Source organism: Silene latifolia, chromosome 11 (assembly GCF_048544455.1).
Source record: "Silene latifolia isolate original U9 population chromosome 11, ASM4854445v1, whole genome shotgun sequence".
Classification (NCBI taxonomy): Eukaryota; Viridiplantae; Streptophyta; class Magnoliopsida; order Caryophyllales; family Caryophyllaceae; genus Silene; species Silene latifolia.
In genome coordinates this window covers 158,290,906-158,362,994 of record NC_133536.1, presented here as the reverse complement: position 1 = coordinate 158,362,994, position 72,089 = coordinate 158,290,906, and the positions used below count along the sequence as shown (strand labels likewise).

Below are 72,089 nucleotides of genomic sequence, written 5' to 3'. Positions count from 1 at the left end.
CATGAGAGCGTTACAAGACTTGATTTCTCAAGCTTGTAGTGCGAACAAACGAGTAAAGAAGTATTTAAAATGATAAACTTAAATAGATAAGTTGTAGTTAGATAAATAGTTACATGCTAAGGGATGCGAATGACTTCCCATTTAATACAACCAAATTGAAATGAAAGTGGAGTTTAAATTGTCAAAAACTAAATAAGCACAAGTGATGACAACTAGTGAAGACCGCTCCCAAGCCCTCGCATCAAACCAAAGTTAACTTGTCAATCACTGCTCCTTATATGGGTGGAAATCACCATATGGTTCACCACATATACTTAAAAACCCAAATGTTAGCTTAATAATACAAATGCTCAATAAATGCAAATGATAAAGACTGCATGCTCATGTGATAAGTGTTAAGACGGCCAACCATAAATCCAACAAGCATATGAAATGCAGGACAACCATTCTTCAAGTTACTCACCTCCACATAACCGGTGGCCGGGACACGCCCATGACACCGCATACCCAACTCTAGGTACTCGAAACACGTCCGTGGTATCGAGCCCGAGAGCGACTCGAGTCCCATGCCAGACACCGTGTCTCAACCACACGAGTCCCTCCAAAACTCAAGTACTAAATGTGCACGTCTCCCTTGGAGTGGGAAGCTCCAAGGGGTGACTTAAGCGGAATATGGTTTCCCAACCGCATTCCGTCTCCATAACCACAATCAAGTATCCTCCACCATCCTCCAACACCAAACAGATAACAACTGACACAATCAATTTCCAACAAAGACAATCATGTAATTACACCAAACACAATAAGTATCGCAATGCTCAATCCTTCATTAATTCATCTCTTCTCATGTAATTGCTTCTTAACATGTTATAATGAATTCTAACCATTATGTGACAATTAACCATACTTGCTCTTTCACCATATGCATAATTATCATGAAACCATATTATGTCATAAACCCTAATTACCAAGAACATGGTATAATGCAACTATTATGAGACGAGTGCAATTAATGACAATAAATGCATAATTAAACACTCATATTATTAGAGCTATGTAGGAAAAACCATACATCAAGCTTATCTTCACAAAGCCTCAATCTAACCACTAGAAATGCTCCTCAATGAAGCTTCCTACACAAAGTAATTACTATATTCATTACCATAATCTCCTACAATAAACCTACTAATTAATCCCCTTAATTACCCATTTTAATTACCCATAACCTAATTACTTATGAGATAATATACTAGGAAAAATTAAGGTTTACTAAGATAAGATTAAGGAGACAAAGTATAAACCGACTTACAATTAAAGTGGATGAACAAAGGAGAAAAGATGGCAAGGATCTTCACTTGTAAAATTAGGTTTTTAGAGGATAAGTTTGGTGAGTGTTTTATAGAGATTTTAGTGTGTTTAGAGAGTGGTGGGATTAGGTTGGGAAATGAATTTAGGCGGGGGAAAATCTGAAAAGATAAGGTTTGAAAGCGACACACGACCAACCAAAGCCCGTGTAAAACTGGACTCGATCGGGCACTCGGTACAGTGGTCGGTCCACTCGATCGAGTGGCACTCCACTCGGTCGAGTGACCAACTTTCAAAAACTCCCAACCTCCAACCATAATCCACTCGGTCCTCCACTCGGTCGAGTGGATGGTTTACTCGGTCAAGTAAGGTCTTTATAAATGCGAGGTATTACAAAGGCAATGCAATCTTCATTATTTATTCTAATCTAAGGGCCATAAGAAGGCCTTACAAAATGACATAAAAAAACGGCTCATAGCCCTACCAATATGAAAATGATAAAGCATAAAGTAATAAAGCATAAAGTAGATGAGCTAATAAGACAATCGTCCTTTTTTGGTTGCTCTTGCTTATTTAATTATAGAGTGGACTTCTTGAGGCTGCAAAGGGGATCACGTGGACTAAAGATAAGATCCAAATTGATGTCCAAAGAATCCATAGAGCTCGCTTGATCAAAAGAGGAAGGTTACAAGCAACATTGTACTCGCTCTTTAAAACCGCGCCAATTGTGATAGCTTGGAAGTGTCCTTAAGCTAAATTTTAATATGATCATTTTTAGGACACAACTTCCTAGATAAAAATGGTCAAGACTCTCCCAAGTTATCATATTGACCGGTGGTTACATGACTTAGGCTGTTTTGGTGACGTTGGACTTCAAATTTCGAGCTGGTCCAAAACCGCATGAAACCGTGTTGGAGGGTGTTGCAATTTTTGTTCCACTGTCTACAGTAGGAATCTCAATCTCTATCCTACTCTGGGTGTTCAAAATAGAAAAGGCTATCACTTCATCGATTTTTACTCCAAGTCAGAATTAGCTATTTTGTACAGTGTATTCTGAACTAGAGCTGTTTATGGGTCATACCGTCCAATAATCCGACCCATTCAGCCTTTATTTTTAGTGAGTTGGATACAAAATTTTCCAAAAAAAATGGGATGTGGTTTGGACAAGCCCAACCCGAATAAGTAAATGGGCCGAACATGGACACGAGCTTTTCCAAACGGGCCAACCTGCCCGACCCACTAAAAATATAAAATAATAAATTTTCAATTTATTTGTGTATATTAATTGTTTTATATTATAAGTAATTATTTTTTTAATGAAAGAAAATAAAATCATATTTTTATTTAATAAAGTCGAACCTAAACTGTTGTTTTCCAAATATCTCCATGCTAATTAAAAATTTGATTGTCTTTCCAATAGGCGCGTATATTCAAAACACCATTAATTACCGTGTATTACAAGTTACAATAATGTATACATCCAATCTTTACCTCTAGCCTTATATGTATTCCTTCACTATCCATATATATTACTCCCTCCATATCACACCAATGACAATATTGACTTTTTCACACTTGTCGAGATACGTTTTGCAACGTGAATATCTTTAATTAAACATTATTAAAGTTATAAAAATGGATATTCTTATAGCATTTTTTACGATAAATCAAAAAAGATCTCACATGACTATATTTTGTCTTATAAATTAAGAATAATATTGAAGAATTTCTACGACCATGAATAGTGCTAAAATTTTCAATGTTATCACTGGTGTGGTATGGAGGGAGTATATACCTAATTTCAAATTTCAAATCAAGTTATGAGATACTTCCTCCCATCCAAATCAAAGGTTACATTTGACTTTTTGGCACTATTCATGATTGTAGAGAATATTTGATATTATTAGTAATGAATAAGAGAAAACATAGTCATGCGAGATCTTGTTTGATTCATCGTCATGAATAGGGATGTCAATGGTTCGGGTCGGGTGAAGCCTCATCCGTCATCCATCCGTCTTTTTAAAATCTCATCCAACCCGTCCATCATTCGTGAAACATATCATCTGTCATCCATCCATCATCCATCATCAATGGATGAAACGGGTGGATCGGGTTAAACGGGTGTTGTGTATTTATATATTTCAAGTTAAAATAAAAATGATGATTTTTTCTCTACAAAAATAAAGTTAGATAATTATTTTAGTTTAACTTTCTAGTGGGTAGGTTCACAAAATATTTATATTGAGAGTAGAAAAATATGAATATTTAAATATTTTATATCTTAATAATGTGTTATATGTAAAAAAAAAAATTAAATAAAAAATAATAAAATCGAGTGATGGATGGATGGCTGGTGGAATTTATTCATCCAACCCATCTGTGATCCATCATCCGTTTCAACCGTCATCCATCCATCATCCATTTAAATCGGGTTTTCATCCTTCTTTTAGGATCGGGTGGATCGGGTTTTGATGGATGCGGGTGAAATTGACATCCCTAGTCATGAATGCTACAAGAATATCAAATTTTTATAATTTTTAATAATGTGTAACTAAATATATTCACGTTGCAAAACACGCTTCGGCAAGCGTAATAAAGTCAAATGTAACCTTTGGTTTGGATAGGAGAGAGTATAAAAAATAGTTTAAATTAAAATCATTCTATACCGAATACGTAACTAACAGTTAAAGTTTAGTGTTACGGCTCATTAGCCTATGGGCCACCCGACTTTTATCTAAAGTGCGGGTAAGGGGAAAGATAATTGGCCCATAATTCTGACTCGGCCCGCCCATTATAGTGTTAAAGGGCAACTTTTTTCTTCAAGGCTCGGCCCATGTCCGGCCCAAGCTCTCATCTAATATCTATAAAATACTATTAAAAAGCATCCTAAAAAATGCCAACTAGACAAAGCCACGTAGGATGTGGAAAAGCAACATAGACATTCACATTGTCACCTTGGTTAAGATTGACAGACGCCTACCCAACATTCTCCACGCAGACATCTATACTATATAGTTAAAAGGCTACTCATACCATTTATTTTATTTCACATGTCATTTTTAGATTGGTTAATATTAATTAATTTTAATTTATATTGCTTACTTGATTAATGACAATTGACAACATAACATTAACTTATAAAATTAACATTTTAATTGAATGTTTTGTAATAAAACATGTTAATGAATTGATTAAAGTTTTTCATAATTTTTTTCTAATTTATTTTCATATGATGGAATATTGGTTAAAATGTTGTATATTTTTTTTTTGGTAAAAAGTTAAACTTAACTTTCCTGAAATTGTACCACTTAAAATTTGCACCTATATCTATTTATTTAAGATCGTTATACAAACCCTTTTAATTAAAAATAAAATAATTGTGAAGTTTAATAATATTTTTAAAAGTAAAGGTATGACATTTTATTTCAACCACTATTTAAGATCAATAATAATAATAATAGTATTTTTCATTAACATTTTTTCCTATTTATTTTACCTCTTGAGCTCCTCACTAATGAATTATCTTATTTAATAATACTCATAACTCAAAAATAAATGAAAAGGCAAATTAAAAGATGTGAATCAATAGTTTATAATGGCTATTAAACCTACAATAGTTTCCATTCACTAATACTCCATTTAATAACTATAACTCATAAACTTCCAAATTACAAATTATATTTCAAGGTTCAATTAAAAAATTCCAAAAAAAAAGATGTAACTTACCAAAATTCACATCAAAATTTCTTAATATACAATTAAAATTCCCATTTTACAATAAAAAATGTTAGTGAATCGATTAACATTTTTCATAGTAATATAGCTCATAAAAGTTATACATTTATTTATTTATTTAAAATTACACAAACTTGAAAAGAAAAACAAATGAGTAGCTTAATAATATTCTTAAACGTAAAATTATGGCATTTTATATTCAACCATTATTTAAGTTCAACCCACGATAATTTTGACATAAGTCCAATAAATTTCTTAAAGGCATCGTCGAATTTTCTCACAAGTCTCTTCTAATTCCCTACCCTAGCATAACCGTTACTCCATTTAACTCTCATACTAATTTTGTAATAATTCCTACCACCATAAATATTATGTAAAGCAACTCATTATATACAACCCTTTAAATGCTTTTGTTTTTTTTTATATTTAATATTTATGTCATTTAAAGTTTGTGAACACTAATTTTAGTTTACATCATTTAACTTCCAAATTAGCATTATTTAGCCTCTCTTAATTAAAATCGTCTCATTTGTTTTCCTCCAGAACAATCATTTGAGGGTAGTAAAAATTTGCAGTATTTTCTTTAACTTGAATTTGGAATGACGAATTACTAATTTGTGTATTGTTTTTTTGTTGTACTTTTGTTTTGTAGGCAGTATGAAAGGAAAACCTTGTGGTGAAGTCGTATGGTTAACGGCTAACTCTTGATGTCATGCACACTCCACAGATAAATTCACTTTTTATAGAACTAACAATTTCAATATTTCAATTTGGTTTTAAAGTTTTCTAACTCGTACATAATGAAATTCTAAAATTTATGACTTTTTATTAGATGATGATCAAAATTAAAGAATAGGAATATGTATCAATGATGAAATAAAGTCCGATTTCATTTGATATTCACAAAAAACCAAGTGTCTAAATTTTTAATTTTTCTAGAGATAACCCGTGATTTCACGGGTACAAAACTAGTTTCGTTTTTTAAATCTTATGCTTTGATAAATGAAATATAAATGATAATATATTAATCTAATAAATTAGTTGATAAGAAAGAGAAAGTAATTTATTAGAAAAATTAGTAATTGAAATTATGAGAGACAAAGCATTAATGCATGTTGGGTGAGTGTTTTTTTTTTGTTTTAATCTCAACCATTTATCTTGTAAGATCAAATGGTAGAGATGTGGACTTATGGACTCAACTAAATTTGTGGATATATATATATATATATATATATATATATATATATATATATATATATATATATATATATATATATATATATATATATATATATATATATATATATATATATATATATATATATAGAAGAAGGATCAAGTGAGTCCACCCAAATTCATTGAGTCCATGAGTCCTCTTAAGAGCCATTGAAAAGATAGGATGGAGGGTTGAGATTGAATGGGAAAAGGGAGGGATTAATGCTAAATGGAAGGGATTGAAGCTAATTAATCACTTTCCCTCACTACCATCACTAATCCACCCCATAATTACACTATATAACCCTTCTTTTTCCACTCACTTCTCTCTCATATCACACAAATATCATTCCTCTCATCTCTCTAAAAACCAAAAAAATCAATAAAACTCAAAAATCAAAAAAATAAAAAAAACTCAAAAATCATTTCCCTCATCTCTTCCTCACTCACCCACCTACCACCATCAACCACTTTACACCCACCACCACGCACCACTACGACGACACCAACGCCACCACACACGCCCCCCCCCCCCCCCCCCTCCCCCCACCACCACCACCACCACCACCACAACAACAACGCCACACACCACGACCTCCAACCACGCACCTACTCCCCCGACCACCACGCACTTGCGGCTGCCGCCCTCAACCACCACAACAACATCCTCCCTATTCCACAACATCCTCCTTCTTCCACTCCCTCCACCCGACAGACAACCCGACACCAATACAAGATCTGGCCCCACGAACTCAACCCGACAACTACCCACCACAACCCGACACAACCCCCACCACCACCTGCCCACCATTCTCACACCGCGACACCACCATGCACCACAACAACACCACCGCGCAACACCAGCAACACCACCCTTCTCTCTCCCTTGTTCCAGATCTGATTTTTAATTGTTTTTTTTTTCTGTTTTCGATCACCATCCACCATGTTTTTCGTGTTTCTGATTTTAGTTTCTGTTTTTAAAATGTTTCGTGTTTCGTGTTTCTGATTTCGGAGATTAATGAGCAAGCAAATACATACAATAGATCGTATTTTTCTGTTCGTTTTTTTTTTTTTTTTAGTTTTTGTCTTTTTTTTTTTAGTTTTGATGAGTTGTGAATGAGTGTGTATTTCAATTTTTGTCTTTGTTGTTTATTTTGTGTTTTTGTTGCTCCTTTCTTCCAGATCTCGTTTCAATTTTTTTTTTTTAATTGTTTGTTGTGGGGTTATATATTTTTTATTAAAGTTAGAGATCTACTTTTTAATTTTGTGTGGGTTGGTGGGAGAGGACGATGGTGGTATTGGTCTCATTTTTTAGATTTACGAGTGCAAATCTTTAAAAAAAAAAAAAAAACTTGTATTTTATTAAAATTACATTCATTTTTCAGATTTACACTCGTATTTTATTAAATTTACATTCGTAGATCTAATAAATATATAGTAGATTTTTGAGAAAAAAAACGTATTATTATAATTTTTATTCTTAGATCTAATAAATATATTTATTATACTCGTATTTTTTTACATTTACACTCGGATTTGTGTACATTTACACTCATATTTCTTTACATTTACACTCGTATTTCTTTACATTTACACTCATATTTCTTTACAATTACACTCGTATTTCTTTACATTTACACTCACATTTCTTTACATTTACACTTGTATTTGTTTACATTTACACTCGTATTTCTTTACATTTACACCCGTATTTCTTTACATTTACACTCGTATTTCTTACATTTACACTCATATTTCTTTACATTTACACTCATTAAATTTATATAGATTTGCACTAATATATTTTTGTGGATATGAGTTGGTGGTGGAGGACGACGGTAGTGGTGTTTGTTGGTAGTCGGACTAAAGTTTACTCGTAAAGGACCAACGTTACACTTATAAAGGACCAAAGTCACACTCAAAGGACCAAATTTACACTCTTAAACCTTCAAATTTACACTTAAAATACTACATTTACACTCGGAAAACATCACATTTACACTTGTAAAATGTTAAAATTATATAAATTCAAAATTTCAGTCACAAAAAATCAAATTTACACTCTTAAAATGTTACATTTACACTCGTAAAACATCACATTTACACTTGTGAAATGTTAAAATTATATAAATTCAAAATTTCCGTCACAAAAAATTAAATTTACACTCTTAAAATATTACATTTACACTCGTAAAACATCACATTTACACTTGTAAAATGTTAAAATTATATAAATTCAAAATTTCCGTCACAAAAAATCAAATTTACACTATTAAAATGTTACATTTACACTTGTAAAACATCAATTTACACTTGTAAAATGTTAAAATTATATAAATTCAAAATTTCCGTCACAAAAAATCAAATTTACACTCTAAAAATGTTACATTTACACTCGTAAAACATCACATTTACACTTGTAAAATGTTAAAATTATATAAATTCAAAATTTTCGTCACAAAAAAACAAATTTACACTCTTAAAATGTTACATTTACACTCGTAAAACATCACATTTACACTTGTAAAATGTTAAAATTATATAAATTCAAAATTTCCGTCACAAAAAATCAAATTTATACTCTAAAAATGTTACATTTACACTCGTAAAACATCACATTTACACTTGTAAAATGTTAAAATTATATAAATTCAAAATTTTCGTCACAAAAAAATAAATTTACACTCTTAAAATGTTACATTTACACTCGTAAAACATCACATTTACACTTGTAAAACTCATACAACATTACATTTACACTTTTGAAATCTGAAACTCAAAACTTATTAATTAGGGGCTAGAGAGAGAAAGAAAAATTAATTAGTGTATAGAAATTTGATTAGTGGTAATTTTTTTTGGTAATTTTCAATCTCAACCACCCATCTCAATCCAACCATCCACATTTTTTTCCTTTTCTTTTTAATGGCCTTTAATCAAATTCATCTCAACCATCCATTAAGGTCATCCAATGGCCCTTAGAGGGACTTATGGACTCAATGGCACGTGTTGGACTCATTAGAACTCTCTCTCTCTCTCTCTCTCTCTCTCTCTCTCTATATATATATATATATATATATATATATATATATATATATATATATATTTATATATATATATATATGTGGGATCTCGTGAGTTAGGTTCTTATGGTGAGTTGTGAGTTGGGGAACTCTCAACCACTAGATCAAAAGAAATCAAGGGCTGAGATTAAATGATAAATTAGGAAAAAAAAAGGAAAAATCGAAAAATACAAAAGCAGGTAAACATGAACAGAAACTGACATTCAAATGAATTTTCTTTCTCTCTCTACATCTCTTTTCAAACCAGAAACTAAGAAACACGAAGAGAAAACGCCGGCAGTCAAATTATGATAAAAAACCTAATACGAATACACAAATCAAGCTGCAAACGAATTACAGATAACGTATTTTCGAAATTAATGACAAATTCGTTGATTTTTATTGTATTGAATCGTTGATTCACATGCATGTTTTCTGATTAAAACATATTGATGTAAAATTCGTGAAATTCGTTGATTTTAATTGAATTGAATACTTGATTTTACTATTTTCATCTATAAAAGATGGACAGCGATATTAATAACAATTCAAGCGAAGAAATCAGCTCCACAGTAAATATGGAAACAGGTAATAACAATTCTTCTCTGTTTCTCAGCTGTAGTTTATAATACTGTTATTGATTCTTATATCTTTATCAGCAGTTGTTTATAATACTGTTATTGAATTTTATCTGTTTCTCAACTATTATTCTGATATTACTGTATTATCTGGCTTGTATTAGAGTAGAAAAAGAGTACTGTTATTCTGATATTAATGTACTATTATTGTAACAGTACAGTAACATGATTATATTATTGTACCGTTATTGTGATATTATTGTAATATTATTCTGATATTATTGTGCAGTAGCATGAAAATATATGGCTTATAAAAGAGTAGCATAAAAAATTCAGTATTATTTGTATTATAATAGAGTAGAATCAGAGTACTGTTATTCTGATATTATTGTACTATTATTGTAAAAGTAGAGAAACATCATGCTATTATTGTACTGTTATTCTGATATTATGGTACTATTATTGTGATATTATTGTGTAGTATCATCAAAATATATGGCTGATAAGAGAGTAGCATAAGAAAAACACATTTAGTATTATTGTGATGTTATTTATTATCGTCTGTTTCCCAGCTGCTGTTATCATACTGTTATTGACACATTACTGCAATGTTGATCTCTCCCCCATGCTACGTTATTGTGATGTTATTGTCATTTTGTTGTCCACTGACTGTACTCATTATAATAATTTACTGTCCCAGATGTTTCTACTGTCTCTATTGTTTAAGACAATGCAATCTTAGCTATTGGGGATTCTTCTAATAACAATATATTCACCAGCCCAACTTGTTCAGACGAAGAAAACGATGAGTTTGTTCCAACTCTTCATTACAGCAGTACACCCGGGGGTACTGGGCAGTGGGTAAGAACTGTTGAGAGTGATTTTACGCCTAAACGTGGCATGTTCTTTCTTACCTTGGAGGATGCAGTACAGTTCTACAACATATATGCATTGGCTTGCGGATTTGATGTGAGAAGGTAAACAAATACGAAATATAAGGGGGGCGTCAACGTCAAATCACTGGTCTGTAATAGACAGAGGTATAGAGATATGAAAAGAAAACTGCGACTTGAAGCAAAAAATCACGAAGCTGGTAATTTGAGAACAGAAGAGAAAAAAGAGCGACGAATTAGACAACCAAAGAAGCATGCTCTGACAAAGTGTGGCTGCAAGGCGCACATGAGGTTGAGAACCTGTGAAAAAACAGACGACAGACCGGCTGGATATATTGTGGACGTCTTTGTAGACGTTCACAATCACTCTCTTTACTCTGTCAAAAATAGAGAGTTCCAAAAGCTGTCAAGGGACGTCCATGATTACATTAAGAGGGCCATTATTGATCATACTAAGCTAAACATAGGTCCAACATTGAGCTTCAGAATTCTCAAGGAATACTCAAATGGTTATCAGAATATCAGTGCCTCTTTGCTAGACTTCAAAAACTTCAAACGAAATATCAAGTGTTACATTGGGGATAAGGATGCTAAAATGTTCATTGGGCATTTCAAAATGCTAGATGAAACAAAGGGGTTCTATTTTACTTATGATCAGGATGAGAACAAATGCTTGACGAAGGTTATTTGGGCTGATAAGGAAGGGATAAACAACTACAAGTTATATGGAGACACGATCTCGTTTGACCCTACTTATGGGACAAACAAATATTTCATGATGTTTACTCCGTTCACCTGAGTAGACCACAATAAGAAGACGGTAACTTTTGCAGCTGGATTACTTGACTTCGAGAGTCAAGATTCATTTGAGTGGATTTTTACAAAATTCCTGGAAGCAATGGGGCAGCAGCAACCTCAGTGTATAATAACAGACCAATGCCCTGGAATTAAAAAGGCATGCCCAAACGTTTTCAAGAATTTTGTGCACAAGTACTGCATGTGGCATATCATGCAGAAAGTGCCTGAGAAGGTGGGAAGAGCAATCTGCAATGACATAGATTTTATGACAGACATAAATGCCGTTGTTTGGGATGTCGACTTAGAACCAGGAGAATTTGAAGAAAACTGGCAAACCGTTATTGAAGCACATGGCATGCAAAACAACCGTTGGTTGAAGTATGTATTCGCAATCAGACAAAAGTGGATACCGGCTTACTTTCGCGATCTGCCTCTAGGTTGTTTGTTGCGGACAACCCAGAGATCTGAAAGTTCAAACAGCTATTTCAAACGGTTTGAAAGCCACTTTGGAACCCTTGTCGAGTTCTGGATGAGGTACAATTCTGCAATAGAACAACAAAGGCATTCACAAAGGAGGATGGACACTGCCAACGAGCATAGTATGCTCGAGAAAGTAGGACCAATGAAGGTAGAGATGCATGCCTCACTTGTCTACACACATCATATCTTTGCAGACTTTCAGAACGAAGTCAAACATACGATATGCAGCATGGGAGTCAGGGGTTTCACAGCAGTAGGGGTTGTGGAGTACCATGACGTTCGTGATGGATTGAAGCACAAAAACTTCCGAGTGGAATTTAACAACAAAACTAACGAGAGCAAATGTGCATGTAAGCTGTTTGAGAGGCATGGCATTGTCTGTCGGCATATACTGTGGGTGTAGAATGGTAGGCAGGTATACAAGATACCTGAGCCTTATGTCCTTGCTCGGTGGACAAAGAAATCCTACAGACCAATTGTCCAAGATGAAACTGGAAAGGTCATAGAAGACATTGACGAAGCTGACATCAAGAAAGCTGAGATGTCAAAGGTTTGGTTTGAGATTTATGCAACTGTCGGGGTGATGGACAATTATGCTACGGTTAAACAGATGAAGCAATTGCAGAAAATCCTGAGACAGTTCAGGGAGAACATCACAGGACCAATTGAACCGAAAACTAAAAACCAGGAAATCGAGGATCTTCTTGGCATCACAGCTTCAAATGATATTAACCTTCGACCGCCAAACAAGGCCAATAATAAAAGAAGTGGCAAAAGATTGAGGTCGTCGAAAGAAAAGGCCAAGAGCAAGCCAGAAAAGAGGAAGCAAAGATGCGGTAACTGCAAGAAGTGGGTGAACCACAACAGTAGAACTTGTAATCTTCCTTTTGCTGAAAGTCCCCCTTCTGATGACGATGATGAAGAAGAATCAGAAACTGAAGAGGTATGAATCTGAACTATTACTCTCTTATTATTCTAATGTTATCCTATTATTCTGTTGTTATTCCCCTATTATTCCGATGTTATTCTGTTATTCTGCTGCTGTTATGTTATTCTACTGTTATTCTGCTATTAATGTGTTGTTATTTTTGCTCTAGTTGTTACGTTACCTCAATGACAAATACTAAGCAAAAATTGCAGGAATATGAATCATATGCATGAACTGAGAAAGACAAAAGAGACGCAAAAGACAACGGCTGCGATGAAGACCTCGCCTAAATGTCAAAGACTTTTACTATTTGTCATTGTTTGAATTACATTTTATCCTAAAATGTTACTAGATCATAAAGTGAGACCTACATTATATGAGAATTAATACTAGTTACTTTAATTTTTTTTGTTAATATTATCTGACTGTTTTCCACAAACCAACCCACAAAATAAAACTGCATTTAACACAGCAATAATAGTTGAATAACAGATTAGTATTATTTATTAAAAGCAGTCCCACTTTTCAGTTTTTATTAAAAACAGTTACCTACCTAATCTAATCTAATTACAGGAAAACTATTTGTATTCCCAAAGCCCCTATAAATACTGCTATTCCGAGTAACAAAAAACACACACACACTGAAAAAGTTCATTCCAAAAAAACTCTTTATCTCCTCTGCAAAAGGTAATTTCTTATTGTGGACATGGCCCACCTGCACGCCCAGCCAATCTGTGGACATACAGCGGTGTTTTTGAAAGCCACGCTCGGCGGCGTAAAAATGCTTTCGACCGGATCGTTTTAGATCGGTCGGTTTCGTCTCGGTAAGGGTCTCAAAACGATTAGAGATGTTCGGAGTCGCCACCAAGCATTTGTGGGATGCTTGGAACCCATTCGAATCCACTTTATACCTCGGTCAAACGAAGCACAAAGCAGTGTTTGACATAGGTACTAAAGATAAGGAATTGTCCCTCTTTAGCATCCTATCTCTAGAATGACTCTCATACGCCCTGGATAAGGTCGTCCACTATCCAAAGTTTCTGAGTAAGAGGTGAAGGTACGTATTGGGAAGCCCTTTAATCAGACACCCAATCCCGCCCGCGATAGCGGCCTCTACTGATCGATCTTGGTTGGTTGAATGCAAAAGTTGATAAAACGGTTTCAATGCATGAATGCGCATCCAATAATTTAAACCTAACATGTGAGAGCTTTCTAAGTCGGTTGATTTAATCCAAGTATCAAGTATAAGATGTCGAGTTGGATTTACGGTCGATTTGCATGCAAGACGGAAATTAAACATCCATTTACCGTATTAGGTTTATGGTGCATAACTGATGGGTGATGTCGTCGGGTCACATCCAATCAAACACATTTATAATACTCAACATACAACTAGTTAGTGGTAAGTCGAGGTCGATCCATGGGACGGTGGTTACTCAAATTATTCAATCTAATTATGGTTGTGCTTGGGGTTGTCACAATTATAATGGGTTGATGATTCTATTCTAATAAAAGCAATAAACAAGCAACAAAAGGAAAGATGTAAACAATTGATTAAAAATGCTAGGATATCATGGGTTCATAAGGGGTTCATGGGAGTTGATGATACAAACATGTTTCCTACTAGATGCAAGCAATTATTGTTATGATGGATCGAGTTGGTTTATATCTTACAATCCTAGGAAGGTTTGGGTCCCGGAGCCGAATCGATTAGATTGTACAACACCTACAAGTCGACTTAGTCCTCCCTATCCAACTATATGCATGGTCTAATGAGACTCGAGTTGGTTTATGTCTTACAAGTCTCATTGAAAAGATAAGTGATGGTTGTAAATGCAAGGATTCATAGGCTTAGCATTTCATCAAATATAACATGTGCATGAGTTGAAATCACAACAAGCAAGCAAATTAATTATGGAAGCATATTAGATTAAGCATGAATCACTCCCCATGTTTATTTCCCCTAATTACCCATTAATCCTAACTAAGTAACTACTCACTCATGATCAAGTTTAACATGTTAATAAGGTTGTCAATCATACTAACAAAGCTAAACATAATGAACAAGTAAGAAAGATTAACAATAATTAAAACAAGGATTAAGAGAATTATACCTATGGAGATTCCAAAATAATAATGCAAAGAATAATAGAAGAACTTGATGATTGATGGAAGATTGTCAATCTCCCAATAAACCCAATAATCTTCTAATTACCCAATAATAAACTTGAATTACTCAGAAATAAACTTGAACAATGATTAAAGGAAAGATTAATGTGTATTTTGTGGAAAGATTAAATGATAATCTATTCTAATCTACTTCTAATCTAATCTAAGGAAGGATTGATTTAACCTAATGAAAACTTGATGGTTTGATTATTACAAATGGGGTATATATAGTAGAGCATCATTAGGTTAAGCAAGGGTAAAATAGTAATTACACTTTTGAGTTTTAAGCAAGGAAACGTTGGTCTCAAAAGAAATACGCGCGGATTTATGGTTCACGTAGCAAGGGAAGGCTTCCTGTCCAGGAATACGCTCATCCCGAGCGAAATTTGGGCGTCCTGGGCTTCAACCCGAGCGGGTTGAATTTGACCCGAGCGGGTTGAGCTGTATCTTGAGCTCGGATTGTAAAACGGACGTCATTTCCTCATCCGGATTCCTATTGGAGTGATTCAAAAGCTTAGATCACTTGATTTTTCGACGCCGTTTCATCTAGCATACTTTTAGAGCCAAAGGAGCAACTCTTGGTTTGGGTTTCGAGCAATTTCTTCTTGCAATGTCTTCCTTCTCGTCATCCTTGCTTTTTAGCCTAAGATGCCTCTATATACTCTTTATTTCTACTTCCTTGGTCATCATTCTTGCCTCCTCTTCATACTTAGTCCATCAAATATCGTCAACAAGCTTCCAAATATGCACGAAAGACGGGAATTTCCGCCTTATTATCTCCTTTCCTATAAAACATATAAAATGCACTAGGAAAGCAAATAGGAAGGATTTGACGGATAAAATGGCCATAAAATGTTATAATAGTATGCAAAATAGGCTCAATTAGGGGACTAAATGTGCTCAAATAATGGTCACATCAAATATCCCCAAACCGAACCTTTACTCGTCCCGAGTAAAGAGGTGACAAAAACTAGACCTTTATTCAAACTATCCTAATAATATAACCGATGTGAGACCATTAGCGGGTCTCACTCCGCCCCTTCAACTCACAACAAGACAACCATGAGGTAGGATGCCTTCTTGCAAGGCAAGGTGGGTCTTGCCAAAATGGCGACACATCCAAACATTAAGCACACAAAATCAAATAATGGATGCATCTACAAAAGAATAGCCACTTTCATCATCTAAGTGGCGGAAATTATCTACAAGGGAAGTAATTCAAGGGTACACACTCCTTCATAGATATGGTTTCTTCAAACTACTAAGGCTAGAAGGATACCAATAAATCACCTCCAAGTTGTGTCAAGCTAGGGTACCTTTGTCCTCAATCGTTAAATGCTTTTGTCAAGAATAAACTCCCTATGGTGTTAGAAACACTGGAGGATCGCGGAATTCCCCCTCTTGCCTAGACAAGAAGAAGGGTTGTCCCCTCTCTACCATGCACAAAAATGGATACGATGGATAAAGGGATCAATAGATATTTGAGTTTCACTTTGGGAGTTTGCTTTTGTTTTCCCCCCAATTTCTTGTGGCATATGACATTTGAGAACACTTTCTTGCCATTTCTTTTTGATTTTTGGCATTTCAACACTTGACAACTTTAACTTTTCTTTGCATTTCTTTTGAAAATTTTCAAAGTCACCCCATATGTAGTGAGGGTGGCTTATATTTGAAGCTTTAGGAGTTCTATTTTTGCTCCTCTTTTCATTAGATGCATTTTTGCAAACTTTCTTTCACTTTTCATTTCATTGAACTCAAATCGATTTCTTTTGATGCCCATTCCCTTTGATGACAAAATGTGGTAAAACATAGATGAATGATGGTTGCATGGTTTCAAGGGTCACCTTGGAATAAACGGTAGCCAAGGAGTTATCACACCACAAGGTACTCTTGACTAGGCCTTAATCCATGGGTCAAAGGATACTAGCAGGACACATCCTAGGGTGTTCTACAAGTATTCTAACAAGCAAAGTCTTAAGAAGAAAAAGCATCTACTAGGGCCTATATACACTTGTCGAGCTTCCCAAGTAGACGGTTTCGCAAAATTTTTCTAACATGCAACTACATGCCATGATGCAACTAACATTTATGCATCTTAATGCATATGATTCTACCAACTAGTATGCCATATAAACTAAATGCAAGTCCTAAGTTCACATTGTTGTACCGCATCAATCAAAATAAAGCCACATGGTCATTAACATAAAGAGGAAAAAGGAGATTGGAATGATCATACCATGCGGCCTTCAATATCCTCATGTCTCGGATGTGGCGTAGTCGATCAATGTGAACAAGGATAAAACAAACAAAATATATACAACAATATATACATGACTACACTACAAAGGAATGAACATGTTTTTGGGTTTTTCAAATTTTCAAATTTTTATGGTTTTTGTTTTTTTTTAAATTAAAAGACATATTTTTGTGATTTTTCGAAATTTTTCAATTTTTATGCATTTTTGGAATATAAATTCTCATCCCCCACTTTATTTTGGACATTGTCCTCAATGTACATGTAGGAGTAGGAAAAAAAAAAAGAAAAACATGTTTTTGGATTTTTGTTTTTTTGGAAATAAAGTACAAATGCAATGATATGATATGAATGAATGCATGCTCTAACTAAATGCAATTCTATATGACATATATAACAAATGAATGCAAACCAATCTACACTAAATGATGCATGTTTTCTAGTAGACTATGGTAACCTATGATCAAACCTCCCCAAACCGATTTTAAACATTATTTCTAATGTAGGAAGAAAGGGGTTTAATCATGAGGCAAATAAATAAATGCAACTATACATGAGATATAGGGAAAGAAAAGGGTTATTAAAATCATTGTAGGAGATGAAGATGGTAGATAGGAAACATATATAGCCATGACATGAGCCAAATGAGAGAAAAAGATGAATTTTAGCCTGAACCCGCTCCAGACAGAAATGACCCGCTCGGGTTGACTGAGAACCCGCTCCAGATGATATCAACCCGCTCGGGTTGGCAGCAAAGATGGGCGTCTTTCTTAAAATCCGCTCGGATTCTTGGGCAGGAACTTTTCTTTCTTTTCTTGTCCTTCAATCCGCTCGGATTTGTCTCGGGATGCGCATCTTTTTTGAAATTTTTGCCCAACACCTTTCTCTTGATAACACACTTACTCATAAGCCCAAATTTTCCATTTTCTTCATTTCTTTACATTTTTCATCTTCTCATTTTTATGAATTTCCTTCAAAAACTCAATTAAAATATGAGATCCCTCCCTTTCATCTCTCATGCAATTTATTAAATGAATGCAAAACTATACTAAATGCATATATACAAATTAATGGTTATTAAGGAACTCCATCAAACCAAAGATTATCAATAAACAATTTCATGGAAAATCATCACTAGCACTCAAAGCACGTAGAAGTCAGTGAAATTCTTGGGAGTGGGACATGAATAGGCATGCATAGCAACACAAGATTATGCAATGAAATAATGCCCAAGTAAAAGACCGAACAAGCATGTCAAGAATATTATGACAAAAATCATAAGGAAAATGATGGATGGAAGGAACATGAAATGGGTAGTTGGTTGGCAATTCACTCAACTCATCCTCCAAATAGTCAAAATCACCACATTCAATGCAAGTACTCTCATTATCATTTAAGGTGATTTCAAGGATGACTATTTGGGGTTCCCAAATGTCCTCATCAAATTCCTCATCCCAACAAGGTCCATTATCAAAGGGGTTGTCATAGCAAGGCTCACCAAGCTCAACACAATTGTCTCCCTCAAATATGTCATCCTCAAAGGGTGAGTTTTCACTCAAGCTCACATCCATATCATTCTCACTTTGCCCATTAACATCAAACTCCATGGAGATTGATTTCATTGAAACACAAGAAGAGTAGGATGACGGCATCCAAGCATTAGTTTCACAATCAAGAATGTACTCCTCCTCATCATCACTCTCCTCATCTAGCACTCCATCTTCCCAAGGTGGGGTAATTTTGTGGGCATAGTAGGTTGACTCAAGGTTATAGGAAGGTGTCTCATCCTCACAAATCTCATTTTCATAGTTTTCCTCAATGAATTTTTGAAATGTGCTTTTTATCGCTTCTATACCTTCCTTGGCACACTCAAATATGTCATGTATAGTTTGCTTAAGATAATGAATGGTCATGAACTCAACAAATTCCCAAAATTCCTCACAACTCATCTCACATATCCTACCACCACTCAAGTGAAATGCCAAGTTGCGGGTTTTGAAGGTTCATGCCATCATAAACAACACAACATGCTTCATAATTTGAAAGAGTAAAACCATGATGCCAAGCATGAGTCATATAATCTTCAAATCTTGCAACATATTTATCAAATGATTCATTTTCATATTGCCAAAAAGTGAATGTAGACATGTTGAGCATGTGAAATAGAACAAGTACAATAAAACTCAAGAAAAAGAAGCACAACTAAAACTAGACAAAAGAACAATTCAAATAAACAACACCATCCCCGGCAACGGCGCCATTTTGATGGGTGATGTCGTCGGGTCACATCCAATCAAACACATTTATAATACTCAACATACAACTAGTTAGTGGTAAATCGAGGTCGATCCATGGGACGGTGGTTACTCAAATTATTCAATCTAATTATGGTTGTGCTTGGGATTGTCACAATTATAATGGGTTGATGATTCTATTCTAATAAAAGCAATAAACAAGCAACAAAAGGAAAGATGTAAATAATTGATTAAAAATGCTAGGATATCATGGGTTCATAAGGGGTTCATGGGAGTTGATGATACAAACATGTTTCCTACTAGATGCAAGCAATTATTGTTATGATGGATCGAGTTGGTTTATATCTTACAATCCTAGGAAGGTTTGGGTCCCGGAGCCGAATCGATTAGATTGTACAACACCTACAAGTCGACTTAGTCCTCCCTATCCAACTATATGCATGGTCTAATGAGACTCGAGTTGGTTTATGTCTTACAAGTCTCATTGAAAAGATAAGTGATGGTTGTAAATGCAAGGATTCATAGGCTTAGCATTTCATCAAATATAACATGTGCATGAGTTGAAATCACAACAAGCAAGCAAATTAATTACGGAAGCATATTAGATTAAGCATGAATCATTCCCCATGTTTATTTCCCCTAATTACCCATTAATCCTAACTAAGTAACTACTCACTCATGATCAAGTTTAACATGTTAATAAGGTTGTCAATCATACTAACAAAGCCAAACATGATGAACAAGTAAGAAAGATTAACAATAATTAAAACAAGGATTAAGAGAATTATACCTATGGAGATTCCAAAATAATAATGCAAAGAATAATAGAAGAACTTGATGATTGATGGAAGATTGTCAATCTCCCAATAAACCCAATAATTTTCTAATTACCCAATAATAAACTTGAATTACTCAATAATAAACTTGAACAATGATTAAAGGAAAGATTAATGTGTATTTTGTGGAAAGATTAAATGATAATCTATTCTAATCTACTTCTAATCTAATCTAAGGAAGGATTGATTTAACCTAATGAAAACTTGATGGTTTGATTATTACAAATGGGGTATATATAGTAGAGCATCATTAGGTTAAGCAAAGGGTAAAATAGTAATTACACTTTTGAGTTTTAAGCAGGGAAACGCTGGTCTCAAAAGAAATACGCGCGGATTTATGGTTCACGTAGCAAGGGAAGGCTTCCTGTCCAGGAATACGCTCGTCCCGAGCGAAATATGGGCGTCCTGGGCTTCAACCCGAGCGGGTTTAATTTGACCCGAGCGGGTTGAGCTGTATCTTGAGCTCGGATTGTAAAACGGACGTCATTTCCTCATCCGGACTCCTATTGGAGTGATTCAAAAGCCTAGATCACTTGATTTTTCGACGCCGTTTCATCTATCATACTTTCAGAGCCAAAGGAGCAACTCTTGGTTTGGGTTTCGAGCAATTTCTTCTTGCAATGTCTTCCTTCTCGTCATCCTTGCTTTTTAGCCTAAGATGCCTCTATATACTCTTTATTTCTACTTCCTTGGTCATCATTCTTGCCTCCTCTTCATACTTAGTCCATCAAATATCGTCAACAAGCTTCCAAATATGCACGAAAGACGGGAATTTTCGCCTTATTATCTCCTTTCCTATAAAACATATAAAATGCACTAGGAAAGCAAATAGGAAGGATTTGACGGATAAAATGGCCATAAAATGTTATAATAGTATGCAAAATAGGCTCAATTAGGGGACTAAATGTGCTCATTTAATGGTCACATCAATAACGTGATCCACTTGTCTTAGTAAAGCATTTTGCAAATATGATTTTTGAATGAACAAATAGTCGTGATCCGTCCTATATCCGGGTTAGCCGGAGTCGGGATCGTCCTAGACTAATGCTGGAAAGGAAATAGACACTGCACCAGGCAGCCACATGAGGCGCGAGCCTATTGGTAGTGTAAGGGGGCTTCCCCTGGTTTTGAAAATAAGAAAGAAGAAGCCTGTTTAGGCGCGGGTCAACCAACGGTTATATTTCGTGTTCTGACTATTTGAAAAACGTTTGTAAAACGAATGGGTACTTGACCCGATTTGGTTTGAAAAGGTCGTTTAGACCGCATTTGTATTGATTTGAAGAACGGGACTTGAATAATCATCATTATTTTGATGATACTCGGTGTCGGGTTCGACTTCACATGGATAGTTTCGAGAATGATCATGAATTAATTGTCTTAAGTTCATTTGAATATGATTAGTCGGTACTCATCATCGTACCCGGGTTAAAATTCGGCATGGTATGTAGAACCAAGGATGACTTCGTGTTGGTGACTAATATGCTTGTTTTGAAAATGTAAAGAAATGAAATAAAAGTCTTTAAAATACCTTTTAAATGTTATTAACCAAATATTATCACCGAAACAAGGATTAAACCGTCATGGTATTAGGAACCAAGGGTGAAAAACGTTTTATGGTTAAAAATAAATAAAGTGAAATAAAAAAGGCTTGAAAATATTTGAAATGGTAAAAACCGATTACAAATATGAAAATGGATTAATGAGGGAGGACGAGAACAAACACGGTTGAGTTCTGACCTGGGCACCCCATTGAGGCGCGAGCCTCTGTGCAGAACAAGGGGCTACTGCCTGAGGCCAAAACTCAGTTTTGGCTCGTTTATCCCATGTTTTGGATCGTGTTATGCATGATTTAGCATGTTATAGTCATAAAACAAGTAAAGACATGATAAAAATAAGGATTTTTACACCCTCATACTTACATGCTTGGTTATGGCGAGAAACCGACGTAAGTGTAACAACTCGTTTGGTCGGAAAAGACTCGGTTTAAAATCGTTTTAGTAAGTAAAAAGAGTGTTTTATTAAGATTAGTGATGGTGTAGTGGTCGAAGTGGTCGGTCAAGTGATTTAATGCACGATGACGGTACCAAACAATGTGTAAGGCTTGTATTTACGATCGATAGGTCGTAAACACGCGTCGGATTGTGACTTAGGAAATCGAGTCTAGAATTTTAAGGGAGAAAGAGGGGGCGGACACTCGCGTAAGTTCTCAAATGGGGCATTTGAGGGGTATTTATAGAAAAATGAGTGGTTGTGTGAGTTTTGAGCGACGTGGCCACCTGGGCTGCTCAAAGAGGCGCGAGCCACATCGCGGGTCTTCGAGTTGTCCTGTCACTTTCACACAAGTGCAATCATGATTTGTTCTATCCTAGGATTTGTAGTCACATGTTTGGTACTTGACCATTCATGAATCCGGAAAATCTTAGTATAGAAGGTTTGAAATGATTTATTTTTTGTGGTTGACTCAGTTTGACTCGCGTTGTTGGAGTCGGGATTTGAATTTTTGAGTCGGTTTTTGGTCCGGTGTCGGTTTTGACTCTAGTTAGTGTCATTGTGACCCCGTCGTCGTGCATTAAACACTCCAGGTACTTTCGAAAAGTTTTGAAATGTTTTATTTTTGAAATCGTTTTAAGTTTTCCGACGTAAAGTTGTACACAAACTGTCGATCAAACGCCGCGATTCTAAAGCACGTTATAGTCCGATAATCATCGGGTGTTTGTTGGAGTGTCAGCAGATACTGGGTATCTACACTTATCTTTTTTTTTTGTAGGCAGGTAATTTCTTATCTTTCTATTCTTTATTACAGAAAAACTGTTTGTATTCCCCAAGCCTCTATAAATACTGCTATTTCGAGTAAAAAAACACACACACACTGAAAAAGTTCATTCCAAAAAAACTCTTTATCTCCTCTGCAAAAGGTAATTTCTTATCTTTCTATTCTTTATTTTTCTTTGATGTTTATTTTTCTTATATGTCTACACTATACTTGATACTGCAGAAAGGTAATTTTCTTTCTTCTGCTTTGCTTTGCTTTTAATTTGGTTGAAATATTTTAAACATCTTTTTATAATGCAAAAAGTTTCATACTTTCAATGCTGCAGAATGAGTGACGTAACTGACGATAACCGAAGGTCCCCAACAAGGGAGGAAATCAATTAAGCGAAATGGAAAATAGAGTCCCTTTCGATAGAGTTGATCGAGACACGGACAAATGTAGAGGCAGCAGAAAACCGTGAAGAGGCATTAATAAGAGAGCTCGACAACGTTAGAGCACAACTGAAGGTTGCTGAACTTCAAAATGAACGTATGCGTGGACAGTTGAAGGAAAAGAAAAATAGGAACTACACAGAAGCCAACATGGACAATCAATTCATTGCTGGTGTGAATGCTTTGAACAAGTATTACACTGAAGTCTATCCTTCAATCTCTGCCAATTGGACACCAGTTCTGAAAGCCATGGAACTTTTGGAGCGATACAAAAACCCTTTTCAGGATGAGTCGGTGGAAGTTGAAAGCATTGTCCAAGGATCTGCGCGCAGGCGTCAGAGAATAGAATAAAGATATAAAAATCTATCGATGATGGTCCAGAGTTGCTGCTTTAAAATATGTTTAAAATATTTGTTGCTTCAAAAATAATGTTTTTTAATATTTTAGAACGTTAATGTTTATTGTGTAACTACTATGTTTAAGTACTATTTACTGAATAACATTGGAATAACAGAAGTCTTTACCAGAATAATAGTGCAATAACAGCATAATAACTGCTAATTATGTAGAATAATACTGTAATAACAGCAGAGTAATGGTAGAATAACAGTGAACTAAAAGCAGTCTAAAACGACTGCATTTACACTTAACTAAAAGTCGAATAAACTAGTCCTTATGCGCAATAAAACTGCAATAACAGCAGAATAAACTACTTATTATGCGGAATAATAGTGCAATAACAGCAGAATAACGGTGCAATAACAATAGAATCACAGTTGAGAAAAAACCGCCATTGACAGTTGAATAGAAATGGATAGTCTTCGTAGAAATGGATAGTGTTTGTAAAGCTTAATTAAACTAGTGGAATAACAGAAGAATAAGTGTAGACTAATAGTGCAATAACAGCAGAATAACTGCTTATTATGCGGAATAATACTGCAATAACAGCAGAATAATGGTAGAATAACAGTGGAATAAAAGCAGTCTAAACCACTGCATTTGCACTTGACTAATTTTACACTTGAATAAAAATAAATAGTTTTAACAAAATAATGTTGGACTAACAGTGGAATAACATTAGAATAAACTAGTCCTTTTGTGGAATAATACTGCAATAACTGCAGAATAAACTACTTATTATGTGGAATAATAGTGCAATAACAGCGGAATAACAGTGGAATAACAACAGAATCACAATTGAGAAAAACTGTCATTTACAGTTGAATAGAATTGGATAGTGTTTGTAGAAACCAAAAGTAATAGGAAAGCTTAATTAAACTAGAATAACAGTCGAATAAGTGTAGACTAATTGTGCAATAACAGCAGAATAACTGCTCATTATGCTGAATAATACAGCAATAACAGTAGACTAACAGGGGAATTAGAAAAAAAATGGATAGTGTTTGGGAAAAGTACAAGTAATATGAAAACTCAATTAAATTAGAATAACACTGGAATAACACTAGAATAATAGGGGAATAACAGCACAATAAACTACTTATTATATAGAATAATAGTGCAATAATAGCACACTAATTGTTTACCAAACAGTTTACACTAACTAGTAAAGCACAGCACCAGCTTCACAAAAGTACAGCTGAAAATTAACTTAAGAAAAATGATAATAATACTTCAGTACGACATGCCAAAATACATATCAAATACTTAGTCTGAATTTACTGGATACACAGCAGTCAGCGGTACAGCATTCACTACGACGCCTAATTCTTCACTAGCAGCAGATGATTGGGGTTTCAATTCTTTCAACTTGTTCTTAGTTGACGCCAAACCAAACGTCTTAGGCCTCTGATTCTCACAAGACTCCGCCTTATCAAGGACTAACTGCCTATAGATATTGATATCAGTCAAGATCAAAGAAGCCGATATTTCGACGCAAAAGCTTCGACGAGCTACCTTGCTGTGAAGATTGGACTCAAATACCCTGCCACCATATTTAGCCATTATATACAACAAGAAACAGCCAGACTCGGTATCCAACGGTTCCTTCTTTTTCCATTTAAATGGAATATCCACGACTTCAAAGTTGCGGCAATCTTTAGACTTCATAACATTATGAGACTCCATAAACACATGCATATAGTTTGCCACAATCTCTGCCAGTCTTCTGTAGTCGGCTAAATTTTTGCCCTCATGAGTCGTGTTGTCCAGAAAATCAATAGATTCATTTATAAAATTGATGCAGAAACAAGAGTAGTGATCATTGTATAGAATGGGCACAAACACAAGTCAGAGTTCAGTCGACATCTTCCATTGCAGGAATCGAAAAATACATTCCAAAATTTCAACAGCTTTTTACCCGGACCGTCAATAGGGCTTGAGGAATCAAAGTTTTCTAACAGTGAATAAAGAGCATCCTCCTAAATAGAAAGCATAAACAACAAAAAATAGCGCACAAGTGTTAAATTTATATCACTACTTATGAGTAAATATGTAGGTAATAACGCAAAATAGCAAAGGAAAAACCAAATACCATATGACGAAGTCCGAAGAACATTGAGCTTGGTTCTGAACATTCCTGAAACTCCAACGCATTCAACAGACTCGACCAAGCATCGACTACTCTTGTTGACATCATAGCAACTGCATCTACAATGGAAACAATATCCCCCTATCCAAAAACACGTCGACGTCGTCGTTGTACACCACTAACATCTCACTGCATTCACAAAAATAACATATGATAAGAACAGTGGAATTACAGTAGAATAACAGTTCAATAACAGCAGAATAACAAAGGGAATTAAAAGTGGAATTACAGTGGACTAACAGCGGAATAATAGTGGTATAATAGTAGAATAACAGTTCAATAACAGCAGAATAACAAAGGGAATTAACAGTGGAATTACACTGGACTAACAGCGGAATAATAGTGGTATAACAGTAGAATAACAGTTCAATAACAGCAGAATAATAAAGAGAACTAACAGTGGAATTACTGATACTAGTTTGGCACTAGTACTTTGACAAAATAACAGCATAATAATAGCAGATTAACAGACCAATAACAGTGGGAAACAAAAAGACTAACTGAACAGGAACACCACAATCAAAGAAATGAAAATCGACATATACTCTTCTTTCAAGTGAGCGTCTTCACGAAGAATAAAGTCCACCACTTGCTTCCGCACCTTCAGCATCTTAGAGAACTGTTTTTTGTTTTTCCGAAACAAATCCGACACCGCAACAAAACTACTGTCCTCTGGCCCGCAATCCATAGAGCAACCCAACACATCGTCTGACTTACCCCTTTTACGGCTACCCAAAGCCGACTTTGGACTCATGGTGCTATCGACAGCCATGCTTCCCACTCAGCGGTTTGCCAGGTGAAAGGGACGTTGACAATTTTATAATCTTTATCCTCCTCGCCTCGGGCAACTTCATTTTTGACCAGGAAATCAGACATCAAGCTCGGCTTCAAATAAGCAAGGAAAAAGAAAACATAATTAGTAACAATACTTAAACAAACTAGGCAAAACACCAAGAGAAAATTAGGCACAATAAATGACTTACAACAGTTTGACAATACACCAAACGTACACACGGCTATTGATCATCAGCAAACAACGCCTCTTGAAATACATTATCAAGATATTCAACCCTCTTCGCATTGAAGTTGATGCACAAACAGCTAAAGTGCTCATGCAAAAGCATTGGGATGAAAATCTGGGAAAATAGTTGGCCAAAAAAATTGTTACTAATTATGTGGTTTAAAAAAAAGCAGAAAAACAGCAGAAAAACAGTAGAATAATAGTAGAATAATAGTACAATAATAGTAGAATACACACAAGTACAGAAACATACCATATCAGAATTAAGATCACAATCTCTCTTGTTGTTATTTACAAACACAGTAAATGACAACATGACTTCCGCACATAAATCACTCCTGGAAGCCTTCTCATGTTTCGACGACATACAAATTCGCCCCAATGGACTCTAAAACAAAGTGGAGAAAAAAGTTGAAACGTGATGCAAAATGAAAAATAAAGTAAAAGACACAATAAGATAGAATAACTTACCGTTGCACCCATCCCAAAGAAAAGTCGACTTGGACTTCCTCTTATACAAGTATCATTAAGAAAGAGGGACCACCAGTCCACAACTCCAAGCATTATCATTGAGTTTGGAACCATGGATTCCATATCCTCTCGATTTAAGTAACTCTGAACACCCCAAATGACAAGATTCTCACTTCAAAATGGGAAAAACAGAAAAATAAGAGTCAAATAAATATATTTTTGAAGAACAAAAAGCAGAATAATATTTTAAATAGAAAGTGGAATATTTTTTAAAATAAAAACGAGGTCTTACCCTTGCGAAATATTATGATCCTTCAAGAAACAGTAGTCTGCAACCTCTTTCATCTTGGATAGCATTGGGTTGAAAACATGTCCCGTTGTTATCATTGATTTTGACAGGACAACTAGCTGAGGATCCACAGTACCACAATAATAGCTGCATCCGAAATTCTCAGGCACAACAGACAACAGTAGCTCCTCATGTGCAGCAGAGTGCAGCAAATAACTTATACCGATATTAGGAGCATTCAACCCAGCAACGCCATTGTCCTCTAGGACAGCCTCACCAATAACAGTACCAGTCTCCAACACAACCTCGATATCCTGTTTATTAGATTTATCTATCTCAGACGCAGCTCCAAGCAACAAGTCTGCATGACAAGACATCACCACTCCCGCTACTTCCTCTTCTGCAGTCACAAATGCTTCACTGCCAATTTGAGTGGACTGTTGAGTGTCATTAGGCATTGGAATGTCAGCACCGTTATCCGTCAACTCTGTCTCAGGCAAACAAGCATCAGTCTTTAGAATTTGAGTTGCTTGAACATCTACCGGTGTACACTCAACAGTATTAGACACGTCCTCTGGCGGATTATCAACAAGATAGTCTTCAACTTGAATGTTAACGTCCTCCACATCATTGTTAACATCCTCCACATCAATGGTAACGTCCCCCACATCAACTACTTTCTCACCAATATCATCTGGCTCTCCATAACGAAACTGAATGTCAGCACAGATATCCGCCGTAATAGCATCTAAACCGAGGGGTGACAATTGTGGAGTCCCCACCTTTGCACTTTGTTGAATGACGGGACTATGTTCAACACCCTTCTTTTCAGCTATAGTCGGCTGCACATCTGAAAGCCCGACACACTCCTCATAAAATTGAGAAAACAGATTAAATGATGGAGGTTCAATAATGACATCTTCATGTCTAGCTTTTTTGGAAGCTGGTTCTTCAGGAACAGTTGATCGCGATTTATTTGCCGCTTGCATAGCCAATACATGCTTAACCGGTTCGTCCAACTCACGGATAACTTGATCCGTGAAGAAAGATGGGGTGGCAACCAAATTCTCTAACCCTTCACAATCCACTTTTTTTGACTGTTCAGTCGTGCTTTCTTTAGCAGCTCGTCGGGTTACTTGGCTGGGCAACTTAGCAGTAGGTGCTTGACGCATAGTCTGGTGGTTCTTCTTCATCATCTTAAACTTTATTAGTTCCGCCTGTTCTAAGTATCGGCGGCATAAAATCTGAGAGTCCCTCTCATTAAGCAGTATAAGTTCATGAACATCCTGTCAAGATAAAATCCAAAATTTTACTTAAAACTGAATTCCAAAACATAATAACAGTACAATAATAGTAGAATAACAGAGGAATAATAGTACATTAACAGCAGAATAAATAACAGTGGATTAATAGTAGAATAACAGTACCATAACAGTGGAGTAATAAAATAACAAAGGAATAACAGTACACTAACAACAGAATAAATAACAGTGGAGTAATAGTAGAATAACAAAGTAGAATAACGGTGGAGTAACAATTGGAATGAAAAATAGAATAACAGTGGAATGACAGCAGGAAAACTGAGGAATAACAGTGGAATAATCGTAGAATAATAGCAGTAGGACAACTAATACTTTAAAACAATAACAGAATAACATTTTAGAATGATTCGTTAAAAAACAATCAAACAGGTGCTTACGTCGACCGCTGCGGAATGTACTTGCTCATCCGTAAGAATATCAGCAGGTAGATCTAGCACAAGACATCGACGTTGACTACGTTGACCAGAGCCAACGATGTTTGGACGAGACAATGGGAAAGCAACGTCTGAACGCTCCCCAGTGCCCAGAGCAGCAGTAGCTGCCTCACGCTGAAACCTCTCACTGAAAGACTTTATATCCCAATGTTTAATGAGCGGTAGCTCATTATTCACCTGATCACCGCTAAAGAAATAACGGTGAAAATAGGTGATAGCCAACAGCACTAGACAACAACGAATTTTTTTTCCTCCCATTATGGGATTCACGCACAGAAGTCACCAAGTCTGAAAACACAAACACAAACTGACACCAATTAAATTCCTTGATCCTAGAAACATCTTCCACAACGCTTAGAAGTCTAAGATCAACCACAAAACCCGACACAGGAGCAACGAAACACGACATAGCAAAAAGAACAAAAGTCTTCTTAAACTCATCATCAGCAACCAAAGACTCTAGCAGGGTCTCCTGAACTTTATTAAGTGGTATCTCACTTTTGTTATTGGCGATACCATACTTCTCACGCCAAGCACGCTTCAAATCTTCTCCATTAGCGTCTGCAGAACCCGGAAACCCAGTAATAACCAAATCCAATTTTGGTCCAGAATTTGGTAAACCAAACACATCGTGCACATCATCTTCAGTCAACTCGTACTTCTCCGTTTCAGATATTTCAAAAAACTTCCCACTTCTAAAAGCATATATAATCTCTCGGAACATGGTATGGGGGAGGGCAGAAAGCTTCAACTCAAGTAAACCCCCGGATCCAATTTCCCTAACAGCCTCCTTCTGCTCCTCGGTGAGGGCTTCAATAACTTTGAGAAGAAAAGCAGGCCGACAACAGCTAACAAATGGATCGGCACTGTACACACAAAGGGGAAAAAATATGCAATGCATTAAAACATTTAAGATAGCAAAAGCAAAGCAGCAGAATAATAGCAAAATAACATGAGAGCAGCAAAAAATAACACGAAAGTAACATATTAAAAGTAAAATAACAGCAAAATAAAAGTAGAATAACAGTAGTACATACACTTGGTTATTTTCAGCGGCATCTCCCGCTTGAGGTTGGTTGCTACTTATCACAATTCCCTTCTCATGCTTAACTTTCCCAGCCAACTTACTACTAGTCATTGGTGGACTAGACGACAACTTCACAACTTGGGTCTCAGCCTTTCGTTTGATTTTTTTAGTGGGTGGTTCAATTGTACATATATTGATTACGAGTACTCCTTCTCTGAGAAGCAGTGCTCTTTGATGGAGATGTGACAGGGGATTTAGATGGAGACGGACCCGGAGAATTTGATGATGACGGGTGAGTTGACTTTGATGAAGCTGTGGATTTGATTCTTAACTTCATTTTCAGCTGTACTATCGAGAAAATAAAAATCAGGATCACTTTCAATAATAAATAGGTATTCAGCTGGACTTTTTAATAACGACGGCAGAATGAGAGTACGGTAACAGCAGAATAACAGAACACTAACAATTAGTCAAACTAATAATAGAACTGTTATAATACAGCAGTAAAAACACAAAAAGAAGAACACGGAAGCGTAAAGAAAAACACAAAGAGAATCAAAAAGAAAGCCTCTTTGAATAACGATTCAAAGGCAGTTTCAAATTACATACAGCCTACATAAACCTTCATAATACAAAATAACGTACTAAATTACAACCAGAGACAGTTTCAAATTACATAATACCCAAAATACACTCTTTCCTAGAAAGAATCAAAATGTGATTCAGAAAATACATGGCATAACGCAAAAAGTCAGTCAAGGTCAACAACATCGACTGACTTATAATACAAATCGTAAGCAAGATCATAAGCAGCATGATAGTCACTGAGTGTTTCAAAGTACTCGTGAATTAGCCTGATCGTTCAGATACAGGTGCATCAAGGATCGAGTCATGATCGTGTATATACTGGCAAGCATGCAACACCCTCTTTGATGTCTCACTTGCAAGCATGTAGCACTTGCATCGTTTGGAAACTACTTTTGAGCCCCTTGACACAATCTTAAAACCTTCACTGTGACTTGTTGTTAGAACTTTCATATATTCGTCGTGAACACCGGGCGCACTTTTATGAAATAAGAACATTTGTGACCATTTCTTACAAATAAGACACATATTGCTCTTGTCCAAAGTAGTCTCTACATGTTGGAATACTCTTTCCATTAGGTCCTGGCTATTTAAAACTGCCGACATTGATTGATTACGACGACGAACTCGTACATTAACTTCAAAGTACTTATCAGTCTTATCGTCCAATAACCAACCCAATTTTTTTTCTTTTCGGTAGTGAACTCTCTAGCAAATAACAATTTATCTTTATTCACTATATTTATTGCCCATCCCTCACAAACTAAGTCCATTAGTGATGCTGAAACCTACAAACAAACAAACCCTAACAAGTGACAAGACTCAACAGAATAATAGAAACAGTAAATAAAAACAGGAAAAACACTACAATGACAGGAAGAGTAACGCTGCAATGTCGCCATAGGACCAGTATAACAGCAGAATAACAGAAATACTGAAAAGTAAAGACAACACGAACAAACACAATACCCTAGAAAGGACAGTAAACAATTAAAACATCAAAAATAACTTGACAACAAACTAACCGCAAGAATAACAGCAGAATAACACAAAAAGAATAACAGTAAATAAAAACAGGAAAAACACAACAATGATAGGAAGAGTAACGCTGCAATGACGCCATAGGACCAGTATAACAGCAGAATAACAGAAATACTGAAAAGTAAAGACAACACGAACAAACACAAAACCCTAGAAAGCACAGTAAACAATTAAAACATGAGAAATAACTTGACAACAAACTAAGCGCTAGAATAACAGCAGAATAACACAAAAAGTAAAGTATGTAGAGATCAATAGTAAATACTCAACACAACTCTTCAACTAGAACATACAAATCACTTCAAAACAATAGAAAACTGCAGAAACGACTAGAACATGCAAATCACTTCAGGAAAAATCAGAAATTCAAAATGCAGGATAATATTACAAATGAAGAAACTGCAGAAACATAATAACGACATTAAAGTACTCGAGTAACTAAACCTAGCAATAATTAAACTGAAAAACTGATGTGAATACGAATCATCTTGATGAAATAATTCTCGAAACAAGCGACCAAGGCAACCCGAGTCACCAAGCATGGATCGGTTCGAATAAGAGTCGAGGAAAGTGCATGATCACCCGCCAATGGGACGGGTAGAACCGTGTGGAGAACCGTGTGGAGCAAGGATGAACCTCGAAAATGGGCTAGACCAAATGCATTGAATAAGCTCACCTAGTTTTTGTCATAGCCTAGTTTTTACAAAGGTCTTACCTAGTTTTTGGTTTAGTCTTATATAGTTCTTCCACATAGCCTAGAATTCACAACAAGGCATTAAAGACTAGCCTTGGGCACCAAGGATTTCGGCCTATATAAGGATTGTAGTCCTCATTTGTTCATCATCCAATTTTGAAGTAAAAACTTGAGAGTATTCTCTAAACCTTGTCTTGTCTTCTTGTGTTGTTACACGAGTAGTTTGGCTTAAGAGGTCGAAACGCAATTTCGCACCTTGCTTGAACGAGGGACGTGATCCTAAGTTTAAGTCGGATTGTTTGACGAGTATCAAACAATTCACCCATTGGCGTAGCTATAGGTCTAGCTACGACAAATATCCCTTCCTTTTCATTCAAATCTCGCTTCGAATATACGGATTGATCGGGTTGCACCTAGTGCATTCGGATCCTTCGTCTATTTGCTAGTACAAGTTAAGACTTCTGCTTGCGATTCACATCAATTGTGGTATCAGAGTTTCGGCTCTTGATTTCCATTAATCGAGACGATCCAAGGGTCTTGATTTCTTCGCAAAAAAAAAAAACAAAAAAAAAAAAAAAAAAAAGTTACTGTTCACGTCCGGTACTGTTCACGGTACTATTCATCAAAAAAAAAAATATGGATCCCAACAATCCTAACCTCCTTCAAAGTCTTATAGAAGCACTACAAAATCTTTCGGAACTTAGCCCACGTGGAACACCACGTCGAGGTGAACAAAGTCGAGAAGAATTCAAAGTAAGTAAACTACCCGAGTTTGTGGGAGGCACGGATCCCGAGGATTACCTCGAGTGGGAGAGGAAAATCGAACGAATGTTTGATTTCAAAGTTCTGGATGACGCGAAACGATGCAAGTACGCTATTCGAAGACTTAGTGGAGGGCTTCACTATGGTACGAGAATTTGAAAGCAAGGCGTGCTCGCGCTGGAAAAAAGAAATTATCATCTTGGGATTCTCTTAAACGCAAGTTGCGTAAGAAATATGTTCCAGCAACTTATACGCTTACGACTTATCGTAAGATCGCCAATCTCAAACAAGGGAGTCCCACAAGTAGTGTTAGTGAACCCAAGTCGGCTGCCACTCCTAGTTCCACGGCAAGAACGCCCGATTCTCAGGAAACAAGTCTCTCCAAAGCACGATGTTTAAAGTATCCGGGGTTTGGGCATTATCAAAGCACGTGTCCAAATAAACGATTGATTACCTCGAGAGATGTTGTTGCTTGTCGGGATGAGTTGTTTGATGAGGAGGAACGATTGGGTGATGTGTTCAAACTCGAAGAAAGAGAAAAAGGCGAGATTATGGAGCCATTGAGTGATGATGATCAAATTAAAGATGTGATCGAAGATGACATATTTTCCAACTTGTATGAACCTCATACAAGAGGTACTTCTTTATTTGATCCAAATCTACCAATTGTTTTTGATGAAGAATTGGAAGAAGTTTATGACGAAACTCACATGGAAGAAAGTGATCATACAAGTTATGACGATGCAACTCAAGACAATCCTAATCTTGTGCCAAACTCGGATGAGGAATTCGGGGATGTCTTTCCCAAGAACCTACCCGCTGGTTTACCAACTATTAGAGGGATCGAACGCCAAATTGATCTCATTCCCGAAGCCTCGTTACCAAACAAAGCGGCCTATCGATGCAACCCATTGGAAACAAAAGAGTTGCAACGACAAATGGAGGAGCTAATGGATCGAGGCTATGTTCATGAAAACCTAATTCCATGTGCCGTCCCTACTCTATTTGCTCAAAGGAAGGATGGGACGTGGCGAATGTGCACTGATAGTCAAGCCAAGAACAACATAACTATCAAGTATCGTTTTCCTATTCCAAGGCTTAACGACATGCTTGATGAGTTACATGGATCCAAAACCTTTTCTAAGATCGACTTGAGGAGTGGTTATCACCAAATGCGAATGAGAGAAATGGATAAGTGGAAAACCGCGTTCAAGACTAGACATGGGTTATACAAGTGGACTGTCATGCCATTCGGATTAACCAATGCTCCGAGTACCTTTATGCGACTCATGAACGTGGTACTCAAACCTTTCTTGAGCAGATTTGTGGTCGTCTACTTGGATGACATTTTAATTTACAGTCAAAGCAAGGAAGATCACTTCAAACACCTTCGCAAAGTGTTCGAAACTCTCCGAGGACAAAAGCTATATGGAAAGAAGGAGAAATGTTCATTCTTGGTCAAGAGTGTCATATTTCTCGGCTATGTGGTTTCTAAAGATGGAGTTTCAGTGGACCAGGCAAGGATCCATCGCTTATTTCTCCGAGAAATTGAATGGAGCCAGGCTCAATTACTCGACGTACGACAAAGAATTTTATGCTATCGTGAGAGCTCTTCAACATTGGAGTCACTACCTTTGGCCGAGTCATTTCATCCTGCACTCGGACCACGAATCACTGAAGCACATCAATGGACAACAAAAGTTAAACCCACGGCATGCTAAGTGGGTGGAGTTCCTACAATCCTTTCACTTTTCATCAAAGTATAAACGTAGCAAGAGTAATGTGGTGGCCGATGCTCTCTCACGACGGTACTCATTATTGAACGTGCTCGATGTACGGTTACTTGGATTTGAGGCATTGAAGGATTAATACGAGCATGATCCCGACTTTGGAGAAACCTTCGAGATTTGCAAGTCCGGAACTCATGATGAGTTCATTATTCCAGATGATTTCCTCTTCAAAGGTAATAGACTTTGTGTTCCAAAACTTCGAACTCGGGAACTCCTTATTCGAAAAGCTCATGGAGGTGGACTTGGAGTACATTTCGGGGTAAACAAAACTGTATATATTCTCAAAGAGCATTTTCATTGGCCCCAACTGCAAAGAGACGTGCAGGATGTGATACGAAGGTGGGAACCGTATCAAGTCAAAGAACCGTATCAATCACCAATTGACAAATACATTGATAAGAAGCTACATGATGGGAACTCTAATTTCTTATTGAAGTCAATTTTCATGGGAGCTCATGATGATCTTGTTGCTTCGAGCAACCATTATTTGGATTTTGGTAGAATTGTGCATGGAAGGTGGTGGGAAGGAAATCACAAGAAAGTAAGGCACAAGCAAAGATGGCACAAAATGGTTGTGATTGACAATACTCATTACAAATTCAAATCACCGCAGAGGGATAAACATAAAGACTACATTGAAGATGATGAGCAGAAGATGAGATCAACGGGGTGCATAAACTGCTTCATGTTCTTAATCAAGTTTGAATCTAACTTCCAAATTTGTTTTGATCCCGGTGGCATCAAAGATGATTCGACTACGTGTTCGGGCTTGTTCGGGTTTATAATATTCATCTTTGATCCCGGCATACTGAGGCAAGAATTGAGGACAATTCCTTTCAAAGGGGGAGGAATTGATGTGAATACGAATCATCTTGATGAAATAATTCTCGAAACAAGCGACCAAGGCAACCCGAGTCACCAAGCATGGATCGGTTCGAATAAGAGTCGAGGAAAGTGCATGATCACCCGCCAATGGGACGGGTAGAACCGTGTGGAGAACCGTGTGGAGCAAGGATGAACCTCGAAAATGGGCTAGACCAAATGCATTGAATAAGCTCACCTAGTTTTTGTCATAGCCTAGTTTTTACAAAGGTCTTACCTAGTTTTTGGTTTAGTCTTGCCTAGTTCTTCCACATAGCCTAGAATTCACAACAAGGCATTAAAGACTAGCCTTGGGCACCAAGGATTTCGGCCTATATAAGGCTTGTAGTCCTCATTTGTTTATCATCCAATTTTGAGTAAAAACTTGAGAGTATTCTCTAAACCTTGTCTTGTCTTCTTGTGTTGTTACACGAGTAGTTTGGCTTAAGAGGTCGAAACGCGATTTCGCACCTTGCTTGAACGAGGGACGTGATCCTAAGTTTAAGTCGGATTGTTTGACGAGTATCAAACAATTCACCCATTGGCGTAGCTATAGGTCTAGCTACGACAAATATCCCTTCCTTTTCATTCAAATCTCGCTACGAATATACGGATTGATCGGGTTGCACCTAGTGCATTCGGATCCTTCGTCTATTTGTTAGTACAAGTTAAGACTTCCGCTTGCGATTCACATCAAAAACGGAATAGAAAAGCATGAAATAAAACAAAATAACAGAATAGAAGAGAAAAATGGCATGAAATTACCTTCAATCGGAAGATAGATGTTGAATGCGAAGAGAAAAGAGGAGAAAATACGAAGGAGACGAACGGTTGAAGAAGAATAACACAAGAATAATAGAAGAGAGAGGAACACTTGCAGTTAAAAATGATTATAAAAGGTTTTGCAATAATACGGAGTATTAATTAGAGAGGGAAACAGTTAGGAATAGTAAATGACGGAAAGAAGAGAGAGAGAGAGAGAGAGAGAGAGAGAATAGAAAATAACTAAATAACAATGCTTTTATATGACAACTAAGATTAATCTTGGCCACTCATCTCTAATTTAATCTAATGGTTGAGATTCCTCCAACTCACAACTCACCATAAGAACCAAAACTCACCAAATCCAATCTCTCTCTCTCTCTCTCTCTCTCTCTCTCTCTCTCTCTCTCTCTCTCTCTCTCTCTCTCTCTCTCTCTCTATATATATATATATATATATGTAAAGGATCAAGTGAGTCCCTTGGTATAAGTGAATCCCATGAGTCCTAATCCAAGCCATTAGATTATAACAAAATTAATGGCTAAGATTAAATATGAAAATAAAAGTGCATATAAAACCCACCAAACCCTAATTTCATTCATTCACTCACATGCCTCCCTCACTTCCACTTCTCTCTCTAAACCTCTAAATCTCCCTTCTCTTCCTCCTCCCATCCCGCCACCACCGCCCCTTCTAACGCCGCCGCCACCACCGCCCCTTCTAACGACGCCACCACTACCATTCTCTTCTCCCGCCTGTCTCCTGCCTCCCTCGGCCACCAGTTGAAGCCGCATTCCTCCTCCCCTCTTCTGCCTCCCTCGGCCACCACCCGCCACCTCCGTCCATCCATTCTTTCTTTTTTTTTTTCTTTTTTTCAGATCTGAGAAAATTGTCCCGAGGCCGCCATCCTCCTCCCCTCTTCTGCCTCCCTCGGCCACCACCTGCCGCCTCCATCCTTTCTGTCTTTTTTTTTCTTTTTTTCAGATCTGAGAAAGTTGTTGGTGGTGGTGGTTGGAGATGCGTGTGGCTGCCGCCTATCTACTTTCTCTCTCTCTTTTTTTTTCTTTACTTGTTCAGATCTATGGTGGTTATTGTAGGTGGTGATTTTTTGTGGGCATGGTGGTGGTGATGTCGTGGTTTTTTTTTCTGCTGATTGGTGGGCGTGTGGTGGTGGCGGTTGCAAGGGACGTCATGGTTGTTGGTGAAGGTAGTGGTGGTTATTAATATAAAGTTTCAGCGGCTTGGACTAAAGTTACAACGCATATGGACTAAAGTTACGCTTATATGGACTAAAGTTACGTTCTGATATTGACTTATTATACTTGTCCAAGACTTAAAATACATAAATTAAAATTGAGTTTTTTTGTCAAAAACTACCTAATATTTACCTCATTTTTATAAATACTACCTAAAGTTTTTAATTTTGCGAGAAATTACCTAATATTTTTTTACTTTTGTTGAAAACTACCAAATTGAAATTAATGAGCAAATTCGACAATTTTTTTCCAAATTAACTAAAATTAGGACAAATAAGTCAAAATTCCAATCGAATTAATCATAATTTTGTCCAAATTAGCCACAATCTCGGCCAAACTAGTCAAAATTGTAGTAAAACAAATTGAAATAAACGTGTTAGTAGCTAATCAAAACAGTTGTCGGTGGTTAAGTATAGTAAATAATGTATGTTCAATGCCAAAAATAATGTTTTCGAGTTAGAATTTTGTTTAATTTGATCGGATTTTTCAATTTGGTAGTGTCCGACAAAAGTCAAGAAAATTTAGGTAGTTTCTCGCAAAATTAAAAACTTTAGGTAGTATTTATGAAAACGAGGTGAATATTAGGTAGTTTTTGACAAAAAAACTCATTAAAATTAGAATAAAGTTATAATCCTAATAAAAATAACGTTTCAAAAATTATGACTAAAGTTACAAACATAAAACATTAAAGTTTCAATTTTTAGCATTAAAGTTTCACTCGTAAAATATTAAAGTTATATTTATAAATCGGTAAAATTAAATAAAATCAATTTTTTATATTAAAAAATGTCCCAAAAAAAATTAAAGTTTCAATTTTTAGCATTAAAGTTTCACTCGTAAAACATTAAAGTTACATTTATAAATCAGTAAAATTAAATAAATTCAATTTTTTATATTAGAAATTGTCTAAAAAAATTAAAGTTTTAATTTTTAGCATTAAAGTTTCATTCGTAAAACACTAAAGTTACACATAAAAATCAAATTTATATATTAAAAATAATATTTATAATATAAATTTTAATTTTTTTAAATAAAATGATACTAAAATATTAAAGTTACAATCATAAAGAATTAAAGTTACATTTATAAATTAAAGTTACGCTTGTACAACATTGAAGTTATAGTTTAAAAGTTTCAAATCTCAAATATCAATCTTAAAAGATCAATGGCCAAGATTAGAACTCATGGACTCACCATTTTAGGTGGACTCATTTGAACTCTCTCTCTCTCTCTCTCTCTCTCTCTCTCTCTCTCTCTCTCTCTAGAGAGTGAGCATTGAGGCATGATAGGGTTTTTACGGTGTTATTTTGGGTTATTTACGACCCGTAAATGGCTAAGTATATACAGAATATTAGTTTATGGCCTAAGTTTTCATGCTGTTCATGAGCTTATTTTAAAACAATTAGTCTCGACCCATGTATTTCATTTAGTATCGCATCAACCTCTCACTAAAAATGCGCGACAATTAATTGTACAAACTTTTACGTGTGATGTTACACAAAGCGGAAAAGAATATATCGTCTCATGTTTAGAATATTTCATATGTCCTTACATTATGCAATTATATGGGAGTAAATCACAACGAGTTATTGTATATAGCCAAATATAGATTTTCATAAGTTTATAGAGGGATAGTATATAGCACGTTTTGAATAAACTATTTGTTATGTAACGGTTATAAATTTACTTTACTTTATATGACCTCATAAACTACATATTTGTTTAATCATACAAGGTGTTTAAATTGACAAAACACATGCGCCTTCGAGGCGAAGATTCGTGTTCCGAACTTGCTCAGATAAAGGAGTTTTCAGAATGGATACTAAAAGTTTGAGACGGGGAAGCTGGAGATCGGAATGATGGGAAAGTTGAACTAGAGTTGCCGAATAACATTTTGATTCATCACACTAGAGATCCTATCGCTTCGATTGTAGACGCCATTTACCCATCCCTCGAGAATCAACCATCGAATCCCGAGTATCTTTAGGAGAGGTCCATCCTTGCACCTACACATGAGATCGTTGATTTGGTTAATGATTATGTATTATCTCGAATAGATGGAACAGAGAAAATTTACTTCACCTCAGACGAGGGTAGTAAAGATGAGAGTAATATTGGGGTCCGTGATCTGCACTCCACAGAATTTCTTAACTCTATTAAGTGTTCGGCGCTTCCAAATCACGAATCAAAGCTCAAGCTTGGTGCTATAGTTATACTTCTTCAGAACATTGACCAATCTCGCGGATTGTACAATGGCACTCGACTGATAGTGACAGATTTGGGATCACGTGTGATTAGAGCAACAGTCTTATCGGGTAGTCATAGGGGCGATAAAGTGCATATTGCCCGTATTACACTTACTCCATCTTATTCCAGTAAGTTCCCGGTAAAGTTTGATAGAAGACAATTCCTCCGTTGCGGTGTGTTTGTAATGACAATAAATAAGAGTCAAGGACAGTCCCTAGCACATGTCGGGCTTTATCTTCCAAGGTGGTGTCGCTATTTCAAGAGTCACAAGCAAAACAGCTTTTTGTTGTATTTATTTCTTTCCAATTTGTCTACTTTTGTTAACTCTTCAAATTTTCGAGAATTTATTTTTGTAATTTCAGAATTCCTAAATAGATATTACGGTTAGATAGCACATCATATTAACAACCCCGCTACGTTAATAAAAAAACAACCCCGTGCAATTTACACGGGTATAAAACTAGTTTTAGTGTTAAATAGCTCTATTCCGAATGTTGTAATACTAACAAACAATTAACATTTTTCACATGTTTGGCTCAAAATACTAACAAACAGTTAGTGATAAATTCCTCCCAAAGAATAGGCTCAAAGCCTCAAAGTAGACGAACGAATTGCTATAAATTCTGAATCTGAGTAATAACAACTATTTCTTGCTCAACTAATATCTACACCTTTTTCGATGAAACCAATCCAAAAAAGGATTTCAAGCCCGAAGTCTACACCATGCTGTGGCCAACTTTACTACTGGTATGAATACCTGTGCAGATGTGCAAGGTTTGTATCCCTTGAATTCACCGGCTTGCATCATACTCCGTAGAATTTAAGCTGATCCATCTCAGAATTCGCTTGAGGATTTCAAGTCCATAAAGAGCTGTGTCCTTGTGAAAGTCGTCGGTTCTTTTTATAATAATATACATAGACCACTACAGCGACCAACAAAAGTGCCTGGGACAGGGAGACCAAAATTTTGACAACTTAACCCCTGTCGGAGATGATCATTATGGTCTTCCAAGTACAGGTATACTCTCTGGTATAATTCAGATTTCAGACTGAAAGATTTTGTTCAAAGCTATTTTGGCATAAATTTACAGGTGGAGTTGGGTGCTGTTGGGAGTTCCTACAGGTTCATGTAACTCAGGCAAGGACTTGCTACTTGGCTGACGACCTTGAGACAATTTACGCACTTTCATCCGTTGTAGCGTATCATGACAAGGTGCAAAGAAGTCATGTCGTAAAGCTTCCTCGGCTGTGATCCTCAACCTCGGATTCACTATTAAGCACTTCTCAAGGAGGTCAAAAAGTGAGATTGGGATGGCATCAAGGAATCGTGTTCTCTTCGTGTTGACAGCACACCATTCTTTTATTGTCATTGATTTTAAGAATTTTACATCCAAAAGTTCCTACAACATTATTGATTACCAATAGAAAATGTTAGTCTTAAACTATTAATACTACCAATTTATGTCCCTATCAGAATTTGGTGGTCAACCAACATCAACGTTGTCAATTAGTTCCCTAAATTTATGTTAATTAGGATAGTATAAATGGATGGTGGGAAAGATGGGGCGAGTCTAAGTTTAGAGGTAAGGACGAGTACCGTTGGCATGGAAGATTCGCGGTTGTGCAACTTGGCCGCCTCCCATAGCTCTTCATTGCCCTTCAATTTTACTATGTCTTTCATGTTTCTGCAATAATAATAATTTACCAAAGTAAACAAACAATGATGGCCAACCTTACATTTTTGGTCTTGCTTAGGACGAAGGTAATTGCCATCAGGGCAATAAAGCTCACACGATAAAAATTAAAGGAAAGTGATGATATGTGGAGGTAGTATGGGATAGAATTATAGAAAGGACTCAAAGGAGTAATGGGAAACTTTTACTCCCATATGAGGGCAGTTATCCGACGGAGAGCTAGGTAACTATTACCCCCAACCATTACTCCCCTACCACTGCCCCAGGTAACAATTACCCATATTCCAAATATATTCAGATAAGTGAAGAGATGAGAATTATTACTGTTCAGGGTCCCCTGTGAAAGGCATCTTTCCAGTTATTAAATAAAGTAACGTGACACCAGCCGACCATACATCTATCTTTGGCCCTTGATATGGCGATCGTAGCAAGACCTGCAAACATACAAAAGCAATGTGCATGATTCTCAACAGATTTAATAGCGCACATAAACACGGTGTTCTGCAAATACTAATCTCACATTCTCACTGTCCCAGACGTTTAGTAAAAACCAAAAAAGTTATTCCATGCATAGTTAAAAGTAACTCCTCTTATACTACCTCCACCTCATTCATATTCTCCCTTAAGTTATAACTTCGACGATTAATTTAAGATTATTTTCTCTAAAGGCGCAAAAATTAGGGAGCAAGACAACAGGCAGGACATCATCTGCGGTTGAGGATTTGCAGAGATTCAATATAGGAGTTAAGAAGCCGTGTCTAGTAAATACCGAGAGCTGCGCTTCTTTTGTAAGCAAATGAAGGCAAGACTTACGAAGTCACAGTAAGAAGAAAGATTTCAGCTAGGATTCCATAATCACTTCACTATTCAGTTGAGATAGACAGAATAGCTGTGGTATTCTCGGCGTTGTACAACAAACACCACAAAACCTTAGTCCCAAAATGATTTGGGGTCGGCTAACATGAATTATCATTCGAAATCGCTTGGGCATGAGTCCAATATTGTCCATGAAACAAGTTCTATAGTATTCTTGGCTTCTCAGATTTGCATAATGTGCATAAAAGAATTTTAAGAATCCACTCGGTCAATGTTTATTAACAATTAGAGCCCTACTGAGAAGTTAAAGTGATAAAGGAAATGGAACAAGTCACCAGACAACACTAACTAGGTTCTCACCTCAGGAGCACGAAACCCTTTTGTTCCAACACATGGGCCTTCTTTATGTGGCTTAGAGTCCCCTGCGAGCAATTAAAGGAAACATAGGTTACACACAATTAAAAGCGAGCAGCAGAAGTTCTAATATGAAACTATCTCATGATTCAACTGCTATGAAAATGAGACAAACCCATATTATGAATTAGTTATTTGTTTGTTTTATTTTAGTGCATCAATGCCATTACTAGTATAGATGCATGCGCGGTATATGGAGCCTTTACATTTTAATGCATTATTTATAGATTTAAAATTGACACTTCATTAATTTTTCATATATCATCCCTTTTATTTTAGTATGAAAAAAATAGTGGAAAAGTTATTAAGAGAAATGAGTGAAGTCATGAAATGTGCCTTTACATTTTGTCACGGAAATAATAAATATAAATTTAATTTTTTTTATACGAAGTATGTATGTGTTAAATCATTCGCTTCTCTAGTATATAACAATAGCACTTATAAAAGATTTAGCAATTTATAATTTTTAAATTTCTTTTATTTTAATTAGACGAATACGCAATATAATTTAGAGTTTAGAAAATATTATAGTTATTAAAAGATTATATCTTAATGAAAAAAAATAATAATTTATTAAGTCTTGTTTCCTTATTTAAGGAGATTCCTTTTGGAGGGAAACGTTTTGAGAAGTTTTATTCTCTTAGTATATAGGGGGATGCCAATATGAGTGAGTATTCGACTTAATCTGTTTGGTCTCATATGACACCATCTCAGCAGAGACTATTTCAGCAAGCAAAGTAGAATGAACATTAAGAATGTTGCATGGATAGTATTGGATACCTTTATTATTCAATGATCCTGCACCCAAAACAATACTGCCAAAAGAGTGGAGTGGAGCTGGAGTGGGATAAATGAATTTCTGGTCCATAACAGTAGGCGATGCAACAATCCTCTTCCGCTTGGAAATTGGTGCATTTCCTGTTCCATGATTCGGAAACTGCATTGCTTTCTGGGCTAGATTGATCAATTCTTTTCGACCTTGACAAGGAATTGGTTCTCTCCTCCTCTCTCCAGAAGTTCTAGTGCTTGTCAAGTCTTTCGATGTTAAGCCAGACCCATCTGCACCTTGGCTAGCTAGCGAGTTACCACGACCTAGGTCATCAAATACCTTTGACCTGCCCATGGCTTTGCTCTTCAGAGTTTTACTCTCTTGGGTGCGGCTAGTACCATTTATTGCCCCTGGGTTTAATGCAACAGATGGTTTACCACTCAATATCTTTCTTCGCTTGCTAGAGGTTGCAAACATATGTTGCACTGCCGGGACATGTTCACTTGCACTCATGTGGCAAGGCTGTGATTTGTCTGCCATGGCGTAAAAATTGTTCAGCAACTAGATTCTTCAAGTATTTGCTCAAAGAGAGGGAGAATGACTACTACTGAGAAGCAAGGAGGGTCTTAGAGAGTTATGAGGAAAATTCAGAATTGTTGATGTTTTAGATTTTTTAAATTGGTAGAACATGGTGGGAAAGGTCAAAACATTGAGTTAGTAGAGAAAAGAAACTTTCAGTGTTTAGAGAGGGCATAGATGGGATATTACTTTCCAATGCATTATCATCTCTCTTTTTATCAGCCATTATAAAGCCTGAAGCAGTGATAAAAATGACTCGCTTTATATGATCGGCTAGCACATAACAAAAACATGGGAACATTTCCTAAGACCAAATCAATTTGGGAGCTGTTTGGTTTATTGGAATGCTGATGAGTGATGAAGGATGGAAAGCTTACCAAGACTCCCAGGCTTCTGATGGAGATCCTGTTGAGAAAAATGGTACACAATTAGTGGGTAGCCAGGATCAATTGCTCAAATGCAGACAAACAAATATGACATCTTTTTCATATATTTGAAGCAATCTTGCAATTCTCACTTCTTACCTTAGCAAGATTGAAATCAATCAGGTATCCGTTGTTAGTTTTGCAGGAGAACAGAAAGTTACCAGGTTTGACATCTCTATGAAAAACTCCCTGCAAGCATGAAACTCGACTATCAGTCTTAGTTTCAAAATAGGCTCTACAGAGTCCAGGCTAATATATGTTTCTAAAGGAGTCGAACATCATTAACTATTACCTGCTTATGAAGACTAGTAAGTGCCTTGAACAGGCAGAAACCATACCACTGAAGCTGATTGATATCAATCTCCCTTTTCAGTGCCTGAAAAAAATGAACAGTAATAAGAAGTACAAAATGAGAAAACCGACTATGAATAATCAAATCAAATCAACTCGACCTCCAAACTTGACCCAAGATCCAAACTTGACCCAAATTGCATATCTCGAATGTGATCCAAAACCCAAATGGATCCAAGTTTTGTTAGCTGAAACTGAACCGACCTGAAATGAACCCCCTAGAAAACCACCTAACCCGAAAATGGCCAGGTCATAAATAACTTGAATTGACCCAAAGTGACTTGAAATTTCCATATTTCCAATGGAGCCAAAGACTCATTACTCTTTGGTTATGGATTATGATGGAATAAATCAAAATGGCTCACTAAAGTGGTTGCGCTTCTTTCTTTTGTAAAGTGGCGGTCCTTCGATGCAGTTCTCGACGCAATTTTCATCTTGGGTCATTCAGAAACAGCCTCTTTGTGTTGCTAACACAAGGGTAAGGCTACGTACATCCGACCCCCCCTTACCCTGCAATTTGCGGGAGCCATTGAGGCACTGGGGTAATGTTGTTGTTGTTGTTGTTGACCCAAAGTGACTTGAAATAAATAATTTGAAAGCCAAAGAATCACTATCAAACCTAATTTGTAAGTAGGTAATTATCCAAACCGCACTTTTTTTTGCTCATAATCACTGGCCCAGAAATGACCCGGCCCGATTGACCTCAAATGACCAAACCAACCTGCCCGAAACCCGATTTAACCCGACCGAGCCCGAGCTAACCCGAATATGACACACCCCCAACTAACCCGACTCAACCGACTGGTCCGTTTGCCATGTCTTTGTATATGCTGATATGCTCAACATGCTCCAAAAACATGAAGCTACTGGATTTACCTCAGGCCGGTCATGATCCACATGCTCCAAAACAAAGCAATCATCATTTCCACTTTTGAGAGAGCCTTCATACTTTATCACAAAATTCTTTCCCCTGATAAAATTAATATATTTGATATCCTCATCTGCTATAATGATGTTTAATCTGTAGAAAATGGAATTCAAATCAAGACAAAAGTCACTCCACATACCCAAATCGTTGTAGCATCTTAAGCTCATTTTTTAAGTGGTGGACATGAGCGTTTGCATGAGGACCTGCATACCACAAACAAGTTCGTGATATCAGCTCTTATAGTATAATTATTTTAATGATGCAGCAGCAAACACACAAGGTTAAAGAACCTTCAAAACAGTAAACTTTCGAAATACTAGCAATAAATCAACTAAAGGCTTAGTTTTTGACGTCACCTAGGTAACAGACTTAACAAGAAGATGTTATCCAAATCTATAAACTTAGCTCTAAGAATCTAAGCATGCTTGTGCAAGATTGATTTAATCAGTAATCTCAGAGAACATGCATATCACAATAGCAGGAGCTTGAACTTTAATTTAGGAGCAAACTGTTAGTTATTGGCTTCATGAGCTGAGCTAAATAGGGAATAGACCTTTGATCACAAACAACAAAAATACCCCAGTGGCTCAAGGGCTCCCGCAAATTGCAGGATAAGGGGGGTCAGATGCGTGGAACCTTACCATTGTGTTAGGAACAAAGAGAGGCTGTCACATTTATCACAACTTGCCTAAAATGACACAACAGGAGAGAATTTGTAACCATACACTGAGAGAATTACATTTCTATATGTATCAACATTTTTTTAGCTCTTCGAGTTACCATAGTTGCATTCTCCAAATTTTATTGCTAATAGATACAAAAGACACAGCACTGTGCAAGGAAATAGCAAAAACAACTTCCAGACCATCCTCCGGTTTGACAGCTGGACATCCTCCTAAAGTCTTTAAACGAAGGCAAAGTATAGAGAGGAAGAACTACGTAAAGTATATTAGCACGGACTTAGATTTTTCATCTGCTTCTCTTTCTGCGTTTTAGATATGATCATCATACGAATCTTGCAGCTACATGAACCGCTATCTTTGGCCAGCCTGGTCCAACCAACACAGTTGGGCTGCCTTTTGAATCAAGCCTGGCCCAGTCCATGATCATCTTTATGAAGAAGTTACAGATACAGAAAATAGCCCTAGAGCCCCTAGTCTTGAGCAGCTTGCCAGGAAAAAAAAAAAAAAAGGAAGGCAACTGGCTAACTGAATGTTTTTAAAGCCATAATAATAAGTTAAATAAGTTTTGGTATTTTCCCAAAATATAAGTCTGATATTTTTATATAATGGAAACAGACAGAAAAGTCTAGCACGGAACCCAAATAACCATACATGCAAGTATTGGAACAACTAATCTGTCAAATAAAGATATTATATCAGCATAAATTTATTTTGTCATACATTTTATGGCAAATGTTACTCCATCAGTCTTTCTTCTAGCTCTGTAGACTGTTCCATATCCACCTGTTGCAAGAGGTTAATGCAAATCAGGAATCCACACAAAAACAGATTAATTGACGTGCTACACCAGAATGCAATTATTGATAAACTATGAACTATCATAGATGTCTTACCTGATCCCTCTTCCTCCTCAACTGTATAAGACTCAAATTCTGGATAATTTGACATTTGTTGATCCTGCAAGGGACATTATTTGTTATGATGATTGTGCAAGATAACAAGGGACGTTTTTCTCTTGATTGTTTCATTTCTGTAAAGCAATTCTCTAATTGCAGTATATACAATACACAGCATGACAAAACAGAGAAACTGACCTTGACAGATTTGTTCGCACACTTTTGTTCTACAGCTGCAATATCCCTAGCAATGTGTTTGCCATTGTCCTTCAAAGCAATGGTGTTTTGATCTTGTTGGCCTCTCGTTTTTTTACAGAAAATGTCCACTTTGCTACCCTGCTGCGACTTTAGTGAGGCTTTCTGTTTCAAAGTAGGCTTGAGCTCAGGGACCTTCTTTTGAACAGCTGAAAGTCTTGAGAATGTCTTCTCGCTACCAGATTGCAGCGTTGCAGGAACCAAAGCCTGATTACGTGCTTCGTTATTTGCTATTTCTTCTGGCAAAGTTGGTTGTTTGCTTGTGGGGCTTTCCATAGTTGTGCACAAGATGTCCTCAAAAAGAGAACCTAATCCACATGAACCAAATGAATGCTTCTCTTTCTCAGGCCTTTTGTCAGGTAACACACAATCTTCCAAGGGCAGTTCAACCGTGTCTTCAATGTTTGTTTCAGGAGCTTGCCTATTTATGAAATCTTTGCAAGGATGAAACGAAACAGCAGCATTTGCCGATGGGTCCATTTCATGTTGATCAAGATTCAAACAGGAAGAAGCACAAACATCCATGTTGGCCTTCAAATCGACAGGGTCAGGTTCGTTTACTCCTATAAAAGCTGAGATTTCTGCTAAACTTTTAAAAATAAGGGCCCCACATTCTTCCCCTTGTACATCAGGCGTATTTAAGATTGTCGCATTATCCTGATGTCTTTCCATTACTAAATAATTTTCCAAGTCATCTTCTTGAGATGCCTTTAGCTTGTTTTCAAACCCCTGACAGTCATCATTCTTCTCTTTCTCAGGCCTTTTGTCAGGTAACACACAATCTTCCAAGGGCAGTTCAACCGTGTCTTCGATGTTTGTTTCAGGAGCTTGCCTATTTATGAAATCTTTGCAAGGATGAAAAGAAACAGCAGCATTTGCCGATGAGTCCATTTCATATTGATCAAGATTCAAACAGGAAGAAGCACCAACATCCATGTTGGCCTTCAAATCGACAGGGTCAGGTTTGTCTACTCCAATAAAAGCTGAGATTTCTGCTAAACTTTTAAAAATAAGGGCCCTACATCCTTCCCCTTGTACATCAGGCGTATTTAAGATTGTCGCATTATCCCGATGTCTTTCCATTACTAAATAATTTTCCAAGTCATCTTCTTGAGATGCCTTTAGCTTGTTTTCATACCTCTGACAGTCATCATTCTTCTCTTTCTCAGGCCTTTTGTCAGGTAACACACAATCTTCCAAGGGCAGTTCAACCGTGTCTTCGATGTTTGTTTCAGGAGCTTGCCTATTTATGAAATCTTTGCGTGGATGAAAAGAAACAGCAGCATTTGCCGATAAGTCCATTTCATATTGATCAAGATTCAAACAGGAAGAAGCAACAACATCCATGTTGGCCTTCAAATCGACAGGGTCAGGTTCATCTACTCCAAGAAAAGCTGAGATTTCTGCTAAACTTTTAAAAATAAGGGCCCTACATCCTTCCCCTTGTACATCAGGCGTATTTAAGATTGTCGCATTATCCTGATGTCTTTCCATTACTAAATAATTTTCCAAGTCATCTTCTTGAGATGCCTTTAGCTTGTTTTCATACCCCTGACAGTCATCATTCTTTGATTGAGACTTCAAAAGCCCAGTGTTAGAAAACGGCATTGACCGAGTAACAACTTTGTCGGTGAAATTCCCCAAAGCAACTCTTTGTGGCATGTCGTCAAGTGGCAGTGCTTTCAGAGCAAGTATCTACATAAGAGAAGAGGGGGAAAAGTTCGCTTCACAAAAAATTCAGTAATACATCCACTTGATATAAGCTCAATACATCTTGAAAAGGAAGACATTACTGTGAGTACAAAATATCATATGATTTAGTTGAGTGCATACAACGGTGATACATGAAAAGTTTTACATCAAACAGTTCTACTTCATGTTATATTCATCCTATATAACAGAGTAATGATTTCGTTCTTTACATGAAACTGTACTCGCAAGATTAACAGCACATTTGTGTCTTTCCAATGGCAGATATTACCATGACACAACATTATGGTATTTGGTATCTCTGTTTTTTTTTTGGCGTTCGTCCCTCAAAATGGTAGTATCAGTCACATCGTCACCCAAGTCTATGTTCAAAATCAACGCAAAGAAATTGAACTCTAATCTCCAGCATTTGGATTACCAACGTACTGGATATATACACTATACAGTCAGAAAAAGAGAATTTATCCTTAGGGAGCAAAGGAAACTCTACAAATTTTGTTTAGCATTCAAGGTTACAGAATGAGGTCAGTTACGTCAATCCAGTCCTATTCAGTTTATTCTGATTACCTTCATACGTTCTCCTTCACAATAAAATCCATCACCTTTGTCCTTGGACATAGCTGACCCATTGTTTTATTTTATAAGTTGATCTTTGCAATTCAGTTCATTTCGTGCTTCAGTTATAACAGACTACTATCTTACAACATTCTTCAAAGAAATATTTGGTCTATTGCCTCTGTATGCTTATTTAAGCTATCAGGACTTAAAACAATCCTAACAGTAAAACTGTACTACTTTTCCAAATCCTTCATTTCAGTATTTACAGCCTTGTTAGATACTTCTTCCATCTTGCAGATTTGGCTTTATCATCACTAATCATTCAGCAAGAAAAAAGGACCCTTCAATTTGGAGGCTCAATTACGGTGCAGAAGAAGAAACAAAGCAAAAAATGCAAGTTCCAAACTACATCCATCCCATTCTTATTGTCCTATTTTGCTTTTTGGGATGATTGAATAGAAAGTGAGAAAATATTATTACCCCCTTGACTTAAAAAGAGAGTTGGGGATAATTTAATTGTGATGGATGTAGTAGTACCTACTTAAGGGTAATTTGATGTCCACTCTTGTTACTTACTAAATTTAGAAAGGGAACAATTAATTTGGGATAAATTTGAAGAGGAAATGGGACAATAAAACAGGGATGAAAGGAGTATTAATTATATCACGATTATAAATCACAATGCCCTCTACAATTTAGTTCAGCAAATCAGTCAAAAAACCAAAACGGTAACAGTTGGCGAGACTTTTTAAAATTTCGCATAAGCTAATTCCTTAACTCATCAAAGTAACAAATCAATCACTTTTAGTCAACATAAGATCTCAGACCAAAAAGCATCTCCCGAATAAAATTCAGTGAATAAAATGCACAGATGATAACTAAAGAAATGCTTACGGGTCCATTGTTAGCACCAGATTTCTCTTTCTCCCGCTCATTTCCTGCAAATCATCAGTTCCTAGACTAATTACACTATATTGAACAAAAAAATCACAGAAAATGAAACAAAACTCCACTATCCTTTTAAAATATTACCTTCAACTGATTTAAAACGCACTCTTTTTTCAACTAAAAAGGAGTCATCTTCATGAGGTGTGTTTAGCTTGCTTTCATACTCCTCATAATCATTGTTCTTTGAATGATACTCGAAAAGCCCAGTGTTAGAAACTGGAATTGAAGGAGTCACAGCATTGTCACTGAAATTCTCCAACGCACTTCTTTCTGGTATGTCAAGTGGCTGTGCTTTTAGACCAAGTATCTACACAAGGTAAGGAAATTAAAAAAAACGTTCGCTTCAGAAATATTTCAGAGGTGCATGCATTACATTTATTGACATAAGCACAATGCATCCTGAAAATGATGATCTTACCGTGAGCCCAAAAACTCACATGAGGCCATTGAAATGCATAAAAATATACAATGGCTCCACTTCATGTTCTATTCCCCCATTTCGCAAAAGGAGTGATGATTTGGATGTATGCATACAATGGTTTCACACAACACTAACTACATTGTGAAATCATTCTATAAAATCAGTCTATGTCTACAACAGCAAGTTTGTATCTTACTAGTTGCAGGTATTACCATGACACGATGTTAAGGAATCTCTCTCATTAAAAAAAAAAAAAAAAAAAAAAAAAAAAAAAAAAAATCCCTGAACAATAGTAGTAACGGTCATGTCTTCACCCAAGCGTACATTAAAAATCGACTTGTAGACATTAACTCTATTCTTCAGCATATGGAACTCCAATGGTTTGAATTTTTATACAATCAGAATAGCCAGCTAAGCAATCTGCGCATATTTTACACTAATAAATAACATCTGCTTTAACTACATCAACTGTTATACAGGACAGAATCTTCTTCCACAATGTATGCCTCTTTGCTTATGAACTCTTTGGCTATTGAAACCCCAGAACAAGATCATTTTTTTTAATTTGAGCCCTCATCTTCAAGATATTGTACATTTATCATTTGAGCCAATTATAGCTTTAAGCAAAGAAATTTTTAGACAACAAGGTAATTGTGTTATACCACAAGCAACAAAGAGGTCTGTCTAAACCGTAGGCCTCATTTCTTCTACATCAAAATATATGCCTTGAATCCGTTATATAGTAGTTGAAGAACTTTTAGTTTCAAGTCACTTATCAGAATTGGGATTTGGGACTTGTTTGGAAGTTTTTTATTGTTTTAGCTTGAAGTAGTGTATAGAGTATAGACTCCAGTTGGTTTAACCTTACGGTAACAAAATAAAGTCTGTTCATTCAGTCCAACTATTCATGTTATCCCGGTTACTTTCTTCCTCCACGGTAAAATATCTCCCTTGTCCATGAACATACCTGACACGCTGCTGGTAAACCACATATTTTTGTGTTAATATTTGTTATTCACTCTCTTATTTATCAGGTATTCAGGTATGACATACCATCTTACAAGTTACAAAATCCTTGAAGAAATAGTAGATCCAATATCTCATCAATTGAGTTGATGTAGGTACAAACAATTCTAACAGCAAAACCGTTGTGCTACCCCAAATCCTTAATTCCTTACACATTTGATTATTCACGGTCATGTTAGGTACATCAATTTACATTGTATGCCCGAGGCTCTGGCTTAGTCATCACTAGCACTCAGCAAGAACAATAACCAAAGTGGAGGCCAAAGTAAGGAACGGAAGTAGAAACGGAGCCGAAAGTTGCAAGTTTATACAAGTATACAACTGTAGAATTAAATTTCGAGTAGAAATTATAATGCACTCTATAGTTCAGTTCAGGAATCAGTTAAACATCAGTAACCGCAGAATAAATACTGTCTTTAGAGACAGTAAGCTTAGACTTCTTAAAATTATGCAGAAATCGATTCCTTAACTCATGAAATTAATAACTAATCAAGTCGACATCATAAGAACAACAACCTAAAATCAGATCAACAATAACATTCATGTGAACAAAATGCGTCAAATTACTAATGGTAGCTTAAAAGAGAGCTTACTATTTTGCATTTGGAACTGAATCTCTCTTTCTCCCGCTCATTTCCTGCAATTCATCAGTTCGTAAACTAACTAAACTCAAATTAAACAAAACTTAATGAAAAAGGATACAGAATTTCAGAAACATTTTACAATAGTACCTTCAACTGAGCTCATAACGGCTCTTTTTTTCACGAACGGCACAACTTCACTCTCAAAGTTCTTCCTCTTCCTAAAATACGTCCTCACCACATCACCACCTCTAAGTCGATTAAACGAAATCGCAGCATCAAACACACCGATCTGAACTTTCGGCGCCGAAACTGCGAAGAATTCGCCGACAACACAAAACGCACTCGCAGAGAGCAAAACGAGGTCGTTTTTAGTCAAAAAAAGCGGCGAATTAGGGATGAAGCAAAGAAACTTAACTAAAACAATCGAAGCAGAAAAGAGCGAACACTTTTCAGCGAGTTCAGCGGGAGAAGAAGGACGACCGATGTACATGAGTACGGCGGCCAAATGCCATGCCTTCTCGGTGCAGCTTTCAGTGGTGGTTGCGAGCTCGGAGGTCGAAATTTGAGCTTCCGTGGCGGATCGAAGGAAGATCTGGAGGTTAGATTGAGGAAATTAGGGTTAGCAGGTGGAAATGTTTGAAAGATCCATGGATAAGAGAGAGAGAAACAAAAGAGCGGGAAGGTTTGAGAAGAGTGGAAAATGTCGAGTGTGTTTTGTGATATGATGGCACCCGCGATGTCCCGCCATCGGCATGTGTGGAAACTTTTGAATGAACAATTAGTCTCCCTTGTCACATTAAGTATCCGTCACAAGGGAGAGACGGGTATAATTGATACCATATTCTTGTAAATGAAACAAATGGATCCGTCAAACATAAAAAAATAAAGAAAGTTGATTGAGACACAGATTTGACATCTATAAAACTATATTAAAAGGGTAACCTTAAAAGGCCACGTAGACAAAGCCACATAGGCGAAGAAAAAGTCACGCGTGCATTACGAATGTCACATCTATAAATCTATATAATCTATACTATATAGTTAAAAGACAACTTAATACATTTAATTTTTTGTCATGCAGGATTATCATAATTAAATTCTATTAATTTATATTGTAAATATTAAGGCTACTTTAATAAATCTATTAAAATTCATTATAAGGTTTAGTAATATTTTTTTTTGTGTGTGGAAACCATAAGATCATGATTTAAATTATAAAAATAAATTAAGAATTTAGTCTCATCATTTAAATCATTCAATTTGTTCATCTAACTCCTCCTTAACCATAAATATAGTAGCTAAAAGATCTTATATAGTAAATAAAAAATCTAATAATTTGAATTATAAAGCTACTAATATCTACAAATCTATAAATACTATTAAAAGGTCACCCAAAAACAAAATTTTATTCCACGTGTCAGTGTGAAATACCCTCCATTGACCATTCTTATGTGTTTCTACTACTGAGTAATGAGTTTACACTTTGCCGAATTCAGTAATTCAATAATCTGCCTTTCAAGTTTCCCTAGCGGCGGTCTAACTTTAGTTAGTACTCGCACCTAATAAATCCTGCATCAATTTTTTCCGTTTCTCCAACTATTTACCTGCCATGCATGTTTTAATGCATAATTCATCCCAAGAGATTAAAGAACAGGGGTTCAATTCTACGAGTTTCGATGGATTTCTATATAAATACGAAGTTCTTAAATTTCTCTCCGCATTGTACCCTAGAATGTAGAAAAGTACTTCCTCCATTCAACTCCAATCTACCATATTTCCATTTCCATCCATTCAATTCCACTCTACCACTTTCCTAAAAAAGCAAAACAAATGACAATTCTATCCTAATTGCTTTATCTTATTTACAGAAAATGCCACTGGTTGGCCCACACTTAATTACACTCAAATCCTTCTCTTTTTCTAATCTGGCCCAATTAACAACTCTAACCCAATCCACACACACTAATCCTTCCCTCCAAATTTTACTAACCCAACCCACTATACCCCTTAAATCGTTCAAAAAAAAATTCCCAAACTCACCCACCTCATTCATTCCTCCATCAGCCCAACTACTCCTCCATAACTCTCTAGAAACTTCATTACTCCCTCATTCAATCCTCAGAAACCCTAAAGCCATCCTCTCTTCCTCTCTTCCTTATTCCGCCTCCATCAATCCTCAGAAACCCTAGATCTCCCTAATTCCGTTTTCATTTCTCTTCTTTAATCTCCCTCATTTCCTAATTTTTCTTCAACTATCTCCCTCATTAACAACATGAAACCTCCTCATCCAAACTGTGGTAATGATTGTATGCACTGTGTCTTTTATCGTTATCGTGTTGGGTTAGTAGACGATGAAGGCGATGATGATTATGATGAATCTGCTCCTGAATCGCCTCCTCCAACCCATATCGTTCCTGATTCGCTAGATCCTGATGATTTGGGGACTGAAGTTGAAGATACAGTGTTCGATGATGGTAGTGATATCATTCCAAAGTCCCCTGAGAACGTTGCTCCTTCAAAGTCGCCTAAAACGCCTGAGAAAAGGACTTTAAACGAAGTTGGTGGTGGATCTGATGACCCTGATAGTCCTTGCACAAAGTATGTAAATCGGTATTTGAAGAGGATGGCTGATAGGCATCCTAAAAACACCTGATTTTATTTAAGCAGTAATTACTTTAAGGTTTTGGTATATTTCCTAACCCCTTCACTTTTTGTGTATTTTGATTTTATTTATTCGTATATTACTGCTGGGTTAACTGCTCTTAGGAGATTTTTTGTATGATTTTTTGTATGATTTTTTGTATGCTTTTTTCTATGAATTTTTCTGATAATGATTTTTGGTCTGATAATGATTTTTCTATTACTGCTGGGTTAACTGCTTTGGTTTGTCTGATAATGATTTTTGAAAATGATTTGGTTCTCTGATAATGATTCAATGCTCTGGTTTTGGTCTGTCTGGTTTGTCTGCACTGTTAATGAAACTGAACTGGTAAACTGAACTGTTAATGTTTGCCTGAACTGTTATCTTCTGAACTTTTATGGTCTGTCTGAAACTGAAAGACTTGAATGAAAAACTTGAACTGAAAAACTTGAATAAAAAATGAATGAAACTGAACTTAATGTTTTTCTGCAATTAAAATTGTGCTGTCTGTCTGGTTTGTCTGCACTGTTAATGAAACTGAACTGTTTTGGTTTATCTGTTAATTAAAATTGAACTTTTAATGAAATTGAACTGTTAATGTTTGCCTGAACTGTTATCCTCTGAACTTTTATGGTCTGTCTGAAACTGAAATGAAAAACTTGAACTGAAAAACTTGAATAAAAAATGAATGAAACTGAACTTAATATTTTTCTGCAATTAAAATTGTGCTATCTGGTTTGTCTGCACTGTTAATGAAACTGAACTGTCTGGTTTGTCTGCACTGTTAATGAGACTTCAATGAAAAACTTGAGCATTGTTAAACTTTAATCAAAATTGAATGAAACTGAACTTAATGTTAGTCTGCAATTAAAATTGTACTGTTAATGTAAGTCTGCACTGTTAATGAAATCGGGTAGTTAACGTTGTCTGTTAATTAAAATTGAACTTTTATGGTTTGTCTGCAATTAAAGTTGAACTTATAAACTTGAATGAAACTGAACTGGTTTGGTTTGTCTGTCTGTTTTAGTTTGTCTGCTCAATGATGAAAATCCTTAATGGTTTGAGAGCTTTTAGGTTATTGCTAGAGTTAAATGTTAAGTGGCCACTATGTTTAAGTAAACAAGCCACCACATGGTCTACCAATGAATGAGTGTGTGTGCCTTTCCATTTCAAATACAGTTATTGATTCTCTATGATGACTATTCCTTAATGGTTTGAGAGCTAAGTTTCTTGTTGCCTTAATCAATTCTGTTTTGTATAGAAAGCATGGTCTATCTTCATTGTGTGTGTGTGTGTGTTGGAGGCTTTTTTACTTTACAAAACTCAATGATGAGGCCATTTAGGCCTGAGAGTTTTGTGCTCAATGATGATGCTTTGAGAGCAAGTGCTTGTATGGTGTAGTTGAATGGAGGAAGTATATGTATAGGAATTTGGCCATTAAATTAAAGTATTTAAGCCACCACATGGTATACAAATGAATGGGTGTGTGTGTTCATCTATTTCAATTACAGTTTGAGAACTCTGTGATGACTGTTCCTTAATGGTTTGAGAGCTTTATTTATTGCTGCCTTTCTCATTACTGTGCTTGTTTGATGATCATGGTCTACCTTCATTATGTAATGCATGTAGGAGGCTTGAATACTTGACATAACTCAGTGATGAGGCCACACTATGCCTGAGAGTTGATGGTCTATCTTCATTGCATTTTCCTGATTTGTGTTGTTGATGTTTCAATTGAACATTAAACTGAACTTGAAATTGGATTCTGAACTGAACTTCAAATTTAACATTGCATTTGTCATTTCATTTTAAACAAAACATTACATTCAAAAGTAAATTGAAGTTTAATGTTCATATGAAACATCAGTTTCAAATGAACATTAAACTAAACATTACATAACTTCAATTGACAATGCATACCACTCTATAATCCTAAAAACTTAACCTTCAACATTGTACCCTAGTGCCTCCATTAGGTTTTCAAGTCCTTCTGTCTTCCCTAATGACTGCATATATTCAATGCATTCTCTTAACAACTCTTCATTGACTACTAAATTCCTTGGTAACATACCAATTGCAGCTAGATGACCCTTCCCCATGTGTGGGAGTGAAAAATTATTATGCCCCTTACGCATCATAATTTCAATCATGACTGCTTGTAATGATAAGAATATGTTGTTGAGTTTGGTAGGACTGTAATCTACGAATGCTTGCATAACTTCATTGACTAGTTCATCAACTGTTTTGTATGCACTAGATGGTTGCAATGACTGTAATGCCTTGAAATATCCAAGATCATTACAGTTTAAATCTGGTGAGTTTGGGGGTTGGAAAACTAATTCAATGTGAAAACCATCTGAGTTTTGTGACCATAAAGTCGTGGTCGTTATTCTTGATATGTGGCCTTGCATTGTCTTGTTGAATGTAAATATGCTTGCTTAAACAGTCTGACCACACACTCTTAATTGCTGGTATAACTTGATTAATTAGACAATTTTTGACAACCTGTTTTGTGATTGAGTCAATTGGCTTAGTTTCCATTGTCCCCCTTGGCCTGTTTATGTTGTTCCTTGCTGCTGGTACTTCATGTTTAAATGGAAACATGCCAATTTTACCATCAAATATTAACTCCCCATCTGCTCCATATATTGGCCTACTAACTGCACACATGAACATGACCTTTGTAAGGAACCTTTTTGACTGGCAGCTCCTATATAGAGGCTCCTCCCCTTCCACAATATACACCTTTTCATTGTCTGAGGTTATGAAAAACCACTTCTCATCCATGTGGATAGTGTTGCTCATCTCATCAAATATTATTTCAGTGAATGGGATTGAATTTAGATCAAGAAATTCTTGCACTTGTGCTCTAACCACCAATGACTTTAGTGAATGCAGTAGCATTTGTTCTTTGTGTAAGTCACTGAGTTTGGGATGTAATGGACTTGAATGAGGCTTAAGTAAACCTTCATTCACCCATGATTGGACTGTTCCAACTGAAACTCCACAATTTTTAGAAACCCTCTCTATGGTGTTTCTTTTAGAACTGTGTAGTGACTTGATATGCTCAATGTCTGGTAGTATCCTTTTCCTATTTTTATTGCCTATTCTTCCACTTTTGACATCAAGTTTATCTCCTACTAACCTGGTTTTTTTTGCAAGTTTCCACATGTTTGAGATGCTTCTATCACTCAACCTAAACCTTTCTGCTGCCTCTCTGATAGCACCAAATGGCAGCTTCCCATCATTAGTTTTTTGAAGAAGGTAGATGGCAACTTCAGTCCTCAAATCCTCCGTCATACACTTGAAAACCATGGCTATGAAGATGTAGTTTTCTGAAGATGGTTATGTAATTTGTAGAACTAAGCCGTGTAATTTTTTTTAAAACTTCAGCACTCTTTTATTTTTTGGATTCTTGTAAGTTATGGACTTGTAAAGTTTATTTTTGTTCCTTTGTTATTGAATGAGCAGGTTAATGTAAGTTGAGAACCACAGTGAATGTGTTATCCAGCTAATTTGAGCTGACATTTTTTTGGGGGAAAATTAAGTCCCACTTGTTTTGGTGGGGTTTTTGAAGTATTGAAATATTTGGTGAAATTTTTGGTGGGAAAATTAGAGCCTAATTAGTTCACTAAAGCAGGTTACTTTATGGACAAAATTTTCTTTCATCACAATTCCCATTGTACTTTTATTATTTCTTTATAAATTTCTTAAGACTTGTGCAAAGAGTACTATGGTAGATTGGAGTTGAATGGAGGAAGTATTTAAAGGTATGATTTCTACGCCTAATTTTTCTTACAAATTTTGTCCCAAAAATATTAGTGCAGATTTATTTCCAATTATTCGAGTTAATTTTTAATTTTAAATCAAGTGGTGGTGTGGATTTCGGATTAAGGTTTTGCTGACGACGTGAGGGTGTGACAGATGCTGTTATGAAATGTATACCATATAATCCTCACACAAGCGTTGTAAATATATAAGAGTTACTCTTTTAATTTCTATTCATTTTTCATGTTTGTTACTGTGTAATATATGTTTTACATTTAAGCTTCATAACATCTTTATATTTATTTTATGATCAAATTTTAGACGCAGCTGCCGGGTTCCGAAAAGCGCAGTCACGGTAACAAGGTGTATAGTATTAAACAATTAAATGGCGAAGATCAGACAAGAAGCTTGAAAGTTGGTAAGGTTAACATTCATTCCTGTTCAATAATATTACAACACACTATTGAAATGTTGATCTTATTTTAATGTGGAATGATAATACTCTGATTCAAATGTCGACAAGGTTGGGGTCTGGCATGGGACAGTGAAATTGGATTATCATGAATAATGTTGTCCTATTGAAGGAGATGCATGGAGTGGTTTATAACATTATTCTCATCCATGGGCTAACAACTGGTTCATATGGAATGTAGTAGTAGAATTTACTCCCTCTAATCTAACCCATTGGTAACATTTTCTTTGGAGGGAGTATTTTAGTCGACCTCCTAAAAGTATCTTGCAACTGTATTACGGAGTATATTCTTGCTTTGTTTGCTCACGGCTCTATGAACATGAGGATATCTACTTTTAGTTTTTGCCAAATTTTCTTCATCTATTAAGATTCACTGTTAATTTTATTACAAGCTTTTACATGTCTCTTTATCCTCATCTTCTCCGTACTATTCATGAGCTTACAAGTAGGGGATTATAATGAGATGTCAAAGGGGATTTATATCTATGTTCTCTATGATTCAGGCTACAACCTGGGAGTCTACCAGCTACGTTTTTCTTTTGTAATTGTTACTAAGCTCAGTGAAACTTCATCGGACAAAGTCAACCCCACACCAAATGAACACTTAGGCTCAATTTTTGACTAAAATTACCAAGAAACAGTGTGGTACAAGCTGCAATCAAATAATGTCAAACTCATGAAAAGCAAAGTTCTTACAAATCTGGTTTTCGTCAGGGAGTCTATATGCTTCATCAGATCTCTAAAGCCTAAGGCGGAGTCATCTCATAATATCGGAGTTCGTTGTTTACACATTGCAGTGCTAAAATATTTATGACAAATAATTGTTAAAACAAAACTTCTTGTATGTTATCTCTTCGGACGGTTAGAAACTCATAATGATACCGAATCAGTTTACTCAATAAGAACAACACTTTTCAAACTATCTACCACTTCTAAACGAATTTACGGAGATGGCTTGGTTCTCTTCTCATAACCAAATAATTTTTGACAAGGCACGTCAAACTATTGTCCTACTTCAACGGTGACTTGACTTCTCAACGAGTAGTCCTAATTTAAAGTGCTAAGGAGATCGACTAATATAAAGCTTTCATAACTTATAGAAAAAGATAGTCTCACACTGTAATGAGACCATTTCAAAGTGCAAGACCGTCTCACAAAGACTCTAGATGCTATTAATATACAAATTTGTCCCTAGAATTAGAATAAATGCAAAAATTATGGGAATACTACGACAATGATGATGTCTAGGAGGTGTTCAATATATTACTTATACCAAATTGTCTATTGTTAAGAGGTGTTCATGCCATAGCAGTTCTCATGTTATTCCAACACTGTATTTTTCCCTTCGATTTATCCACATAAATTTACATAATTTTGATTTTTCTTTTCTTTTATATGACGAATAAAATTACAGATGACTTTGGATATGACTAATATTAATCATGTTATGAACACTTTCTTCGAACTCAAATCATATATGTTGCCCCCAAATATCATAATAACCTAAAGTATAATAGATAAAACAAATGAAACCGCTTCATAGATTCAACTTTAAGACACTTTATTAGTTTATTTCACATATTATTTTTCCGTGAGCGAATTATTGTGTTATAAATATAATTAAAAGGAAAACCAAAATATCTATCATCATCAATATGTCATATTTTAATTACATATACAAGATAACTTTTTAAACGACTTTCATGAAAAGTGGAGTTTGTAAGAAAATAATAATAATAAGGGTTTTTTTGTCAAAAACTACCTTACATTTAGGGGTCTTTGTAAAATAACTACCTTATATATTTTTTTTTGTAAAATGCTACCTTTTATAATTTTGATTTGTATTTTTAATACCTATTGTAATTTTCCGGCAAAAAAAGTCAAATCTCCGGGATTGACTATAACTTACACGTGAGAAGTTCTTTCAAACCCCATTTCCCCTTTTACCTTTTAACCCAAACAATAATCCCCATTTTCCTCATTCTTTCACTGCCTCCTCTACAAATTTATCCTCCTTCATCTCAACCTCTCAACAAAATCAGTAAAAAGATGGTTTAATCAATCACAACTCCTTGCATTTGTCTTGATCATCATCATCATCCATATTCTAAGCTGCTGAAGTTCAGTTGTAGCATTTGACAGGTATTAATTTTGAACCAAAAACCCTATTTTTATTCGAATCTAATTGATTAGCAATTGAATTTTAAAATCATGTGTTTAATTGTTTGGATTTTACTATCTTAGTGTTATGATAGGAAAAAGTTGTGGTAAAAATGTATATAAACACCAGAAAAGTTAACCCTAATTTTAAAATAATTGTTGAGATTAGTGACGATTAATATAATAGATGTATGTAATGACTATTTTATTCGATTGGGTACATGTTGTTTGCACTTTTCAAGACGATTATATCATCCATATGCTTATGCCTTATTTATTTGGGTAAATCATGTATTTTAGTTGTCTGACTTTTGCTTTTTGTTATTATACTTGATTTATTGAATGGAGCGGGTGGATAATCAGAGTTTGAGGGCAAATTTAAGGATTTATCATGGTGGTAATTTTGTCACAAAAAAGTACAAGACTGAATATGTAGGAGGTGGACTACTTATGAAGTTTGATGAGGATGAATTTTGTTACTTCAACTTACTTTATATAGTCAACAATGATTTAAAATTGAAGGAGGGGTATGAAATGTGGTATAGAAGACCAGGTCTAAGCCTTTTTGCTGGCAAGAAAAGGATTGAAAGTGATAAAGATATAGAATCTTTGATGACAACCAAGGATATGAATGGTATTGTGAATATTTATGTGGTCCCTACCCCTCCTTCACCCACCCAGCCTTTATTACAACCAAATGCACTCAAAAGAACCCCTACATCAACTTCCTCAGCCACATCTCTAAAAACTCCAAAAAAAAGCTCAAACACTACCTAAAAGACTACCAAAACTGCAGTGTTTTAGGTCAAAAAATCCTGGTATTCCAAATATATATGCTGAGTATAGGGTAAAAGAGGTACATATTGAGACTTTGGTAGAAGAGGAGGTACAAGACAGAGAGTTTGAAGCTGAGCAACAGGTTGAGATAAATGCAAAGAATCGATGATGAGGATGACTCAGATGATCCAGATGTCATTTTAAGTGAAGGAGACTTTGATGATGATAGTGATGATGATCTGTTTGTTGAGGCTGTTGATGAGGATGTTTGAGAATCGGTGAGTAAAGGGTTGGGGTCTTTGTCAACTAAGGGAGCTCACTAGAGGCATCGATGATGAGGATGATGGAGGCAATCGTGAAGAAATTCACATAAACTCGATGAAGATTTACTTTCGATGATGATGATGAGCTTGCAAGCAATCATGGATCCGATGGTGAGGGTGAGTCCGAGGTAAATAATTATCCTACCTTTAATCCCGACACCGATTTCAAAACACCAATTAATCTGTCTTTGGGATTAAAGTTTCCCACCAATAATGTACTTAGAAAGGCATTGAGGCATCACTCAGTTGAGAATGGTTATGACTATTATTTGCTTCATAATGGAAGTAAAAGAGTGAGTGTTCTTGCAAAAGAAGGTGTGATTGTGTTTGGGTGAGTGGTAGGGGGCTAAGTTGCCACTTGCATTTGTAAGAACAAAAGATGCAACTTTAAGGTTCATTCAAAAAAATTGAAAGATGAGGAAACTTTTCAAATTATGAGCTTAAGATCTTCTCATAAATGTGGATGGACTGATAGAAACAAAAAGTGTATTGCTCTTTATTTGGCTGAAAAATACTTAGACTATTGGAGGCTAGATAGTACAACAAATATTGAGAAGTTTCAAAGACAGGTTATGACTGATCTTGGGGTTGATATAACCTACTGGAAGGCTTATTATGCTAAACATAAAGCATTGAAAATGATTTATGGTGAGTCTGGTGAACAATACAAAAGAGTGTGGGATTATGCTGAGACACTCAAGAAATTCAATGTGGGAAGTTCAGTATTTGTGAAGTTGACTAACATAGATAGGCCTCCACCTGTTTTCCAAAGAATGTATGTATGTTTAGAGGCATGCAAAGCTGGGTTTATTGCTGTTTGTAGACCTATTCTGGGAGTTGATGGGTGTCATTTGAAGGGTCCCTACCCAGGCATGCTACTTGTAGCTGTTTGGAAAGATGGCAATTGTAACATATATCCAGTTGCATGGGCTATTGTTGAGGTAGAAAATACAGCTACATGGATCTGGTTTTTAGAGTTGCTCATAAAGGATTTACAAGCTCTTGGTGAAAACATAACCTTCATCTCAGATAGACAAAAGGTAAAATTTAAATATAGCAACCATAAAATTTGAAAAAAAAATATCATTTGCTACACCAAGCCACTAACTTTCATTTGTGTATGTGTTAGGGTCTGCTTGAAGCATTCAACAAGGTTGTCCCATATGCTGAGATTAGATTTTGCTGTAGACACATTTGGGCTAATTTCAAACTGTCATTTCCAGGTGAAGCATTTAAGCAATGCTTTTGGAAGATTGCACGAGCCTATACAAAGGTAATCAACTATGCATATACACACTAAAATTATCATATATGGTAGTGGCTAATACTTATATTGTTTAAACTTTGCAGGAGGAGTTTGAGAAGTATATGGCAGAGATGAAAGAGATGTCACTGCCTGGTTTCACTTACCTGAACTCAATACCCACTAAGCATTGGGCAAGGCATGCTTTTAGCACTAAGTGTAAGTTTGGTATGATGTTAAATAACTGTTGTGAGAGTTTCAATAATGTACTCAGAAAGTGTAGGGATAAGCCCGTCCTTGAGTTGCTAGAGTGGATAAGGAGGTATGATATGACTAGAATCTGGTCAAAGAATGAGGGAGTAGCAAAACTTGAGGAAAACATAATGCCATCTATTATTAAGCAACTAGGAATTGCTGAGAAGGAATATAGACACTGTAGGATTGAACAATCAGGCCCTCATGAATATGAGGTGGAGTAAAACTTGGACAGATGGATTGTTGACTTGGAGAAAAGAACATGTAATTGCTTCAAATGGGATTTAACTGGGATCCCTTGTGTACATGCATATGCCTGCATTAAGAAGAGAAAGGGGGAACCAAAAGATTTTGTTCATGAAGCATACTCAAAGGAGGTGTATGTAAAAGCCTACTCTTATTTTATCAAGGCTCTCCCTGGTCCAAAACAGTGGGAGAAAACAGATCACCCACAACCAGAGCCACTTGCTTACAGAAAAATGCCAGGAAGGCCAAGCCTTAAAAAAAGGAGAAGAGAAGCTGGTGAAACAGAAGGAACAAGGAAAACTGTGAAGAAGAAGGGGGCAAAGAAAACATGTGGAAATTGTGGCAACAAAGGGCACAACAAAAAAGGCTGTAAAAACCCACCAATGGTCAGACCAGGAAACAACAATGGTCAGACGAGCAATCAACAAGTAAGTCGCAACTCATTAAAAGCACTAATGTATCCCATTCATACAACATTTACAGTAACTAATGCATTTGTTTGATATTTTCTACATAGGAGGTTATGCAGTTAAGCCAAAGTCCTCCACATGGAAGCCAGATTTGATTAAGCCAAGATCCTCTATAACAATGGAAGATAGATTTGATGTTTTTGATATATCTTTTGGACAAGTTGTATGTTTTGCATAAGTTGTATGTTTTGGACAAGTTGTAGGATGTCACCTTTTGTGAAGCAAATACATTGCCATCTTTTGTAATGTAAGATTGAATGTTTCAGGCAAATAGAATTGCCATCTTTTGTAAGACAGTTTTAATGCAATGTAATGTACAATGTTTCAGGCAAATAGAATGTCATCTTTTCAATTGCAACAAGTTTTCCATACAACTTACACCCATCAAAATAACAAGTACTCAAAAGTACACCAACATGAAACAACTCTAAAAAGCAGGAAATCTAAAAAACATTCCAAACTACAACAAAAACAACAACTGCTACAATGAGTAATTTGTACTTCTTCATCTCCTTCTTCAATATCTCCAAGTCTTTAAAATTGCCATTGTACTTGGATTCAAGCCTTGACAAATTCTCTTCAAAAGCTTTCCTATCTTTAACCATTTCATTCATATAATTTTTTAGAGTTCTATTCTCACTCAATAAGTTGTTAATTACCTTTTTTTGCCAAATAGTCATATCTTCATCAACCCATGAGAAAAATCTGCAATTACGAGATCGTGAATGATGGTCATAGTAAGGGCAAGCTGCAAATCGTCGTCCGGGATTGAGGTGCGTCCATGAAGTTTGGACTGTAGCAAGGGATCCACAATAACATTCCATCCTTGAGTAAGCCTTCTTGCCCATGTTGGAAGACCCACTTGACACTAGAAGATTGATGAAATTGTTTTAACCCTAAAAATGTGAAGGAGAGAGAAATAGAGAGAAGATTTAAAGAGAATGATGTAAAATGAAATAAGAGGGAGAAAGAGGAAGGTAAAAAAGAGGGGAAATATGAGGTAAAGTTGCAGGGGAAGGAGAAATATAAAGAACTTCTCACGTGTAAGTTATAGTCAATCCCGGAGATTTGACTTTTTTTGCCGGAAAATTACAATAGGTACTAAAAATACAAATCAAAATTATAAAAGGTAGCATTTTACAAAAAAAAAAAAATATAAGGTAGTTATTTTACAAAGACCCCTAAATGTAATAATAATAATAATAATAATAATAATAATAATAATAATAATAATAATAATAATAATAATAATAATAATAATAATAATAATAATAATAATAATAATAATAATAATAATAATAATAATAATAATAATAATAATAATAATAATAAAAATAATAATAATAATAATAATAATAATAATAATAATAATAATAATAATAATAATAATAATAATAATAATAATAATGCAAACCTTTTACATACCATTTCTCATTTTCCCATATTTATGTTTATATTAAACTTCATAATAATGAGAAATAGATGCTCAAATGTCATGAACTTGATCTTTATTTATACCTATATTAAATTTGATAATAATGAAAAAATAATATTTAATAGCCATAAAACGCATCCTCAATTGTTTATATATTTTTTACGGAAGATAAAATTTGTAAGCAAAAAATTTCTTATCAGTATCATTAGTAGAATGGTATGTGTCATCGATATTATTAAATCGATATTATTAACTAATTTTTTTTATTTTTTTATTGGAAGTTTCATTGGGTTATGAAGTGTTCATCACATTTTCAATTTTGCATATGTGTTTGTTTTGTTCTCATTTAGGTGCTATCAAGATTATTGATTGTGTTAAGCTCTTCCAAGGTAAGTATACTTACATCTCTACGATTTGATTATAATTCTCTCTTTTTTTCACTATTTGTGTTACTTTTTTTAATAGGTATGCTTTATTGAAGAAAGATGATTATAAGGAGAAGTGAAATACTAAGATTGCTGAAACAACTATATTTTACATACTAACTAAAGATTGGTGACATCAACGTGGAATCGTGGATGATTAATAATTTTTTGAGCATTTATTATATATATTTTGAAATATCACAAAAACTCCGGAGACGACGGTCTCTCAATAGCGTTATTGAGAAATCTCTCACATGATGAGGTGAGAGACCCCACTGAATTTCTTTTTTCCCTATTATGTCTCCCACTAAATTAGTGGGAGACGGTCTCTCATGAGTCCTACTGTTGAAATATATGGCTAAAAGGTGGAAAAGTTGAGGGGATGACATAACATTTTTTGTATAATATTGTTTAATAGGTGAAGTATTCGGCAATAATGATCCAATTGTTGTTCAAGTTGTTGCTGCTTTAAAATTTTTAGTTCCTCAATTTATTATTGTATTAGCTTCAATTTTATGGGGGTATGAAATGTTAGTTTTGTCATAACATTTCTAATTGTGTGTTTTATGTTATTTTCATAATTATTGATGAAATTTTGATATCTAATTTGTGAGGGTGATCTATCTTTGGGGATCTTTGTTTGATAATATAGTTTTATTTAATTTGATTATATGAATACTTATATTATTAATTCATTTTAGCTTGCATTGAGTTACTTTAGTTTTGATAGGGGTATCTTAGTATATCTAATGTATGAAATTTTAATTTCTGATAAACTATTGTATAAAAGACTAATTGAATTTATACAACCATTAAAACATGAAAACCGTAAATTGAATTGATCGTAGTATGTTATTGTATTAAATCACTAAAGTATTACACTAGAAACAGGACAACCCGTGAATTTCACGGGTCACAAAACTAGTTTTGGATTAAAAATTTACTTCTTTCTTCTTTCCCTTCCCCATGCACACAGATAACCGCAACACAATCACTTTCTTTCTTCTCTCATCAAAATTTTTCAACTTCCTTTCCTCTCTCATCAAAAACTCCTCATCTTCATCTTCATTCATCTTCATCTCTGCAATAACACAATCACTTTTATTCTCTCTTTAAACCATAAACAACCACAACAACTTTTTTTTCATCATCTTCATCGCCTATTACAGTGGTAGCATTTGACGAGGACGATGGGGAAAAAGCAGATGGCGAGGAGGACACCACTGAAGAAACAAATAGAAAGTATTTCTTCATCTTTAATCGCCATTTTTGGTAACATTTTTGTTTAGTATTAGAAAATTCAAATTAGGTCATGAAAATGAGGTCATACTAATGATGACATTGGCATAAAAATCTTCAAATGAGGGCGTAAATATGAGACAGTAATCAGATTATGTTTTTAGGGTTTTTTTCAAGAGAAATATGCTTTTAATGTGAAGTCAGATTAGGTTTTTAGGGTTTTTTCCAGAAAAAAATGCTTTTTTTGGGGTTTTTTCCAGAAAAAATGTTTTGCATGTAGCACAAAATGGCTTGGAATGTTGATCAGTTTAGGTTGTTAGGTTTTTAGGGTTTAGGATAATTTCTGATTATGTTTTGGTATTCATGGATGACCAGGTGATAAGAAAGGAAAAGGAAAGCTTGGCATGCAAAAGGGTAAAGAGAAGGTCAGATCTGGAGTTTCCTTTAGAGAACCGGTGGATACGGATGAAAGGGAAGACAGTGATGGGTCAGAAGAGATTTCAGACGAGACAGAAGCAAGTAGTGAAGGGGACAGGGAAGGCAGTGGTGATGAGGAAGGCAGTGTTGAGGAGGATGGCAGTGGTGAGGAGGAGAAGCAGGGGTCGGAATCAGACGATGGTCGTTTGGCAGAGGTGCTTAATAAAGTGGTGAAAATGGCAGCTGCTCTTGGCGAAAAGAAGAAGAGGAAGGAAGATAAGACGGCGGTAGACGGTAAGCTTAACATGTTACCATTTTATTTGAGAAATGTTAGCAAAGTAACGAGAAATGTGACCACATCTGTGATTGTGAAGTATGCTTGTGGCATTAATTTGTGCTGATATGTCACACATTAGTGTAGACTAAAATATATTAACATGGTAACATGATAGTCTGCAGATCATCACACATGAATTAACATCATAACATTTATACATAAAACATAGTTACATATTTGAAATCTTGCTTATGTGACCACTATAAAAATCAACTTTTCTGTGTTGTTTAAAGGTTGAGCACCATATTGACAGGGTAACAGATATGCTAAACACATGGTCACATAATTCTGATCTTTAAAATGTGACCATATGTGGTGAAATATGACCACCTTACTGGAGACCAAATATCTTAATATGGTAACAGATATACACTACACATGATCACATATTTCTGATCATTAAAATGTGACCATATGTGCTGAAATATGACCACCTTTCTGGAGACCAAAAAACTTAATATGGTATCAGATTTACTAATCACATGGTCACATATTTCTGATCATTAAAATGTGACCATATGTGGTGAAATGTGACCACCTTACTGGAGACCAAATATCTTAATATGGTAACAGATATACTAATCACATGGTCACATATTTCTGATCTTTAAAATGTGACCATATGTGCTGAAATATGACCACCTTACTGGAGACCAAAAAACTTAATATGGTATCAGATTTACAATCACATGGTCACATATTTCTGATCATTAAAATGTGACCATATGTGGTGAAATGTGACCACCTTACCGGAGATCTAAAAACTTAATATGGTAACATAAAAGACAAAAGATGGTGACACATGAATTAACATGGTGATATATTTTGATATTTGTATTATGTGACCACTTTTGTTGAAAAATAAACTTTTGTGTGATATTTCCATATATGTTAACATGGTGACATATATATGATTTGACATTGACATATGTGTGGTTGTCTTAGTAGTGACCACAATAGTTTAGAAATGTACATATGTTTGAGTCATATGTCAGGACATCTAATAAATCTAAAAATGGTGATATGTACTTTAGTGTTCAAATGTCGCCATATTTCAGTAATTTAGCTAATATAAAATGGTTACATTATTAGCCAAAGATGGTCACATATTAATAATGTTAACAGGTGACAATCTTACATGTGATATGTATATTTGTTTTAGTGAGAATAACATTCTAAAATGGTAATATCTATGACAATATTTTGTAATGTGACCATTTTATATGTGACATGTAGAGCCATCTGTGAAAGCTGTGCAAGCAGAGCCATCTGTGAAAGCTATGAATGTTGTGGAAAGGTCGAAGGAGCTTGAGGTTGGCCAAGGGTCGAAGAGAAAGTTACCTGAAGGGGCAGTGGTCCCAAAAAAGCAACGAATGAGAAAGGAAGGAACGTATGTTGACCATTTTATTGTATCTAATGAATTGTTCGACATCATGTTATCATGTTAACCTTTTTTTTAACTACTAATACATTGTATCCGAGTATAAGAAATTGAAGGGGGTCGAGGGATATGGATCACCAGCTTCCCTACACTATGTCATAGAGCATTTATCGTCAGCTCAGAGGAAGGATGTTGAAGATATAGGGTTTGGAGGTCTTCTCGAGCTGAAGGCGTCTAAGTTTATTCATACCATGGTTGATTGGCTGTTGGAACGATATGATACGCACACTAGGCTGATGTTGTTTAATAGGTTTGTTCATTTCTCAATCAGTAAACATGATGTTTATGATGTCTTCATGTTTCCGTGTGAAGGAGAGGATGTGCCAACTGTTACAGAAGATAAAGAGCTAGTACACTGTTGGAGAGAGAGGTTTGGTGCTTTACCAAAGAAGGATATACAGCTGGACAAGGTTAGAGGTGAGATGCTGTATATGGTGGACGGTGGATCGGAATTTAAGAGGATGTTTGTGTTGTTTGCAATGGGATCGTTCTTGGCCCCGACCGTGCACAATCGTGTCGACACTAGGTTGATTGGGGCAGTGGAGGATATTGCTATCATACCGA

The 72,089-nt window shown here is 35.8% G+C and overlaps 3 protein-coding genes across 3 annotated transcripts; 1 reads left to right on the top strand and 2 right to left on the bottom strand.

The window, feature by feature from the left end:
• Nucleotides 1–41,283: 41,283 nt before the first annotated feature.
• Nucleotides 41,284–54,651, bottom strand: LOC141612012 (uncharacterized). The gene is made up of 17 exons (XM_074430712.1): nucleotides 54,024–54,651; nucleotides 53,886–53,929; nucleotides 51,930–52,152; nucleotides 51,792–51,835; nucleotides 48,573–50,324; nucleotides 48,372–48,435; nucleotides 48,199–48,261; nucleotides 46,935–46,998; nucleotides 46,744–46,837; nucleotides 45,809–45,892; nucleotides 45,616–45,705; nucleotides 45,469–45,496; nucleotides 44,524–45,045; nucleotides 43,690–43,751; nucleotides 42,838–42,947; nucleotides 42,417–42,504; nucleotides 41,284–42,219 (listed from the first exon to the last, which is right to left on the bottom strand). The coding sequence occupies exons 1-17, from the start codon at nucleotides 54,364–54,366 to the stop codon at nucleotides 41,905–41,907; spliced, it is 3,990 nt and encodes a 1,329-aa protein (XP_074286813.1). The 5' UTR covers nucleotides 54,367–54,651; the 3' UTR covers nucleotides 41,284–41,904.
• A 2,157-nt stretch (nucleotides 54,652–56,808) lies between these two features.
• LOC141614216 (uncharacterized) lies at nucleotides 56,809–59,832 on the bottom strand. The gene is made up of 4 exons (XM_074432974.1): nucleotides 59,023–59,832; nucleotides 58,463–58,796; nucleotides 58,160–58,292; nucleotides 56,809–56,956 (listed from the first exon to the last, which is right to left on the bottom strand). The coding sequence occupies exons 1-4, from the start codon at nucleotides 59,830–59,832 to the stop codon at nucleotides 56,809–56,811; spliced, it is 1,425 nt and encodes a 474-aa protein (XP_074289075.1).
• Nucleotides 59,833–63,846: 4,014 nt separating this feature from the next.
• On the top strand, nucleotides 63,847–65,378 carry LOC141614215 (uncharacterized). The gene is made up of 5 exons (XM_074432973.1): nucleotides 63,847–63,960; nucleotides 64,218–64,348; nucleotides 64,493–65,057; nucleotides 65,147–65,240; nucleotides 65,368–65,378. Exons 1-5 carry the CDS (start codon nucleotides 63,847–63,849, stop codon nucleotides 65,376–65,378), a joined length of 915 nt encoding a protein of 304 aa, XP_074289074.1.
• The last annotated feature ends 6,711 nt before the right edge of the window (nucleotides 65,379–72,089 follow it).

What these genes read in the sequence shown, in the direction of transcription:
- LOC141614215 (XM_074432973.1), top strand. Translation starts at nt 63,847, where the DNA reads ATGCAAAGAATCGATGATGAGGATGACTCAGATGATCCAGATGTCATT. An exon ending in TTGAGGCTGTTGATGAGGAT is followed by an intron (nt 63,961 to 64,217) that starts GTTTGAGAATCG and finishes TTGGGATTAAAG; the next exon opens with TTTCCCACCAATAATGTACT. An exon ending in GAAGGTGTGATTGTGTTTGG is followed by an intron (nt 64,349 to 64,492) that starts GTGAGTGGTAGG and finishes ATGGACTGATAG; the next exon opens with AAACAAAAAGTGTATTGCTC.
- LOC141614216 (XM_074432974.1), bottom strand. Translation starts at nt 59,832, where the DNA reads ATGGTTTTCAAGTGTATGACGGAGGATTTGAGGACTGAAGTTGCCATC. An exon ending in TTGACTCAATCACAAAACAG is followed by an intron (nt 58,797 to 59,022) that starts GTTGTCAAAAAT and finishes GGATATTTCAAG; the next exon opens with GCATTACAGTCATTGCAACC. An exon ending in ACTAGGGTACAATGTTGAAG is followed by an intron (nt 58,293 to 58,462) that starts GTTAAGTTTTTA and finishes TTAAATTTGAAG; the next exon opens with TTCAGTTCAGAATCCAATTT.
- LOC141612012 (XM_074430712.1), bottom strand. Translation starts at nt 54,366, where the DNA reads ATGTACATCGGTCGTCCTTCTTCTCCCGCTGAACTCGCTGAAAAGTGT. An exon ending in CGTTATGAGCTCAGTTGAAG is followed by an intron (nt 53,930 to 54,023) that starts GTACTATTGTAA and finishes GATGAATTGCAG; the next exon opens with GAAATGAGCGGGAGAAAGAG. An exon ending in TGAGGAGGAAGAGGGATCAG is followed by an intron (nt 48,262 to 48,371) that starts GTAAGACATCTA and finishes CTCTTGCAACAG; the next exon opens with GTGGATATGGAACAGTCTAC.